Source organism: Elaeis guineensis, chromosome 3 (genome assembly GCF_000442705.2).
Source record: "Elaeis guineensis isolate ETL-2024a chromosome 3, EG11, whole genome shotgun sequence".
NCBI classification, from domain to species: Eukaryota; Viridiplantae; Streptophyta; class Magnoliopsida; order Arecales; family Arecaceae; genus Elaeis; species Elaeis guineensis.
In genome coordinates, this window is record NC_025995.2 from 27,869,582 (window position 1) to 27,941,670 (window position 72,089).

The 72,089-nt window shown below is 41.3% G+C and overlaps 1 protein-coding gene across 2 annotated transcripts; it reads right to left on the reverse strand.

Annotated features, from left to right (window-relative positions):
* Positions 1–21,297: 21,297 nt before the first annotated feature.
* Positions 21,298–33,932, reverse strand: LOC105035769 (uncharacterized). 2 transcript variants are annotated; one of them, XM_010911462.3, is made up of 8 exons: positions 33,671–33,932; positions 26,115–26,195; positions 25,947–26,035; positions 25,784–25,858; positions 25,516–25,634; positions 25,208–25,450; positions 24,853–24,921; positions 21,298–21,698 (listed from the first exon to the last, which is right to left on the reverse strand). In XM_010911462.3, the coding sequence occupies exons 1-8, from the start codon at positions 33,791–33,793 to the stop codon at positions 21,607–21,609; spliced, it is 891 nt and encodes a 296-aa protein (XP_010909764.1). In that variant the 5' UTR covers positions 33,794–33,932; the 3' UTR covers positions 21,298–21,606. The 2 variants fall into 2 exon arrangements, with proteins under 2 accessions (XP_010909764.1, XP_010909765.1); XM_010911463.3 differs by having other exon boundaries at positions 25,531–25,634; positions 33,671–33,926.
* Between the last annotated feature and the right edge of the window lie 38,157 nt (positions 33,933–72,089).

The following is a 72,089-nucleotide window of genomic DNA, read 5'->3' on the forward strand; positions in this document are numbered from 1 at the left end:
CCGATGGAGTGGTTGAGTGGCTAAGCTCTCAGGCGAAGGAAAGTTGTCGTCCCTCAGGCGAAGTGAAGCCTCTGGAGAAGAGATGGGGGCTTAAATAGGCAACGGAGCCTGGCGCAATTATGGTGGCAGGTGTCCCTAGGCCAACCAGTGCTCACCGCGTGTCCCACTCACCGTGACCTAGGGTTGACCGTTCGCAGACTTTCATGGCGTGACGCTCGGGATCACGCCCTGGTGGGAGTTTCGAAAAGGCTCTTCGGGTCGCCCTAATCGGAAAAAGGCTCCAGCACGCACGTATTAAAAACCAAAATATCTGAGAATGATCGTGCACAGGATTCAAGAGGATAACTTCGGCTGCGAAAATTTCTCTGTACTTCATTCGAAATTCAAACTCGGAAGTAGGGGGATTAGTGTTGGGTATAAAATACCCCCTAACCGAAGTTCGTGATGGGAGTGACCCTCCGGGGATCCAACTGACTTTTGACCTCCGGCAACATCTCTTCAAACCTCCCGGGCGGCCGAGCCTCCGCCACACTCCCAAGTTTTGCCGATGGACAGGACCTCGCAAGCGTCGATCGGATTCTCCGCGACGTCCAGACTCCTACGGGAGCCGGACCTCGCCCACGACTTCACCTGCAGACTCCGTCCGGACTCCTACGGGAGCCGGACCTCACCCACGACTTCACCTGCAGGCTCCGCCCGGACTCCTACGGAGCCAGACTCCGCCGACGACTCCTGCTGCAGGTAAACTTCGTCCAGACTCTTACGGGAGCCGAACTTCATCCCTGATTCAAATTACAGGCAAACTCCGCCCGGACTTCTACGGGAGCCGGGCTCCGCCCACGACTTCACCTGCGGGCTTCGTCCGGACTCCTACGGGAGCCGGACCTCGCCCACAACTTCACCTGCAGACGCCATCCGGACTCCTACGGGAGCCGGACCTCGCCCACGACTTCACCTGCAGGCTCCGCCCGAACTCCTACGGGAGCCGGACTCCGCCGAGGACTCCTGCTGCAAGTAAACTTCGTCTAGACTCCTATGGGAGCCGGACTTCGTTCCTAATTCTAATTGTAGGCAAACTCCATCCGGACTCCTACGGGAGCCGGACCTCGCCCACGACTTCACCAGCAGGCTCCGCCCGGACTCCTATGGGAGCCGGACTCCACCGACGACTCCTGCTACAGGTAAACTTCGTCCAGACTCCTACGGGAGCCGGACTTCGTCCCTAATTCTAATTGCAGGCAAACTCCGTCCGGACTCCTACGGGAGCCGGACCTCGCCCGCGACTTCATCTGCAGACTCCGTCCGGACTCCTACGGGAGCCGGACCTCGCCAACGATTTCACCCGCAGGCTCCGCCCGGACTCCAATGGGAGCCGGACTCCGCCGACGACTCCTGCTGCAGGTAAACTTCATCCAGACTCCTACGGGAGCCGGACTTCATCCCTGATTCTAATTGCAGGCAAACTCCCCCGGACTTCTACGGGAGCCGGGCTCCGCCCACACTTCACCTGCGGGCTTCGTCCGGACTCCTACGGGAGCCGGACCTCGCCCACAACTTCACCTGCAGACTTTGTCCGGACTCCTACGGGAGCCGACCTCGCCCATGACTTCATCTGCAGACTCCGTCCGAACACCTACGGGAGCCGAACCTCGCCCACGACTTCACCTGCAGGCTCCGCCCGGACTCCTACGGGAGCCGGACTTCCGCCGACGACTCCTGCTGCAAGTAAATTTCATCCAGACTCCTACGGGAGCCGGACTTCATTTCTGATTCTAATTGCAGGCAAACTCCGTCCGGACTTCTACAGGAGTCGGACTACGCCCACGACTTCACCTCGGGCTTCGTCCGGACTCCTACGGGAGCCGGACCTCGCCCACAACTTCACCTGCAGACTCCGTCCGGACTCCTACGAGAGCCGGACCTCGCCCACAACTTCACCTGCAGGCTCCGTCCGGACTCCTACGGGAGCCGGACTCCGCCGACGACTCCTGCTGCAGGTAAGCTTCATCCAAACTCCTACGGGAGCCGGACTTCATCCCTAATTCTAATTGCAGGCAAACTCCATCCGGACTCCTACGGGAGCCAGACCTCGCCCGCGACTTCATCTGCAGACTCCGTCCGGACTCCTATGGGAGCCGGACCTCGCCCGCGACTTCACCTGCAGGCTCCGCCCGACTCCTACGGGAGCCGGACTCCGCCGATGACTCCTGCTGCAGGAAAACTTTGTCCAGACTCCTACGGCAGCCGACTTAGTCCCTGATTCTAATTGTAGGCAAACTCCGTCCGGACTTCTACGGGAGCCGGGCTCCGCCCATGACTTCACCTGCGGGCTTCGTTCGGACTCCTACGGAGCCGGACCTCCCCACAACTTCACCTGCAGACTCCGTCCGGACTCCTACGGGAGCCGGACTCCCCGACGACTCCTGCTGCAGGTAAACTTCCTCCAGACTCCACAGGAGCCGGACTTCATCCTGATTTTAATTGCAGGCAAACTCCGCCCGACTTCTACGGGAGCCGGGCTCCGCCCACGACTTCACCAGCGGGCTTTGTCCGGACTACTACGGGAGCCGACCTCGCCACAACTTCACCTGCAGACTCCGTCCGAACTCCTACGGGAGCAGACCTCGCCCACGACTTCACCTGCAGGCTCCGCCCGGACTCCTACGGGAGCCGGACTCCGCGATGACTCCTGCTGCAGGTAAACTTCGTCTAGACTCCTACGGGAGCCGGACTTCGTTCCTAATTCTAATTACAGGCAAACTCCATCCGGACTCCTATGGGAGCCGGACCTCGCCCACGACTTCACCTGCAGGCTCCGCCCGGACTCCTACGGGAGCCGGACTCCGCCGATGACTCCTGCTGCTGATAAACTTCATCTAGACTCCTACAGGAGCCGGACTTCGTCCCTAATTCTAATTGCAGGCAAACACCGTCCGGACTCCTACGGGAGCTGGACCTCGCCTGCGACTTCATCTGCAGACTTCGTTCGGACTCCTACGGGAGCCGGACCTCGCCCACAACTTCACCTGCAGGCTCCATCCAGATTCCTACGGAAGCCGGACTCCGCCGACGACTCCTACTGCAGGTAAACTTCGTCCAGACTCCTACGGGAGCTGGACTTCGTCCCTAATTCTAATTGCAGGCAAACTCCGTCCGGACTCCTACAGGAGCCGGACCTCACCCACGACATCACCTGCAGGCTCCGCCCGGACTCCTACGAGAGCCGGACTCCGACGACGACTCCTGCTACAGGTAAACTTCATCCAGACTCCTACGGGAGCCGAACTTCGTCCCTGATTCTAATTGCAGGCAAACTCCACCCGAACTTCTACGGGAGCTGGGCTCCACCCATGACTTCACCTGCGGGCTTCGTCCGGACTCCTACGAGAGCCGGCCTCGCCCACAACTTCACCTGCAGACTTCATCCAGACTCCTACGGGAGCCGGACCTCGCCCATGACTTCACCTGCAGACTCCATCCGGACTCCTACGGGAGCCGGACCTCGCCCACGACTTCACCTGCAGGCTCCGCCCGGACTCCTATGGGAGCCGGACTCCACCGATGACTCCTGCTGCAGGTAAACTTCGTCCAGACTCCTACGGGAGCCGGACTTCGTCCTTGATTCTAATTGCAGGCAAACTCCGCCCAGACTTCTATGGGAGCCGGGCTCCGCCCACGACTTCACCTGCGGGCTTCATCTGGACTCCTACGGGAGCCGGACCTCACCCACAAATTCACTTGCAGACTCCGTCCGGACTCCTACGGGAGCCGGACCTCGCCCGTGACTTCACCTACAGGCTCCGCCCAGACTCCTACGGGAGCCGGACTCCACCGATGACTCCTGCTGCAGGTAAACTTCGTCCAGACTCCTACGGGAGCCAAACTTCGTCCCTAATTCTAATTGCAGGCAAACTCCGTCCGGACTCCTACGGGAGCTGGACCTCACCCATGACTTCACCTGCAGGCTCCGCCCAGACTCCTACGGGAGCCGGACTCCGTCGATGACTCCTGCTACAGGTAAACTTCGTCCAGACTCCTACGGGAGCCAGACTTCATCCTTAATTCTAATTGCAGGCAAACTCTGCCCGGACTTCTACGGGAGCCGGGCTCCGCCCATGACTTCACCTGCTGGCTTCGTCCGGACTCCTACGGGAGCCGGACCTCGCCCACAACTTCACCTGCAGACTCCGTCCGGACTCCTATGGGAGCCGGACCTCGCCCACGACTTCACCTGCAGGCTCCGCCCGGACTCCTACGGGAGCCGGACTCCACTGATGATCCTGCTGCAGGTAAACTTCATCCAAATTCCTACGGGAGCCGACTTCATCTCTGATTCCAATTGCAGGTAGACTTCGTCCGAACTCCTGTGGGAGCCAGACTTCGCTCGTCTCCAGCCCCAGCTGTGGAAAAACTCCATTCGAGCTCCTGTGGGAGCCGGACTTCGTCCCCGACTTCAACTGAAAGAAGACTCCGTCTGGGCTCCTGCGAGAGTCGGACTCCAAGCTTCTCTCGGACGGGTAGCTAGCCATCTCTCTCCGTCAGACACCCCAACCGAACTCCGGTCGATAGGCCTGGACCCCATGGTAGGCCGCAGCAACGGCCACGACTCTGCTCCACCTCCTGCGATGGATTTCGTGCGACTCCATCACCCCCTGGCAGGCCGCAGCAATGGCCACGACTCTGCTTCACCTCCTGCGATGGATTCCACGCGGCCCCATCACTCCCTATCAGGCCGTAATAATGGCCACGATCCTGCTCCACTTCCTACGATGGATACCGCACGATTCTTCCATTCTCTGGCAAGTCGCGACAACGGACGTCGCTCCGCTCCCCGTGGCAGACTCCACGTGGCACACCCCAGTGATAGCCACGGGTCCACTCCACTACTCTTCGCAATAAATTTTTCTGACTCTGGGTGGCCCACTGCCAGACGGTTACAGGCATCGCTATCAGTTTGTTGCCCCCTCCGTCTATAAAAGGGGGACCCCAGATACGTTATTCTCTAAGCTCTCATTTTTACCTAGAAACTCTGCTAAAATTTCTGTTCGAGCACTCCATTCTTGTTGAGGCAGAGAACTGACTTGAGCGTCGGAAGGTCTTGCCGGAGCAACCCCACCTCCGGTTTAGACTTCTTTTGCAGGTCCCGACGGCAACCGCGACCCCCACAACTCCAGCTTCTCCGGTGCAGATGGATTTTTGCACCAACAACTACCATAAAATTATTAACCCATTTATAAATGCAGAGTTCTTCTCCATTTCTAGTGAAGCCATACGTTCTGATCACTTTATCAAAATACATGTTCCAACTCCAACTTGCTTGCTTCAATCCATAAATGGATCTCTGAAACTTCCACATCTTAGACTCGTCTGTGGATGTGAAATCTTCAAGTTGTATCATATACACCCTTCTTCCAGCTCACCATTCAAAAAAGCTATTTTCATATCCATCTATCAGATTTTATAGTCCAAATATGCTGCTATCGCAAGCATGATCCAAATGGACTTGAACATTGCTACAGAAGAAAATATCTTATCATAGTCAATACCATAATGCTGACGATATCCTTTGACAACTAGACAGACTTTATAATTCTCCACCTTTCCATATACATCCTTCTTCCTCTTAAAGATCCACTTATATCCTATGAGTTTTACCTCTTCAGGTGGGTCAACTAATGTTCACACATCATTGACCTTCATGGACTTATTTCAGACTTCATAGCTTCAACACATTTATCAGAGTTGGACCTCTGCATTGCATCCATATAGGTGATCGAATCTTCATTATTTTCATCGAGTTCAACAGAATTTCTATTTCGGACCAAAAAATTATAGTATCTGTCTGATTGACGTGATACTCTATCAGATCTCCTTAATGGTGCATCTACAACAGGCTCCAAATTTGATCCAATCAAATATGATTCTATGGATTTACTAGATTGTGTTGGTTCTTCTACTCATCAAACTTCATCAAGCTTAACTTTAGAGGTACTAATTCCTTCACTAAGAAATTTTTTTTTTAAAAGTGTGCCTTATTGCTGACGAACACTTTCTGTTCATTAGCAAGATAGAAGTAATACCCTTTAGTTTCTTTTGGATATCCTATAAAAATATACTTGTTAGACCTAGATCCGAGCTTGTCTATTTTCAAATATCTGACATAAACCGGACAGCACCAAATCCTAAGATGTGAGAGTACTGATTTATGCTCAGTCCATATCTTATATAGTGTTTTATTCGTAAACTTACTCAGAATCCTATTAAGTACATAGCAAGTCGACTCAAGTGCATATCTTCAAAAAGAGATCGGCAAACTAGAAAAGCCCATCTTGGATCGAATCATGTCCAACAGGATTCGATTCCTCCTTTTCAAGATGCCATTGTGCTTGGCATTTCAGGAGGGGTCCATTATGAGAGAATCTCATTCTCTTCTAGATATGTCAAAAACTCATCGAAAAGATATTTATCCCTTCGATCCGATCAAAGAGTTTAATACACTTTTCAGTTTGTAACTCTACCTCACTACGAAACCGTTTGAATATTTTAAATAATTCAGACTTATATTTCATCAAGTAGACATACCCATACCTAGATAGATCATCTGTAAATGTAATGAAGTAGTGATATCTGCTTCTGGCACTTGTGCTCATGGGTCCACATATATTAGTATGTACAAGACCTAGAACATCACTAACTCATTCACCTTTTTTAGTAAAAGATGACTTGATCATTTTTTCAAGTAGACAAGACTCACAGGTTGGCAATGATTCATAATCATTATCTTCGAGGATCCCCTCTTGTGTTAACCTATTCATCCTATTCTTGTTAGTATGACCTAGCCTACAATATCAAAGATAGGCATCTGAGACATCATCTATCCTAGGGCATTTGTTTGACATGTACATTATACTAGACCGTGATACAACATAAATTTTATTTTTTAATTATCCATGTATTACAGTAACATCATTCAAAATGATATCATAAAAAAAAAATTTATTGAAATCTTATAATTTTTTTTGATCAAAAGGTCTACAAAAATTACATTCAATAAAAAACTTAGACAAAAATAATAATCACTAAGAACAATGATATGAGAATTGAATATAAGTTTGATAATTTTTAAAGCTAGAACTGGGACTGATCTTCCATCTCTAACATTTAGAAATCTCTCATCATCTTCAAATCTCCTATTGATCTAAAGTCCCTATAACAAATTGTAAATATTTATAGGACTACCAGTATCTAATACCTAGATCATTATATCACAAATAGAGAGGTTGCAAAGTGTTATCATATAATTATCTTACCCAGTAACCGATTGCTTCTTCTTCTTTGGCCTGTTCGGATCAAGAGAAGCTATATATTGAGGATAGTTTCTCTTCCAATGACCCTGCTTCCTACAGTAGAAAACTCTACTTGACTCTGATCGAACTTGAACTTAAACTTGAACTTCTTGGTCTGACCCCCAACACTTGGCACCTTTTTATTTTTTTTTCTTCTTTCCTTTCTTAAAGGGATGGGGCCCACCCGAAGAAGAACCTTCCACTATATTCACCGTCTCCTTGTGAAACTGATGATCCTTCTCAAAAGTCTACAACAACCCCAACAAACTGTGATAGTTTATTACAGATTTCGTCATTCGATAATGACTGAGAAAGAATAGATAAGACTTTGGTAGAAAATTTAGGATCACATTCTTTCCAAACTACTCGCGTAAGAGAAAGCCGAGTTTGCTTAGGCACTCGATCTGTTCAATCATGTACAATACATGATCGATGACCGACGCCCCCTCCCTCATTCGGACATTGAAAATAGCATAACTAGTCTAGTCGCTCAACATCGTCAAAAGTGCCAAAAGACTCATTCAATATCTTGAGCATGTCTTCTAGCTAAGCTTTCTTGAATTTACAGCTGAACTCATCATTCATAGCCACCCACATGATACAACATACCATGGTGCGGTCGTCGAGCCACTTCAGGTAAGTGTCTCAAATCGCACTGTGAGCGTTCGGAGCTAGCTCCTCAGATATCAGATCTGTCAACACATACAAGATCTGCTCATACTCTAGGGTTATTTTTAATTTTGATACCAGCTATCGAAATTAAGTCCCATCAATTTGACACTATTTAACAATGATCGGAGCAACAAGTTAGTGGCCATAACAGCATAAAAAAAATCAAAAATCTAATTAGTATATGAATTATTAAGCTTAAAGACATAGACTTTAGTCTAAAGATTCTTTCACTATTTTGTATGAATTGACAGCCTCTACCTCCAATTTGAGGAATTATCCTAATTCTTTAGCAGGTACTAAATCCACACAGACTGCATATGAGCTTTATTTTGACTGACTCATCTATATGCATCTATGGATAAGTTCTTAATCAATTATTTCATCAAATAATTTTTAGTAATTAATTTTACCTCAGATTCCTAACAGTAGATTTTGGCTTCCACTGAAAGATCTGGTTAGGTCCAACCATTAACATGATTATACTCAAAAATCTAACTAACAAATAATCAGACCTGATTTTGGTCGGTCATCTTGACCACCCATAAGAGAGACTCAACTGACTAATCATATTATGAATGATAATTCCAATAGCAGATGAGCATCAGATCTTTGGGCCATCCAATAATCATCCAACTAATGGACTATTATCACCCAACTTAATGGGAGGCTATGATCTAGTCATCCCCATAACTATCTCATTTTATAGACCTAATAATTTAAAAATTTAGTTGACATATAAAAAAGAAGAGATTGAACTTGACTAGTTAATCATAATCCTCCCACTAACTTCACCAAGTCAGATCAAAGAAGACTAGATTCAAGCCAGTCCTGACATCTAAATCAGTCATACTAATCAATCTATATAGCATGGGCTTAGCATGAGTCAGTGAGCAATCAAATCAAAAGCTGATTGACCACAATAGCCAGATAAGTGAGATCGATGGGAGGGATATGCAATTAACTCACCATAGACTCAATCTATGCAAGTTTTCAATTAATGACCATCGATTAAGACTATCAAATTTATCTTAGATATCAATTGGTTCATCAGATTCAATTTGGTTTGCCTAAAGACTCGGACTCGACCACTGAGCCACGATCAAGTCCATCTTGATCTAATCAAAGATATGGATATTAACCAACTACAACTATTGTAATGGTTCTAAAAAAATTTAATTTAATCTAATTCAATTTTTGCTTAAATTTAATCAAATTCTCTAATTGGTTCATGTTTCATTTAATTCTAACTTTAGGTTTAACCCAATTAAGAAAATCTGTTCTAGCTAACCCATGTCACCCCCTTGTTTTATCAAAGTGTCATTAGATCTTTAATTTATAATTCTAGATCCAATTAGTTTCAAACTTAATTCTCAATTAAGTCTGAATTTAACATGAGTTAGGGTTTTTGTTCAAAATAATTTTAATTTTATAAATATTTTACTTGATTTTTGCAAAAATTTTCAAATCTGAAAATTGGATCGGCTCAAATTTGGACTAAGCCGACTAAGTATAGTGGGTCGATCAAGTCTACTACTTAGTCAACTAACTGTAAGTGAACAGTAACCATTACTATTTAGGCTAGGGCAACTGGCTTGGCTCAGTCAAAACTGAGCTAACTACACCATGGGACTGGGTCGACTAAGTTCAAAACTGGATCGGTTCAGTTCGCAAACTAGTCAAATTTTAGAGTTTTAGATCTAAAAAAATTTTCTTAATCCAAAATGAAATCAATCAAAAATAAATTTTAGATCATATCTAAATATTTTATGATTTTAAATTTTATTTTTATAATTAAAATAATTTTAATCCTTTAGATTAGATGGTTTTTATTTTTCTTTCAAATTGTATTACATATAACAAATCTTAAGATTTCAAAATCTAGGGTTTTATAAAAAAATAAGTTTTGGACCTTTTGCATTTCATTTTCATAAACAAACAGTACCCTTACATGCCATAAGAGATCCCCATTGAATGGAAGGAGAGGTCATAAAATCCTACTTTCTCCTATGATCGGACAGCTATGAATATTCAATCCAATTACTTGGCTACTAGGCATCTAATCTAATCATATCACATATGAAAAATTTAGATCTAATCTAAATCATGCTAGATCTTATCATAATCAAATCATGTTGTAATCAAAATCAAATTTTAATGCTACATGCATACATAAACATGTTATAATGAAATCTAGGCTCTGATACCACTATTGAAAAATCGATAGGCATATAGTATGTGTTTTAAAATTTTTTATGCAGTAAAAAATCAAACTAAATAATTTAATCTATACTACATACTTAAGATTTAATCTTAACACCTATCTTAGAATTTATAACATGTTATGATGCAAGAATATGATCTAAAAAATAAAATCAGCATGCATGATTACATCAAAATAAGCATATGTAGATCATATCTACACTACACATCCCATGTATATCAAGTACGAGTTCAGAACTTGATACCTTAGCATGGATAGCAAATCTTTGTGTCTGAAAATCATAGTTTTGCTAGTTGCTCATAGCCGCACAGGGTGTCTGACCTCTACAGGTGATCCACTCGAGGCACCATGTAGATCAGCTTCTTGTGGGAGTGCTAGCTCTTATAGAAGCTTGTAGATGGCTGATCTCTCTTCCTCTTTTGATCATCTCTTGGACTCCTCCAGATTTGAAGAAGAAATTGATGGAGGATCTGGTGCTGGTATAGAGAAAGTAGAACTCTCTTCTCTTTGATTTTCTCTTACCCCAAAAATCCAAATTGGATCTAGGACGCTCACCAAGAGGAGGAAGATCTCCTCTATGCTCACATGCCTATGATAGGCCGCCCACCCCTAGACCTCACACCCAAAATCTTAGCATCAAAGATCTCTCAATGATCTTAATAATCTTATTTTTATCCCACAAAAATTAGGAGTTTATATAGATGTGGTGTGGAGGTGTCTGGATGAGAACAGATTTATCATCTACACTTGAATTCAAATCAAATTTGAATTCGATTGGATCAACCAATTGATCCAAACTCTTGATCCCTATCAAGAGTGAGTGATAAGGGAGTGTGGGCATGGAGTTCTATCATGCCAATCTGAAATTGGTGTTGGGAAGGGCGTGTGCACAAGGGTGGTCGGCTAGGGTAGGAGTCCAAGCTATTTTGGACTCTAAGGTTTTATCCAATAAGTCTCCAACCTAATCAAATTAGGTTAAACCAATTAGATCAACCTGAACCCAATTCAATTAGGTCCCAAACATAATTAAATCCTAATCAAATTAGAATTTAATTATGCCCATATCCTAATCAAATCAGAAACTATTCATTCTTGATAATTAGGTCATCTCATAACCAAACAGGTTAAACCAAATTGAATCCAATTCAATTAATTTTTAACCAAATCACTTTGCTCCATTTAATTAAGCTAATTAGCAATCTAATTACTCATCAATCCTCTTATAATTTACTAATCTATAGTGAATTAATTTACTATAATTTTTGCATAAAGCTAACCATCAATCGAATTGATGATTACAACCTAGAATGATTCTCAATCATCAATCAGCTACATGATCAAATAGTAACTTCTTTTGAGTGTGACCCCATATGTTCAAACCTAAGCCAGTACTAAAAAATAACTTTCTAAACTAATCGATGTAATCATTTAGCAATGAGATCCGACATCCAGATAAACTGAATGATTGCAAAGCAACATTCAAGAACCTACTAGCGTATGGTTACTATATAATTAATTTCTTTGATCCTAATACTTAAGGTGACTTCAGATTTAATTATCAACCCTAGAATAGTCAACCACATTATATTTCAATTTTTCAAATCCATCATATAGATTATCTTGGCCAAGATTTTACTAAATTAAAATACACTGATGCATTAACTCCTACTTATCAGAGGGGTCAATCCCATCTTGATTCACGCACCGACTTGATAAGTACTTGACTGCATCTAAAAATCTTCCATCACTGAATTAAAAATTCAAGTAGTCTGACATCAAATACAGTAAGTTGCTTGCAAGTCACCGTGGTGATCTCAAGTCAGAGGATACTTATATCCATACCCTTGTGAGCTACTCTTGACACCAGAGTGCTCCATAGTTGGTCACATCGGTGCAAATATACTCCTACATTCTACTTGCATGCTATACCGGTATCTCCACACTCCTTGACTAAGAGGATAACTAACCCATATGGCACATAACGACCTACACTTAACATCATTATCATCTTAATAATAACATATCATTTGGTCACGAACAAGTTTAAGGACTAAATCTTCTATTTAAATTAGTCTTAAGGTTTATCATAATACAAGAGTTCATATTAAAGATGTAAACATTTGTGATGAAAAATATCAAATAACTTTTATTATTGAATAATTCATATATAAGTACAAATGAACACAACTGTCAACAGACTGATGGTTGATTTTGGGACATAATTTTCAACATGGATGCAAGAAAGATCCAAAAGAGAAGAACAAAAATATGAGAAAAATAGGAGATTTTCTAGTTCGAACTTTTCCAATAAAAATCTAACAATAGTCAGCCAGAATCCAAGCTTTTAAGGGCTTAAAAGGATGAGGAAAATGATTAGCAAAGGATTCAAATGATCTTTACCTTATTTTTGATGATGGTTGGCTGTGATTCCTGCAGACACGATGAAAGCTTTCGGAAGGCAAAGTTTGGCAATTTTGCCAGCTTGAGTCATTGATCTTTGATCGAAAGAAAGAAAAATCTTCTTCCCTTTAAATAGAGTCGGAGGTGGATTTTGACTCTAATTAGGAGTCAATTGGGCAAGAAGACTCCTTGCAGGAGTCTTCTTCAATTTTCTTTCTTCTTTTTCATAATTTAGGATCCGTGGAGGTTTTGGGCTTTCACAAGAAATCTCTAAGAATCCTTTCAAGATCCCATCTTTCCTCAAGATTTAAAGATTGAAGGAATTGTGTGGTGCATCTATATTCATGCTTTCTCTTTGGCCTTCCATCGAACGGTTCCTAGGTAGATGCGGCTTCTTTGATGGTGGAGAAAGGAAAGGATCCGAGTGGCAATAGCTGGTCATTGCTGGAGGCGACTGTGGGGGAGAGGTCCGAGGCTCGAGTGGCTCAGGGACCATCGAGGCAGGCTCGTTGGATAGCGCACAAAATATTGCCGATGGAGGTGGAAGAGCTGCAATGATATTTCATGAAAGTTCTTGAATTTTCAAAGGCAATCATGAATAAATCAAGGAGGTAGTGGGTTAAGATCTCCATGCTGGTTCATAGCCTCAGTCGGTGAGTTCCGACCGACTGGATCGCCAAAGAGTTCAAAGAGAGGCATAAACTATCGTATGACCCAGAACCCTTTGGCTTGGCTGAGGATCATCACTTCATCCGATTCTGGTCAGAAGAAGATTGTAATGCAATACTCATCTGAGTCATATGATAGCTGGCCAACTTCTCACAGTGGAGCCTTGGATTGTTGGCTTCGTCTCTGATACCAATGTGGTGAAGCAAGCTATGGTTTGGGTGCAACTTCTGGGGCTACCAATAGAGTTTTGGGAGTCAAATGTGTTGCTAGATATTGCTTCAGAGGCTAGCCAACCAATGGCCCAGGATGAATTCATAGATCGGTGCCAGAAAATAGGTTTTGCTAGGGTTCATGTGGAACTGGACTCATCTAAACCTTTGATGCTGGGGGTGTCAATTTGAGGAGACAATGGCATCTTTTGGCAACCTTTTGTGTACAAAAATATTTTGACCGTCTGCTACCAATGCAGCCGGCTTGGGCACATGGATGATGAGTGTCAGTCCCCTCATGAAGGTCTGTCACTTGGTAGGCATTCCCTTCAACAAGAAAATTTCTTCTCTACCGCAATTGTTGGTAAGGGAGAGTGGATGGATAGTGAGCTGGTTGTGTCGATGAGTAATTGCATCTTGGCCTGTGGGTGGCGACATCTTGAATTCAGCTACCCAACCCAACTCGGGGTCCGACCAAGCCCCAAAAAGAAATGGGGTCCAATCCAAACTCTTCGAGCCCTAACCCCTCCCGTTCGAGTTCATTGGGTGCTAGGAAGAGTTCATCGGGCTCACCACCAGACTCCGATGGATGGCAGAAATCGATGAAATTTGCTTGTCGGCACTCACTGGAGAATAAGGGGAGCGAGCTCAAACCTAGCTGAGTCAACTCGACGGAGCTGGGTTCTAGATTTCAGACTTTGAGTGAGGTGGGCCTGATCCAAGATGCTATGGAAGTGGGCCCAAGCCTATAGGACATGTACATGGCCAAGGCGGGTGGGCTTTTGTTCAAGTAGGCAATCTCAACCTTTGAGCCCAATCTACTCTCCTGGACCATTATCGTCTGGGCCTAGTTTAGTAGGCCCAGGTAGGGAGCAGTCACTGGGCCATGTGAGCCCTAAGCCTAGTGAAGGAGATCCTAGCCATAGGATGCTAGGCCCGGGCTCTTAGGTCATCAGATCTTGTCTTCCACCATCCCATCCAGAGGAGAACCTCTCCATAACCACTGGGACCTCACTATCCTGCCCCTCTCTTCACCGGCTTCCAACTCCTTGGGGACCCTTCGAGCGATTGGCTAGAGAAGAGCCTCTCCAATTCCATCCATCTTCCCCCAAGTGTGCGGCGACCACTGTTGGCCAGGAGGGATCCTCTGATGAACCCCACATGGGGGAGGATAGCCAGTCAACCACTCCCCCCTCTAATCCTTTAGGGCTTCCCTCGTGCAACTGGGAGGTGGGGATCAAGGATGCGATGGGGAATGGAGTATTGGTGGAGGATAGTTTGAGGGGATGTTTGGTTCGCAACTGAAATCATAATAGGAATGAGAATCAAATGGCTTAGAATCATAATCGAAATGACCAAATCCTCCGAAGTATTTGGCTCGTGATCGAAATTGAAATTAGAATGAAAAATTGAATCCATAGAAGAGAGTAGAGATTGAGTTATATATAGATTGAGCCATTCCCATTCCACCCCAGAATCAGAATCAAAATGGGACTCCTCTCAACCAAACGGTTGGAATGGGAGTCACCCATTCCGATTCTGATTCCAAACCCCCACTTCCCCAAACCAAATGCACCCTGAAAGTGGGCTACAATGTTGTTGAGGGCTAGCTAAAAAATGCTCTTTTTGTAGTAGGAGAGCAAGCTTAGCCAAGTCTTGATTTTGTCAATCGATCTGATCTGGATTCCGATGATGTGGTGATTATGGAGTCTCCGAGACTCATCATCAACCAAACATTGATTCTTGCCTCTTTTGGTTTTATTACTATAGAATCCCAAGGGCTAGCATGGGGGATTATTATTATTTGGAGAACTAATATAGCTATGGTAGATGTTTTCCATAGTTGTACCCAACAAGTGTCCATTGTCATTTCTGAAATGAATGATCTAGTTTGGCTTTTGTCTAGTGTGTATGCTAGCACAGCAAAGAAAGGAGGATTGTATGGCAGGAGGTGTTGTGTCTGATTGATCAGAGCATTCCCACTGTGGTTGTCGGCGATTTCAACTCATCATGGGTCCCCATGAGAAAAGAGGAGGGAGGTCATTTATGGATGATATTGAGTCCAGAAAATTCAAAGATTTCATTCTCTCCACTAGTCTTATCGATCTTAGCTTTGTCGGCTCAAGATTCATCTGGTGCAATAACTGTCAAAGGGTGCCAAAGTTTGGAAGAGAATTGATAGAGTTCTCATGATAGCCAGCTGGATCCAGAGATTTTTCCGTCACTTAGTCTACCACCTGCCTAGGATAGATTTGGAGACCATTCTCTTTTAACATTCTGATTTGAGAAGTTCTGGATATCCTACCTCTGATCTTGGGACATTGTGAGGGAGGTCTGGAGACTACCGATGAGGGGTGATGCCAAGTACTGAGTGATCCTGAGACTCGAGCTGACCAGGCGATGATTACGATAGTGGAATAGGGTTAGGTGGGGGATATCTTCAGAAGGCTCGAGGTAGCACTTACAAAGCTTCAGAGTGTGAGGACCATGAGGATGTCTGTTGGAGCACCGCTCTCTTCTAAGGCAGCAGAAGATTCTATGGAGGCAGAAATTCAGAGTTCAGTGGATCAAAGAATGAGACTAAATATTAGATTTATCCACCAGACCATAGTTATTCGAAGACATAGGAATCAGATCCGTGTGATCAAAAACACTGATGGGCATTGGCTAGCTGAGGAGGCTATCAAGTAGGAGATTATGCACTTTTTCAGATCAAGATGGATAATGACATTGGGAGGGGGTGGAGTCTTTCAGCCACCCCCTCCCAGTGAGGTGGTCATGGAGTAGGAGAACAGAGAGATAACTGAGTTGTATCTTCTGATGAGGTGCGACGGATGGTCTGATCTATGGTGGAGGATAAGGCCCCAGGGCATGATGGCTTTCCATCGCTCTTTTTCAGATATTTTTGGCCCATCATTCAGATGGAGGTGGTGGCTACAATGTAGGAGTTCTTTACTACTACCCAAATGTTTGCTGCTTGGAAGCAGACTTTCACTGCTCTTGTGCCTAAGAGACAGGATGCGTATGAGCTGAGTCACTTCAAATCTATCAGCTTATGCATGACCCTGTATAAGGTGTGTGCCAAGCTGATGGTGGGCGGGATGAAGCCAATCCTTCGTCGACTTATCTATCCTGAGTAATGGAGATTTGTTGGCGGCCACAGCATCTCTGATAATGTCCTCATTGCTCAAGAGTTTATGCATGACCTTTGTCGTGCCTCAATTCGTAAGTTGCTTATAGCTATTAAGCTGGACATGGAGTGGGCCTACGATTGCATGAGTTGTTGCTTCCTAGAGTGGGCCTTGGTAGATATTAGCTTCCACACCCACTAGATCCAATGGATCATGGTGTGCATTTGCAGCCCGAGCTTTGCCATTCTTATCAATGGGACACTATCGGACTTCTTATATTCCACAGCCAGACTATGGCAAAGTCATCCCTTATCTCTGTACCTCTTTATTTTATGTGCTAACGATCTCTTGTGAGCTCTGCTTGCTATGTCTCAAGGGTCAGACATGGATCCTTACCTACCGGCTCAGAGGCCTAGCCGATCTTGCATTTACTCTTTTCAGATGACTGTTTGCTAATAGATCGGACTTCTGTCCAGAATGCTGCTAGCTTCAGGAAGGTGCTAGAAGAGTATATTCAGCTTCAGGCCAAAGGGTGAATCTCCTTAAGTCCATAGTATATTTTAGCCCAAAGATGCCAACTCAGCTACAGCACCTGATCAAGGGCATTCTTGAGGTCTTGGAGCATAGGGGGACCCTGCATTACTTAGGGGTCTCAATGTCAGGCTGCAGACTCAAGAAGGTCAAGTTTGTAGAGGTGGAGTAGTCGATTCAGGATCGGCTTGAAGGTTGGCAGGCTAGAGCTCTTTCAATGATGGGAAGAGTCACCCTGGTGAGGTCTATTCTTAGTTCCATTCCAGTCTATCTCCTTTGGAATACTATTCTGCTTAGGATCATGGTGACAAAGCTCCAGCAATACTTTCGAAGATTTATTTGGAGATCGAGGCTTGGGGCCGATGGTGTGCATCTATTAGTTTGGGATTTTTTGTGCCAGCCATTGACAAAAGGTGGTCTATACAAGTCGGACACTTTAGCTTACAATCACTACTTCCCTCTTTACTGTAGGCCCTGACATCAGTTATAGCTCACTGCCTAGGCCTGGTCAGGACTATATTGTTTGCCTGCCTTACTTTGACTTCCTGCTGATCTCATTTATATTTATCTTTTTAGAGAACTCTTATTCATATTCACATCGGAGTGCTGAGATTGTTCCCATCAGGGGATCTAGTCCCTGACTGCTAAGCGAGAGGCCCTGATTGTTGGGCATGCGGCCCGATTTCTTCGTGATCCCGATAGTTGGTGGAGTAGAGTGATGAGGGCTGGGTATAGTCCTTGGCCTGCCATGGGGGAGATCCATGTATCTAGGAGTAGTTCCTACTCGTGGAAAGAGATTTGCGTGTGGGCCCTGAGGTCATTATCCAAATGACATAGCTTATGGGGGATGGCCAGTCCATGAGTGTTTTGTTCGACTCTTAGATCGCTGACCTGTCGTTGAGTCGATGATCAATATTTATCAATATAGAGGTTGGGAACGCGATGAGGGTCTATGACCTGCTCACTCAAAGAGGCAGAGGCTGGGAGGTGGAGGTGGTTGTCCAAACTTTTGGTGACCATTTGGTAGAGTGCGTGCTTTCTCTACCGATCTCTATTCATATTATGCAAGATGTCAGAGTTTGGAGATCTTCTTACATTCCGAGGGTGGTGACAGCCAATCTCTACCACCTATATTGGAAGGAGACCATTAGGAGATTGGATATTGGATGGATATGGAGGATTGAAGTACATCTAAGGGTGAGTCTTTGATTTGAAAAGTCACTTGGGGGCGACTCCCGATCAGATCCATTTTGAGAGGGAGAGAGATGGATCTACAGTCTGTTTGTCCGGTCTATAGCATGGAGGAAAAGTTGCACACACACTCTTTCTATGCCCGAGTGCTTCTCAAGTATAGCACCTAGCGAGTATGCATCACCTTGCCTCACAAGTCGAGGCTTCGATCTAAGGTTTTCTAGACATGTGAGATGGTGTTCCGAGGCTACTTCAATGAGTATAGTTGGCATCAGAGCAGTTTATATTATCTACAGATCTGACTATCCAGTAACAACCTGGTGTTTCAGATCAAGAGGTGTCCGATGAGATTTATTCTGGAGAGAACTCTGTCCTTGACAATTGAGGTGATTGATTTGACTTTGAGACCTAGGGCCCCCATCTTACTCATGTAGCATCCCAACGAGTGTTCATCACTTGTGAGCCCCCTCCTCCATCGTATCTCAAAGTCAAGTTTGATGGCAGCGTCGGGGTAGGAGTGGAGGCGCCGGTTACGTGATTCAAAATTCGGCATCCAGACTTGTTGCGGCGAGGGGCACCCACCTCTACAAGCACTTGGTCCCCGCTATGGAGCTCCATGTAGCGTGGGCAAGGATCACATGCCTGTCAGACCCTCCATGACGACCACATGATCATTGAGGGTGCCTTGGCCATAGTGATTTTTTGGATTCAAGGGTGTATGTGGAATGAGGCTGTCCACCCCCTTCTGCGGCACATTGCGACTTCATTCTCTGGTTGTGCGGACTTGTTTATCAAGCACATTTGTTGGAAGATGAACTCGGCAGCCGATTAGATGGCTACTTTTGTTGCAAACCACTTGGGATTGTCTTTATAGGTTGATATGAGCAAGATCCCCAGATCTTTAAAGAATATTTTATTTCTGATGTTATTGGATATGTTCACACAAGAATTGTATGGATTGTCCATCTTATTAAAAAAATAAAAAAGAGGAGGAATTGTGGACAACTTCACCAGATTACAAGATCCAATGGCTTGACCACATGGTAAGGAGCATGCGGGAGTTGATGCATGTGATGGCATACGTCACTCGGTTCACAGTGTGTTCGTTTAGTTCATGATGAAGGACATGAAGGTAGTGGTTTAGATCTATTTCATTCAAACTTAAATGATGAAATATGTTTAAACATTGCCCCATTCTTATATGCAGGATTATTCTGCAAAAAATGCAAAAAAAAAAAAAATCCCATCCTTTTTTTTTTTTTTGAAATCAAGCTTGGAGTGGATTTTCTTTGCGAAATTCAGTAAAAATTTTAAATAAAATATAATATATAAAAATATAAAAATTAGTAATTTAATTTTTAATAACTTATAGCATTAATGTGCATGAGTTCAGTTGTTCGTCAAGATAGAATCTTTCAAATAAGCCATTTGAAAAGAAACATTGCATAGCGAGCAAAAGGAGCAGGAAAGAAGGATAGATCATTTTATACATCCTACTCCGATGCCATATGAAAGAAGTTTGGAGGAAAATGATTCAATTTCTCCATTTAAATCATTTGCCATTGTACAAGCATGTGAAATTCCATGACCTGTTGGAATAGAGTACAACAGATTGAAAGAAATTTTTTCAAAAAAAAAGAGAAAGTAATTCATAAAAGACCAAACACAGAAGAAAACTAAGCTTGAGTCTGCATGTTTTGTGCATGTCGGGTTATCAGGTTGGGTTTCCATGCAACCCAGGTTTTCGGTACAGACAAATTTCAGATTTTGAGCCGGACCCGCTTTTTCCAAAATTAGCCCCACGCTCGGCCCCAAGTGCAGCCTAAAACGTAGATGGCAAAACCCAAAACAAGCCTGTGGACAGGAGCCCAAACCCGACGTAGGGCATTTTATTTACCTGGAGAAAGTATATGTAACAAAGCCATCATCAATAACAAGGCTAAAGCTCTAGGAGGTTAGGGCATGGAAGAAGGCGGCAATGAAGAAATGGAAAGAGACAGGAAAACAAAGTGGAGAAAACCACAAGGATGTCGCCTCCAAAGGAGCAGGCCAAGCGGCGTTGGGTAGAAAGGAAGAAGCAGAGGTCAAGACGGTGGCTGTGGAGATAGAGAACAACCTGGAGGAGGATCGCATCTTCCATGCAAAAGGATGCAGCTTCCTTAAAATGAATCCACCCTTTGGATCATGCATCCATGCAGACAGAGGAATGAAGATGCTTGCAGCGCTTTGAGAGCTGTGTAAGACATGATCCAATGATTGATATCGTGAAAAAGCAATTATTTCTCTCGTGAGAAAGATACAACCCGGACCCGAACAGCCCTACACTTTAGATTAAAGCCAAACAAACCAACTCCAGCATCGATTCAAACCCAACCTGAAACTCAGACTTAATATTTAAACCACGACCAATCTTAACTTCCTCGAGCGCAAATCAATGCCCAACCTAAAACGCAGCCCATACCAGGCCCAGTAATAGTGCGTGTGCATCACAGGACTCATTACATGCAGGAGAGCAAATACTCAGCCAAGGCCTGCTATATCAGACTCTGAAGCCTACAGACATCCAGTTATACTCGCAGCATGAGAAACTCTGTGCACCATGGATGGTGTCCGATGATTGGCCCGGACATGAGACCGAACAAAAAAAAAAAAAAAAATTTCACACTGCTCTCCAACCCCACACCCGAGCCAATCACTGCTGACGGTGCAGCCCGACACGCACCACCCACGGTGCACAAAGAATTTCTCCTCACAGCATGTCATTTTGGCCTTGCCAACCCAACAATCGAAAAGCTCGTGGTAACACCACTCCCTTCAGTTTCTTACAGGCCATTCAAGGAAATTGGAAGAACGGGGAAGGAAAAGAAAACTAAGAAGCTGAATGCTCAAAATAACGAATCAAATTGAACTGAAAAAGGAAGCCTAGGTAGAACCAAAGTTTCAAGGGATATGCACTATGAAAAATGTAACTTTTAAATACACCAGGGAGGGAAATTGGCGAGTGAATTACAGCATGCTATAAGAACTTCGGCAACCATAGGAAACAAACAAAGAAACCTGGCCTGCAAACTTTGACATGTAATAGAGTAGACGCAGAACCACTTGGATTACCATGACACCCGGTGACAAATATCCACCTCATATTTGATAGCCCCAAACAAGTTCCTTGATAACTATTTATCCTTTTCCCCTAAAAACAAGCATGCACAAGAACATTACGAGCCATAACCGCTATATCACACCTGATTCCCCCTCCCACGGCCACCCATCCTTCCCCGTCCACGGCCATAAACTCTTCCTCCTGGACCTCCACCTCTGCCTCCCGCTCCTGTCATGCCAAAAGCAAAAGGATGTATATATCATTGATAGCAGATTCTTTTATGGATCAAATTTACTGAAAAACCAAGGATTCAATACAAAGAAACAGTGTGGAAAGTCAATATGCCTCCCCTCATGCATGCGCATGTAATGCATAAAAAGCTAGTAGCACACCGAAAATAAAACAAGCTGGCCTCTAAAAGCTTAAGAAAGATATCCAAGTGGAGTAGCTGGTTTCATCCCCAGAGCAGTGGCGGAGTTTGACATCAAATGTTGGGAGGACAAAATAATAATTTATTAATAATTTTTAAATAAAATATTTTAAAATACTTTATAATAAATAATAAAATAAAGATATATAACCAAAATATTATAAAAATATCAATAAATATTTAATTTTATGTATAAACAAAAATAAATAAAAATATTACCTTATTTCATCTGCAAAATGATTTTGATTGCGTAAAAATCTCAATAATCTCTTCCACATTAAAGATTGAAGAATAAATAAAAGATTAAAAAATAAATAAACAACTGTTTTTTCTTTAAAAAATTTATTATTTTTAATAAAAATTAATATATAAATTAATTACATGACCTTTTTTTAAATTGATAAATTCGTAATATATGTAAGATTAAAATATTAGAGAGACCACCATATATATAGATATATAGATAATAAATATTTTAAAAATTTTTGGAAGGGCAGTGGCTCCTCTGGTCCCTCTTACGCTCCGCCACTGCCCCAGAGGATTTTATTTTCTGTTTCAGCACAATATTATTCTTGGGTGTCTTCGCCGTCCCAAAAATAGATAGATGGCTTAGCTTGAGCCAGTTGAGGTGTCTTGCTGGTGCAGCATAAGGCACCCATCCTGTACCATCAGCTGGTTGAACAGCTAGAACCCACCCCACTCAACAATAACATGGGTACCTCTCTCTTCAACCCAACTGGTTTCATAGGGTAAAATCTAAACTGCTCCAAATATATCATCAGGGAAGAACCTAAACTACTCGTGCCTTACATCATCATGATGTTTCTGCCTTTCTCCCTCTTCGCTGCCCTCTCTTGTATTTCATCCATTCTATCTAATTTCCAAGGTCCGCCATAGATTTTGTGGCTCCTTGCTCGCCCAGAGGTATAAAAGAACAGAATGAAATCATCCACCCTCTCATAGACCTGCAGCTCAAATCTGCTCATATCATGTATGATTTCAAGAGCACTCATCAACCACCACAGATGGTTTTACATAATCTTAGGAAAACATTGCAGTCATTTGTATTCTCTCTTTTTTTCTGAAAATATAATATAATGGAATAGGAATAGTAAAGGCATCAAAAAAGAAACACAAACAAGCAGGAGCTTTGATTTCTTCATCTGGCCATCAAGGACAGGGAGAAGAGAAGAGAGCGACGGTCGTCAGTGCAAACCACAAGAAAGCCCGGACTAGGAAAATACTTTTCCCAAACAAAAGGGTCCATCAAACCCTTTTGAGCCACAGCTTATTGTATGAGTAAACAGGACAAAAATATGAAATCAAAAGCCATCATATTCATCCCAAATTCTGTCTCTGAATTAGAAACCTCCAAAACCTCTCCCTCTTCTTTTCCCTCCCTTTTTAAAGACACCACACTCATCCTCATGGAAGCCAAGATGGAAGATGAAGGAATCATGATAAGTGCAGAGTCAGACAAGTTTATGATAACCCGGCAGCACAAACAGAAAAAGATCCAACATTAACTTAACTTGGATCCAATCCATCTGGCAGCTTGGGATTTGGCACCCTACAAGATGGGGGTGTGTGTCACCCACACACTCAAAACCCACTCCAGCTTAAATTAGATGACCATCTTTTTGTGGCACACAAGTAACTCATTTCTTATACTCCTAATATGACTTGGAAGTGTCAGCAAAATCATGAGTTAGATAATCATTAGGGATGTCATTTAATGTGATTTAGATGCTATACATGGCTTAACAGAATCACAAAGATACAAATTACACATGCATAATATGTATGAGGTGTGTAATTTAATATGATTTAAATGAAATTTCACATTACAGGAAGATTATATTCGGTATCGTATGTACCACAATACACCCCCATATCAACTAATGGTTTGCCAATACGGGGCAGTACAGGATTATACACACCGCATTGTAGCATGGTATATATCATGGTATGTTTGAATTTCAACCCTTAATTGTAAATACACCGTGGAATGAGAGAACTCAACACCAAGTGCAGTACTGTTGGTTGCGGGTTATAAAGGTGAAATTCAAACCATCAAATGTAATCCACAATGCCTAAAATGTCAAAAACTCAATATTTTGGACACTGCTTATGCATCAAGTCATGCCAAATTTATAATCTTAATGGCATAACGGTGTTTAGATTTTAGGTTGACTTGATGCATAGGCAGAAGGTTTTCAAAGCATATGATTCTTTGTTTACAGGGCATCATAGGCCTTACAAATCATATATAATGGTTTAGATTTCCATTTTGTAAGCCCAATAATTGGTTGTGGCACTAGATGAAAAGACCTTCTTCCCACCCTATGTCCACAGGTAGGCATGTATATGCATGAGACATGTAAGTACACCTACTCAAATGCCCGCCCGTCCATACCATAAAATTTGCTTGTGTTGTACATATCTATGCATGGTCAAGCTCAAGAACACAACAAGGGCATTGGTCACCCAACTCGAATCTATTTTGGGACAAAATTCGCGACTACCGACCCAAAGCTCAAATCAGATAAGCCTAAGCATGTGTAAATTTAGGTAAAGCCTGACATGGCTCAACCCAGCCTGAGCTCTGTAATGGTAGACAAAAATCCAACTCATTAGGGTAAGTCCTTTATAACAAAGTTGCAAGATCATACATCTAAAATTGAGATACCAGGGTACACGACTGAATTAATTTGGTGTCAGAGATTCACGAGTTATGACTGAGGCAACATGAGATCAACACTGATTTTGAACTCACCAAATGTGAATTTGCTGGAGTACTTTGAATGTCACAGAAATCTATAAGCAGAGGGAATTTTAAGGATTTGCAGTTATCTCAAATTCATTAGCCGAATTTATCGAAGTGCATGGGTAATACCTTAAAATCATGTAAAATAGCAATGCAAGACACAAAGATGATCATCGAAGGCTTACCACGATAGCCCCAACCACCTCTACCTCGCCCACCACCTCGACCCCAGTTCCAGTTATATCCACCATTTTCTACCATGAACAGAAGATTCAATGGGCATTAACAAAAAAGAAATCAAAGAGAATAAAGGTGAAATCTAGACTCAAAGAATGTCAGTTTAATGATGTTTCTTGTGAGAGAACTCTGGGTTCTATTCTGGCTTCCAATCAATTTGTTCAATTTATGGCTAGAAGTTATATAAGCTTAAACTAAGATGCACCCTATAAGCCAGCCAAGGAAGCCACCTGATGAAGCATCTAACCAAACACGTCGATTAAGAATTTTGTGTAAATAAAAATGAGTGGACTATTATACTACCTCGATTGTTGCCATATCCATATCCACCATTGCTGTTGCCATATCCACCGTATCCACCATTGTTGTTGCCATATCCACCATATCCACCATTGCTGTTGCCATATCCACTGTATCCACCATTGCTGTTGCCGTATCCTCCATATCCACCTGGATTGTTGCCGTATCCGCCATATCCACCATATCCTCCTCTACCCCAACCCCTTCCTCTTCCTCTACCTCGACCACGCACACGTCCATATGAATCTTTAACAAATATAAAATTATCAGTGGTTTCAATCATCAAAAGTTTTACCAATAACAGATTGTACCTTCATTAAGTTGACCTTGTGCTTGTCTGGGTTGATACTGCTGCTGTTGTTGGTATTGCTGTGGCTGCTGGAATTTTTGCTGTTGCTTTGGCTGCTCTGCATGCAATGGAGCTTGATACCTACCACACAATGGTGACAAAAACCAAAGCAGCATTAAAATTACATGGGTCACACCTACTAAGTAGATTGGCAATTACATATCAGCTCCACAGAAAGAATATTTCTGCCATATGGTTTAAGACAGTCTACAAAGTATCAAATAAATTACCCAGGGGAGTTCTTGTTGAGCTCTCTGAATGACAGAGATATTGATATCATGGAAACATGGCGCGTCATCTCCAATCTGCAAGAAGGTATATACTATGAAATATATCACTAACGTCTATTCAAATCTGTAACTACTTAACTAGTTGAGGAATAAGAAACTTTACGGTACAAGGCCCTCCTCAATCGGTTCCCATACATCAGTGATACTGACTGAACTTATAGCTGTATCTTGATGTAACCCAGGAATCCTTTTCTGCATTCAAAATAAATGGGTGAAGCAGCTTTCAGGCATAACAGCATACAAAATATCACATGGAGAAGTGAAAATCAACCTTTATAATCTCTGCTACGGCCACAGTCTTGCTGATTGCCTGTCCCATTGCCTTTAAGACAATCTCTCTGACCCTTTTCTCCTGATCAAAACAACATCGCCAAGACAAAACATAAAATTAGTTTTTGAATACTGTCAAGGACTGCACACATGTATCAATACATACAGAGACATCCAAGGAAAATAATTACAAGATCTCATCCAGTGAAAAAAAGAAAAAAGAAATTATTAGTAGGTGAAGAAATGAAGAGGCAGAATTTTTCTGCATTATATTTTTTTTGATAGATGAAAGAAAGTACCTCTCCTTGAACAAGACTGATACTTTTAGTTTTCATGAGCAAGGTTTTCACAGATTCATGATTATGATGTGATCAAAATTGCATGAAACAAGATTAACAGAACTTGACCATTAGTAAGTTCTGCAAAGCAACAGGTGTTTGCCAGAAAGGAATAAAATTGTCACTAGTCAACCTTCAATTAACTCCAATGCATACTTCAAACCTCCTCACGTAGGAAGTACAATGACCTACCTTAGGAGCAACCAGGAATGGAACTGCAAAAGTAAAATTAAAAAAAAAAAAAAGAAAAAAAAAAACATTCTGTGCCCACTCTACATTATTTTGCCCTGTTAGGCATCACTTCCTGTTTCCAGTTTTCAATTTTTTTCAGACACAGAAATCAATGCAAAAATGTTGTTTGGTAACCCAATTTCTATTTTCAATTTTTTGAAAACTCTTGGTTTCTAGAAATTGTGGAAATGAAAAAAAAAAAAATCTGGTTCTCAAAGTTTTGAAAACCAAAGCCACCCACCACCACCCACCAGCCATCAACCAATACAAGCCACCACTGCTGCCGTAAAATTAACCTGACTACTGAACAAGTTTTGGGTCTTCAATTTTCAGAAAAATAAACTTGGATTGGTCCTTTTTTTTCAAGAAAATGAAAACTAAAAACAAAAAGCGATGCCAAATGCTATCTTTTTTTTTAAAAAAAAAAGTGTTATAAATGAAACAATAATCTAGAATCAAATGTCGTGATGTATACAGATTTCATAGAACATGTCTAATAATTTCTCTCTACAACCTTCTTTATGGAAGAAGGCAGCAACTCCTTTTTCCCATATTTCACATATTAGAAATAGCTAAAGATAATATCTTTCAAATATTAATTTCATTTCTATTTCTTGTGTTTCAGATGAGTCAAGAAGGGCTTCAACACTCCAACAGACACCCCAATTCATTGATTTGAAGTTCAAACTGACTAATTATAACCAAGGATCACAATCTTGGTACTAGACCCTATCCCAATACCATGCTAGTACAATGTCGGTATGCCCAATATGGGGCTAATTCAGCATATTGAGACTCAGTAAACCCATGTACCAAATCTCAATTCGGTCCCAATACTAATACTAGTAAGGTGTGCCCAATATGGGGCAGCACACCATCAGGGCGAACCTTGATTATAACCTTCAAAAGTATAAGAATCATTGAATCTAGTAACAGACTCTCAACAAAATTTGTTTCTCTGGACACAGATCATAGCTAGTACAAGAAAGAACCAAAATATATCAGAATAAATGCTCAAACATAATTGGCTCCTCATGTCTTAATTGCTCCCTCTTTTGTCATGAATCACAACGTCTTCATGTTAGCCTCATGGTCCTGACATGGCTCATATACCCTTGGTACTATCAATTTTGGTCCACATTTTTTGTGCAGTTTTCTTATGCTTTATTTCTTTGATAAGGCAAGTGTATCTGTTTGAGTGCCTAGTCATCCAACTTGATGTAATCTGAAGTTTTTGAAATAGGTTATGAAGTTGACAACAATAACAATTACATTCTATCACGAATTTTGCTAATAGCCCTTAACTTACAATTATTACAATCAGTTTGATTATCAAGTCAATACAATATCACTAAATTATGTAAATCTTGTGTCTACATAATCAAAGAAATACAAACTACATGATAAAGGACGAAATTCATTTTCACATTACAGTTTGTGTACAGAATATGTATAATAGCAATATTGAGGAGCCGTTGATTTTGGTAAAAGGATTTTGTTTATATATCTAAGAGTTCACTAATCTTATAAAAATATGTTATCTTAAGCAAATATCGATTAAGTTTTGTAGACCATATAGTTTCTTAATAATTATCAGAACATGCACTGCTATATTATATTATCTATAATCCAATTTATTTTCTTTCAATAAATTCCTAAATTTTTTCAACCTAGGTCCTTTTGAGACAATCATGTAAGCTAGGAGAATGATTTTTATGTTAATTTTGACACTTAAGCTTTTAGCATCCTATTATTTTCCTAATTAGTAAAAGAATAAACTAGTCTTACAATTAAGCAATTGTGTACGAATGCTTATAGGCATCAAATAATTGTAGTACTTATACATTTTTTTGGATATCCCAAGTAGCCCTGGGCAATACCGCTCAATTTGGTGCAGTTCAAAGCTGATTCAGGCCCAATCTGCTCAAAACAAGCCGATAAGGGTGGTACATGGCTCAGTTTGGCATATCCATGAGCATACCAGGCCCTGCCTCGTTGGCTTCTTCACTGACCTAAGGCCCGTACAGTAGGTACTGGCCAGTAAGGAGCCAGTATACTCAACTTTTCAAGCATTGTCCTTTATCTAGCCAAACTGTAATGAAATCCAGATACAAGAAGGGGGGAAAACGGTGAAGCACAAAATTGCAGCGGCTATTGTTTAATTAAGCTTCTTGACCAGCAACAAGCCACAGCAAAAGTTACAGAAAATGGCAACAACAAATGTTAATCAATTCTGTAATTCCATGCAAGGTCAATGATAGAGATCATCTTGATGCTTATGCAATTAGTGGAAAGATATAAAGAAATGTTAACTAGAATGCAGATGATTTTATCAACTTGGAGAAAACATAAGATGGCATACCAACAAAGATGACAGAAATGAAAATGTTGAGATGAATGCCTAGAAAATAACGAAACAAGTTGAAGATAAATATATATCTTGAGGTATAGGAGTTACATCAACCGAGAACTAACTAATTGAGATAGTATGTGTATATGGAGCAAATATTTCAAAAGACTTTCGCAAGGAGGGCTACTCAAACCCATCCAAGGGTCTATAAAGAGGGTAAGACCTAAGCAATCAACTAAGAACATGAGGACCATAAACCTTGTAAATAATACAAAGGCAACCCTTAATGGGAATAAACCTCAACAAATTATGGTTTATAGAGCCAACTTCATGCAGTTGGCCAAGACTTGATAGGTATTACAGTTTGTACTATAGTTTATGTGCACAAGCAAATCCTCAAGAAGAATTCAAACCCAAAATTTACCAAGCTAAACACATTATGGATCATCCAACCGGAAAAGTTACATTGCTGGTCATTATCTTTTTTTTTTTTTTCAAAAAAAAAAAGGATTAAAATTCAAAAGTCAAATGTTTTGGAGCTCCAAACCTATAAACAATTTGGTTACAAGATTAATGATATCATAGAACCAATGTACAAAAATCCACAATTAACTGCGTAAGTTCAGAACTCACAGCAAAATTCAAAATCCCTGCATCCAAAAGCAAGCATAAACTAAAGATTACCAAGGTTGGATATTTCTAACCATAATCTAGGTACCTTACTACCAGAAGAAAAAAAAGGAGAGGTGCTCTATCCCATGTACAATAAGATCTGTTTAATGTGTTGAAGGTTCAAGGAGAAAGAAGGGAAGACCTAGGGTAACATGGATGAAGGTTATGAGGAAAGGCATGGAGAAGCTTGGAGTGAAATCTGAGGTGGCCCTAGATCAAAATAAGTGAATGATACTCCAGAATGTTGGAGCTAAATAGCAGGGAAAAGACAGGATGGATATCATTACAATTTACAGATCAAACTATACATTTTCTAAACATTTAATACACGTCACAATTTTCTAAAATAGTAAATTTTGGGTTTTCAGGCATTTTAGACATCATAAATCATGATCAATGATGTAATCTAAATTCTAAAAATGCATTATGCATTTTCGATATATTGGGTTCATGCTTTAAATAAGATTTGAGCCCAAATAGTGAAAGGCACATAAGAAATGGATCATTAGCAGCATCTAAAATGCATAAAACTAAGAACCATAATGATGATTTATATCACCCTCGACGTTAATTACAGACTACAACACTTCTAATGACTAAAAAAACAAAAAATTACCTCGCATCTATGCTTCAAGCACTCACAAACTGAATTACATTTAATAAATAAATGAAGGTTTTGATTTGGTTTATGTTAAAGGTACCAGATTTGCTAAATATCGGAACACATGATTCAACATGGACAATCATGATCAACATGTCACTTTTTTAGTTTCTCGCAGTTTCATTAAAATTTGCGGAACAGTAATTTCTTGCTCAAATCCTCCAATCCTCGGCTGACTTAGTGCATGGATACAAATTCAATTAAAAACTCATTGACTTGTATTGTTTTAAAAAAATACATGAAAAATGAATATAAGATCGATCTTGGTTTCCCCACCCCAAATGGGTATGTCGAAAATGACAATTAAGGCTTAAATAGACATGCAGTGAGAGAAACTTGCTCCAACTGTCATAGACATATAAAACCAAGGATTCAAGTCCGGTGAGAGACCAAGATGGGGTACCATACCATGTGTCAGGACAAGACTGTCCCACCATCGTCCCAGCCTTCTGATAAGCATGTCTTGGGAGTCCCCTATCTAAAGTATCAGGATGGGTCCAAGGGGTGTGGTGGCTTTTTTTTTTCGCATGGGGGGGGGGGGGGGAAGCGTCAGTAATGGCGCATCTATTCCATGGGAAAAATGAAATAGCCCTCTCCCACGAGATTTAAAATCTTGTATAAAACATTAATGTTCAGTATTATTTACCTATACTTTCTAGGCCATACACATTAGACTTCAGCCCATAACAAGTTAACCATTTACCCCCAAAATAATTAGTTAGTTTTCTAAAATTTGGTGGTTTAAAGTGGAATAAATGGGTTGAAAGGGGCCTTTTATCCCCCCATTTATCCTTCCTCTCCTTTAACCCCGAATCACATGCCACCTTAAGATCTAGAAAAGTTATATTTAGGGGTGAAAAAAATCTTTGTAGATCATTCCAAATAGAATGTATATTTCTCTACTTTGAAAACTTATTCCAATTTACAGTACTTATTCTACTTTTTTGGTTCCTCTGTTTCTTTAATCAATTAATAACAACAGCTTGCAAGTTCAAATGTTAAGCATAGGGAGATATGTACCATCCTTAGTTACTCATATAACATAAATCCTAAAGAAGATAAGCATAACAAACATTAAACATAGTACATGTCAGCCTAAGACTATCTAATCTTCCATGCATCTAGAGATTCTAGACAATCCAAAGACAAAATCATAAAGAAATAAGACTAATATTATCTATTAAGGACCTATACTATGAGATTTTGTTTTCATTGAGCACTACTAAAAATTGCACCCAACCAGCATAATCTTTTAAAATATCCATCACAATAGGTAAAATCTTCACCTTGGATTGCAAAAAGTGTTACCTAGACACTTCAAAACCTCAGTTTGTGCTGTGTTCAGACACTTGGGGACCTAGATACTGCATGCATCCTGGACACTCCAAACCATTGGATCATGATGTCATTTATAGTTGCATATCAACTTTTAGCACTTACACCTAATTTAATATAAAGCCTAGCAAAAAATTTATGGATTCTATCATATTAAAAAGCAAGTGATCCAAAAAATTATTAATTATATACATATGTTTAAACATATACAAGTACACATATATATAACATGGGCATGTGCCCCATACCCAATCTTTTGAAAGATCTTGTATCAAACACCCCTAAACACTTGAACATTTGATACCCATGTCACATGTCCACATAACATTTCTGTAAAACTTATGAATTGCATGAGCCTTGTTCATCAATTGACCCTCTCAACCTATCTTATGCCACTTAAGTCCTCCTTTATGGGTTTAGTGCAGCAAATCCAGATGGACTACACATTTGCAATATATACCCATTTCAAAATTTCAGGATACAACTATACAAGGTAGGATCAAAGAAATTCAATACATGGAATGGCAATTAGGAGATTGCACAATGATACAAACTACAAGTAGAACAAAGTCGTATAGCATAATATCATGATGGCATTAGAACCTAAACATTGCCATGCCAACAAGACGCTCTTAGTATCTCTATATCATCACAAGACTAGATCCTTAGCAATGCCACACTAGTAAGATGCTTCTACTCCCTATCAGTCAACATAAAACCTGATAATTCATAGAGAAATAAAATGGCATCATAATACATGATTTAGATATTTGTGTAGTCTAGAATCGGTATGAAACTAAACTTTTCAAGCAAATGAATACATGCTCAAAATAGGTTCGTAAAACAGTAAATGGAAAAGGTGCAACAAAAGGCAGCAAACACTCCTTGTGTCATCAGTAACAAACGAAAACAGTAGATTCGTCACTAAAAAACAATATATCATGAATAAAAAGAGAAAGTTCTACTTTGATTAAGGAACTTTGTGATGCAAGAGATGGATAAATTTATGACATACTCATATAACTGGCATAACTTACAACTTTTTCTTTAAAAAAATCTCAAAAAGCTTGATTTGCCACCGAAAAAAAAATGGAAATGACACACTAGCAATGCTCATTTTCTAATGAACATCATAAATGGCCAACTGGGACAACTAATTTTAATATGATGCACCCCATAGGCAGAAGCTATCTACATACCAACATTCATATGATTGCACATAACTTCAAGCAGGTGAAATTATACCTTCTCAAATCAGTTACATACTTTTAAGAAGACAGGACATCAAAAGAAATAGACAAACCTATTGGTCAAAAGAGAACTTAAATAACAAATACCCAGAAATTTAACGCTGCAGAGTGTTTAATTAACATAACCGTCAATATAATATTAGTCGAAGAACATTATGATGGTGAAATATCTCCGGAGAAGTTAATGGGCAGAAAGGGGGGAACCAACATACATAATATGATCCAAACATCGCTGCCCACCAGAAACAAAAACAAATGAAAAAACAACAGCCAAAGTCCATAAAATGACAAAGCGTGCTAATAAAACAAAGTACAGCAGCTCATAAGAGAATAGAGTAACCCTAGAAAACCATCGTACCACACAAGAATACAACCAGCATAAGAACGTAGAATATCACTAAAAAAACATTTTATCCTCCATCCCAAAACAGAAGAAAGAAAGAAAAGAAATGGCACAGACTACATGGATACATCGTTGCCATCTGGAGTCCAAGGAAAACAAAAATCAGAATCTCAGAACCCAATCGGAAACGATACAGAAAAATGGGCTCCGGAAGAAACCCACGGGGAAAGATCGGGAAAAAAATGCCGACAGAATTACAGAGGAGATTTCCATACGATCAAAACCCCGATCGACAACCAAAAAACTACGAGATTAAAATAGATTCCAGAGCTCTATCCATATACCTCAAAGAGACAGCTAGAGAAAGAGGGATATACCTGAAGGAGGCTGGAGGCATAGCTCACATAGTTCCGGATGAGGCCTTGGGTGGTGATTCGGATCTCATTCTCGTTAATGGCGGATTCCGGCCGCGGCTTCTCCACTCTCTGGTATCTATCCATGGCTAGAACAGAGGAGAAGACTCCTAGGGTTAGGGTTTTGGGATGAGGAGACGAAAACAGACCGGAGCTCTAAAACCCTAGAAGGGAAGCAAAGCTGCGAAGAGTATAAATAAGCTAAAACCTTGAATCAAAAGGCCCCGAAATACGGATGGAAAGGGAGCGTGGAGATTAGGGCACAAACTAATTTCTGAAATCCGAGAACTAAAACGACTACAAAAAAAGCGGGACAGGGAGCCCGCCAATCAGGTAGGCGCATCGCATCCATGTGGGCCCGCGTACCTGCCTAGACCGTCCAGCAGCCGGTCGTTTGTGGTGGTCACATATTTTTGGTCTGGATGGCGGTGCTGAAACCAATCGGGGTTGAAAGGGAGACCGATATCCTTTTGCGCTCGAGGAGAATATTTTGCCGTCGTGCCTTTTGGATATTTATTAGCTGGAAGACCGGAGGCAGAGGATACAAAGTGTAGGCCATGATATGTAAATGGTAGAATTGACGCAGGCCGGATCCTCCCGCGCCGCATCACCCGCAAACCGGCAAGTGCGGGGCGCATGCCAAGGGCCGCCAGGCATCCGAACACGGAGGATCGCACTTGGAATAACAAATCTCTTGGTGGTTATTATGTTGGAGAACAACAAGAAATAGAGTCATCCTGATATTTTATCTTTCTAATGAAGTACTCGTTTAAGTATCTAGATGAATGAGTAATTCTAAAAATTCATTGTCTAATATGTACCGGAGATTAAAGGAGGGCTAAATGCAGTAAAGGCTCTTTAATTCATTTAATTGCCCTTTAACTCATCAAGTGTTAGAAAAATAATTGTTTTATTCCGAGGACAAAGTGAATATTTTAACAATTAGAAAAACTATTTCCGCCCCTCTTGAAGTAATGGAGTAGTTTATTTCATAGTAAAGTAAGTTAGGAGAAAATTGAATCATTTACATCGAATTAACTTATCCTACAACCATAAGCAATATAAATTCTTTATGTTTTATTTTAACTCTTTAACCTACATAATGGAAGAGTTATTTAATCTTACGAAAGGGTGTTGTTTGGCCTTCTTTTTTCTCTCCAACTTACTCCGTTTCTCATTAATCTAGTTAGTTGCCGAAAAAGTTGATAGTTTAACTTACATCTAGCCTAATGAATCCTTGTACTGTGTAAACAACCCCCTCCTCCCCCAAGCGACGGAAAAAGTAATACCCAAGCATATAGGGATGACAATCGGATCAGATCATATGCGGATCAGATCATATATCAGTTAGATTAGAAAATCCTAAACTTGAAATTGACCTATTTACCAAACAGATCAAAATTGGTATATTTAATAAGCAGTTAACCTAGCTAAAAATGCTTAACTTGTTTAATGTACAGGTCATATTAGGTCTAAGTTCTATAGTAAACCTATTTAACTATTAGATACTTTTATAACATATTAACCTAAATATATGGTTAACCACTTAACCAATTTAACATAGATTTCATCATGTATTAAATATACAAGCACGTTATACGCTTCCCATGATGTCATGCATTAAAATATCAATCAACAACCAAAACTATTTTTTGAGTGTAAATCAGCAACCAAAAACAGTAAAAAATATGATATTTAGCAATAGCATTATAGATCTGGGATAGCTACACTGAACTGATATAAAAGTTAGCTTATTTTTAGCCTCTCTTCTATTGGTTGAGACATGAGGCAAGCTCTTCTTTTGCTCCTAAAAATGAATCATATGACCAAATCAAGGTTTCTTTTATAGTATACGTTTCTTTTTGTCTGACCAATTTAATAGAAACTTCATTTAGTTGATTAACAATTTTGAATGCAGAGTTTTGCTTGCATTATGTAGCCCATTGACTTCTGAAAGTTATTATTGCCGCTGAGAGCTGGTCTAACTAGACTGTTGAGCTGGCTGGTATATTAAAGAGCTTGATGAGGTGCTGTGTAGACTAAGGGGTTGGTCAAGATCTTGATGTGCCTCCCTAGCTACTAGATGGTGATTGTTAGGACTCGGATATGATCATCGATGGACTGATTGTATCTGAGTATTGGCAGAATGAAGGAGGTCATGGTCAAACCTTTACTCCAATGTTAGGTCTAGTCCTAAAGAACCACAGACAAAAGAGCTTTTGTATTGCAGAGTGTCGAATAAAAGATCTTTCGATGCCTAAGTCAGATAACTCTCAAAACAATAGTGGAGGTATTGTGAAAATGGTGGAGTAGAAAAAACTAAAGAGCAACTAAGACTTAGAGTTTCAAACTAAAGTCACAGGCTTTGATTTGGAGCAATTTACATAGATGGAGATTGGTACCCATCATCATTGTGGAATCTCGAAATATGTGGACTAATTGTTTTAGATAATCGTTTGCATGTTCAGAGGATGTCGCTTGAGTGATTCTCCTATGCACCAATCCCTCGCACATCCCATGATTTTCGAAACCGTTTGTCATCTTGGGATTATAGGCAGATAGGAGGAGATCTAAGCACCTCCACGTGCCTATAGACTAGCCATGCTGTGGGAGCTTATTGGTTAGGGCAAAGGCTTTATAGTAGGCTTTGCTTGATCGATCTACCATATAGGTTATAGTCAATTCCAAGGCATATTAGTTAGTAATGCCTTCTTCTCTTATACATTGTTGATTGATACCAAATTGTCACAATAAAGATAGATTCTCCATAAAGAATCAAAATAATTACTAGCTAAACATTAATAATTAGTATAATTTTATCTATTAAATAATTTAAATATGTACTACAACATTTTTAAGTTCACCTAAAAATTGAAAAATTGCTATTTCACAATATGGACAAAATTAAGAAACTAACTAGTAACTAGGTCCCTCTAATGATTTTTATAATTCCATAGTTTCTCAATGACAAAATAAGGGAAAGAAAAGAAATGTTTATTTTATGTATTTTTTATTGTTACAATAATATGTATATCAATATAGCCTAACCATGTAGCTAAGAAAGAAAGTGTATCAAAGGAAATATCAATCATATTTGGATTAGTATAATATCAATGGCAAATATGCCCAACATTCCCTCTCAAACTCAAGATGGCAAAATGGAACTCAACTTGAGTTTAAAAACCAAATCATGAAAGTGTTTAGGTAGATATGCTTTACTTAAAATATCAACAAGCTGATCAACTAATATGATAGAAAGGAGTTTCTTGTATGAGCAATGTATTGGCACGCAAAATGATAATCATTTTCAATATATTTAGTACTCACATGAAAAATATCATTGTGAATAATTTGGATAGCACTCTAATTGTCATAGAGAAGAATGGTGCACTAGAATATTTAACTCCTATATCTTGTAACAATCAATATAAGCAAATATGCTCTTGAGTAGTATCTAAAGTGGCATAATACTTGATCTCAATGTTAAATTTAGCATTAACTATTTACTTCTTACTTCACTAAGATATAAGAGAAACCCAAATAGAAATACTAGCTAGTGTGGAGCATCTATCAATAGGATCACCTGTACAATCAACATCTAAGTAGGGATATAAGTCAAGAGATGAGTGCTAAAAAATGGAGACCATGAAATAACGTACCCTTAATATAAATTGTATGATCATTGGTGAGCGGTGTTGATAAAAACTGATAATTTAGACAAATAGCAGATATAATATCGAGACAGATGATAGTCAGATAAACTAAACTTCCAATCAATTATCGATATAGAGTATCATCACTTAGTGGTGTACCATCAAGAATAGTGAGTTTAGCATTAAAACTCAAGAAAAATAGGAGTGATTTTACTATTAGTTAGATAGCTTTAAAAATTAAATTAAAAGCATATTTAACCCTGAAAAGGTAATATCCATCAAGGCTAAATGGGACCTCGATATTGAAAAAATAACTAAGAGGACCAATATCTTTTATTTCAAAATATTGAGTGAGAAGTTGTTTAAGATCAGAAATACCACCAAGATCATCATCCATGATAATCATATCATCAATATACAGTAACAAAAAAAAATAGTCTGTTAAGTTGTTTAACAAATAAAGAATGCATAATCATATGCACCGGAAGCGAAGCCAAACTGACTAATAGTAGTACTAACCTTAGCAAACATGCTTATGGAGCCTGCTTAAGACCATACGAAGCTCTCTGAAGTCAATAGATTTTATATGAAAGATGATCAAAAATAGGAGGAGGCTACAAATATACCCTTTTAGTAAAATTATCATTTAGAAATTTTTTTTTTATATTTATCTAATAAAATCTCCATTTTTATACAGCTGCTACTACTAGCAAGCTCAAACAAAAGTTAAATGAGCAAGTAGTGCAAAAGTCTTCTCATAATTAATATCATATTTTTGTATAAAGCCTTTTGCTACAAAATAGGCTTTATATCACTTCACAGATACATTTGATAGTGTCTTGATTTAAGAAACCCATTTACAACCTATAGTAGTCTTACTAAAAGGTAGATCAATCAAAACCCATATATGAGTTTTGTTCAATGCCTGCAATTCTTCTACCATTGCTTATCACCAAATAGGATTAGTACTAGCCTCACAATACGATTGAGACTCGTGTAAGAAACTAAGGATGGAAAAATAATGATAATCACAAAGATGAATAGATGGTTCTTTTATTTTAATAGAATATCAGAGTGATGGAGAAGAAAAGTTGGTAGAGAGACTTGGTAGAGGAGGAAGGATTGTTGTTAGGATCATTTGATAGAGCTGACATCTCAGAAGAAACTATAGGAGAGGCTTGAATGAGATCATTAGAAGAACTATCAATAGAATCTTTTGAAAACAATTCAAGAAAAGGATTACTAAAAAATCAAGGATGACATGAAGGAGTATGAAACTATGTTATGGTGGAGAACATTTTATGGTTCTAGAAAAGAACACAGCAAGTGATACAAAGCTGATTTGAAATAGGATCTCAATATCCATACCATTTATATTTAATTCCATACCTAAGGAAATAACATAACCGTGTATGAGATTTTAGTTTTATATGTTCTTTAGGCTAAAGAAGAATAAAACATGTACAACCAAATAGTTTAAGAATACTATTGTCAAGTGAGATACTATATTGATATTCATATGAAGATTGGTTGTGAAGGATGAATGAGAGAAGATGATTAATTGTGTAAAAAATAGTAAGAGTTGGTTCACCCCAAAATTATTCAAGATGAAAAAGGGATATGAGCAAGGCATGAACAATCTCCAAGATATGCCTATATAAATTTAGCATGCTTATTCTGTCAAGATGTTCCTGGACAAGAACGTTGAGGAATGGTGCATTGTTGATAAAGAAAGTTAAATTTATTTTCTTATGCTTTATGGTATTGTTGAATGAAATACCTTAATATGATAGGAGATTTGAGTTTTAGATAACTCAGATCTATGTTATATGAAATATATTCATGTAAAATGAGAGTAATTATCGATAAATATCACAAATATATAATTTGACCCTCCAAAGTGCATAGGGTGAAGGTTTCCAAACATTAGAATAAATTAAATCCAATAGTACAAAAGAAATAGAATCACTATTATTAATAGATAAAGTAGTTTGTTTAGCAAGTGGATGAGATAAACAATCAAAATTTTTATTCTTAATGGATCCTAACAAACCACTAGAGACTAAAGTATATAATTTACTTAAAGACACATAACCTAAATGAGAGTGCCAAAGACTCAAAAGTTTAACTAGATGAGGTTAAGGCAAATGGATGAGAAGAAAGTTGAGAAGAGACCTAAGATAGAATATAGAGATTCATGAGCTTAAACAAGCATCTAACCTTATTGCTGGTCTCAAATAGCTATCCATCTAATGAACCTATATATAACAACCATTACCAAAGAAATAGACATCAAGACCAAGTTCACATAATTGACCAATAGAAACAAGATTTAAAGTAAGTTTAGGAATCAAATAAATGTTAATTAGGGATAATAAAGAGCTACAAATATGACCTATATGACTAGCATGCATAATAAAACCATCCATAGCATAAATAGATAATGCAAGAGAATCAGGTGTTTTTAATTGAAAAAGAGTAGAATTTGAAGTCACGTGAGTGCAACATACGGAATAAAAATCCCAAAAATTATCTAAAGTAACAGAAAGAGTATTCAAACTCAAAGTATCATATTTAGACAGAACTTGTCTGATAAGATCTTCAAGACAATTGATAGATAGGTTATTGATTGAGGTAGAAGGTGTGGAAGAATGGGTTATCAATATAGAAAATTTTAGCAATCATAGAATGAAAAATAGGTTACAATTGATTGTCGGATTTTGATTAAGAACCTCTGGATCAACTAAATTTATATTGCTTATTTTGATTTTGTGGATAGTCATTAATATAGTGTGGGCCAGTCTTCTAACAAATTTTATATCTTCTACATCTTCTATTTAGATAATTTATCATATAGTGACCAGGCTTATGGCAATACTTATAAACTATCTGAGCTATAGAGACTTAAGGTGTAGTAAGAACAGGATCAATATATTGAGGGTTGAGTAAATCAAGTCATATTTTTTCATATATAATATCACTATTAATAGAGTCAAGAGATGGCAAAATACGACAATGAAAAAGTGGTTGTCTTACTAGTTCAAAATTATCTCAAAGAGCCATGAGAAACTATATCAAGCACATGTGATCTCTATAGGAAGCAAATTTTTTAGCATCATTGTCATGGTCCCACTGATGCTTGGATTGAGTTAACTTATCTCATATATCATCCATCTTAAAAAGAAACTCATGAATAAACTTTTTAAGGTTTTACATCATACAATGTAGGTCAAATAATAGTTGATATAGATGAGCAATGCTTGAGGTGGAATACCATTTAGCCAATAAATCTCAAACCTCCTTAACTATTTCAAATTAAGCAAATTGAAGATGAATAGAATGAACTGATATATTCCTGAATTGTGTAATGATCTACTGATTTTTACTGTTAGGGTCCTCAAGTTGCTTATAAAATTTTTTTTCATCCTCATTTGATTTTTAAATAGATTGAAGATGTCTCCAACAACAAATTGCCAAAGTTTGTCGACTTTTAAGAAACTAGAATTTTTTTTTTACAAAAGAAATATAGTTGGATCCATCCAAAATAATAGAATAGATAAAGACATAAAATTCATCCATGTGCAATCATGAATCTCTAAAAATAAATGAAGTAGAGGCAAAAAGCTAATATAGAGATAGATTTACAAAAAATCGAGGCCAAATGCAAAAAAAGCACATCTAAAAATATAAGGAACTGATCCAAAATCGGTTAAAAAATGGATCAACTAGAAAGTCAAAAAAATCAGATCAGCCTAGTCACATTAGTTAAATCAGTCAGCAATAAATGATGATGCAATAGCTAATATGGCTTCTATTGGTGCGAATTTTTTTTGAGCGTCAGAGTGGTTGGAGTCGATAAAGCACTGGACCATCGGGGGCGAGATCTGTAAGAAAAGTTTCGATCAGAGATGGCTCCAATAGAGACCCTCCGACGTTCAAGTCAAAAATCTAACCGATAGGCGAGAAAGGAGAGCATTTAAGAGAGAAAAATGTTGCGTACCTTGGGGTTCTCCTATTTACTTCTTTTTATAAGGGAGGCTAGAGTCATGGGAGAGCATGGATTGATTGTCAGAGATTTTCTACCCTCTAATTGAGTATCCTTGAAATCCATGTATGGCCTTTAGGCTTTCCTAAGTTTGGTGAATAGTCACCTCATGGCACGTAAGGGCCCCACTTATTAATGGCACAAGTCGATAGCAAGAGGTGAAGAGTATGGGGGGTTTATCTTACTCATAATTACTTCCATTTTTTAGTGGATGACGTGATGGGCCTATAAAGAGGCTTCTTGTGGGCCAAAACTGGGAGTAGAGGCCGATGCTGGGATCGGCAGTCAAGAATTGGTCGGTCAATTAGTGATGACCAACCAAAGGTCAGTTGTAACTGGGGGGGAGCCCCCAGCCAGAAGAAAACCACAAGTCGTGGAAGATCAATGATTAACCGAGGGAGGATTGGCCGATGGAGAGATCGCTCGGAGCCACTCACTTAGGTTGCAGTGCACCGATCAGGCTGGGCCAAGGCTGTCATGGAACCTGTAGGCTGTGTGCGGCTAATTGGTTAGGAGCTCACATGTGCTCCTGGTTTAAGCCCTTGGAGTTTAATGGTTTGATGTGACTTGACATGCACCATGATGTCTTTTCATAATGGCCTGATTTGAAAGGAGCATAGAGAAGTTTGCTACCGACCCTTTCAAGTTCAGTCAAATGGACTTTATTTGGCTAAAGCATAATGATATCCGCAGTGGTACAGAAGTCGAGACATGATTGAAGACCATCATCTCACATCTTCGGTCAGTACAAAATCACCCCAATAGTAGTTGATGAAGAATTTTTAGCACTGATAGTAGGCTGGTTAGATTGAAGACATACTGGGCCCTCGATTTTTTAATGCTGATAGTGGGCTGGTTAGATTGAAAACATGCTAAACCCTCGATCTCTTCTTATCTTAGGCCCAAACAAAATTTTTTCCAACACATACCTCCTCCTCCCAAGTCCGAGCCTTGGGTCGGGTGAAGAGAGTACTACAGGTAGGATGGATCGAAGATTCAGAGATTTGATTCTTTTCAATTGAGACGTGCATGCGACTTTCGATGGATGTGAGGGGCAACCACGATCGATTTTATGAGCGACATTTCAGAAAGCAGCACCGTACCAGAGACTGCAGATTTATATACAGCATCTAGTCGAGATTTATGCATCTTCCACATGACACCAAGCTGTTGTCAAGGATAACGATATCTTGCGCATGACACCACACCGTTGTTAGGGGTTAGGTCGGATGTGTTAGATGTATGTCCTAGAAGTTAATCAGACTGACATATTAATTTTTTTTAAGATATAATTTTATACTTGACTTAATTAATTAAGACAGTTAATTCTATTCATGTAGTGTATGTATCCATGAATCGTCCAAGGAATTAATAGATGATGATATATATTCTTAAGAGTTAAAAATTTGAGATATGTGTCATCGATGGTTAATTTCTAATTTGCTCTCGATCATTGGATCATCATGGAGATGGTGATCGATCCAGATAGATGCATGGATCACTTTCTTATGGATAGATGAGTTTCGAATCTATAGTGTGGGGACACTGAACGAGACTGCAGGCACTTGTTAGAAAATAAAGATGCTGAGCGTGATCAATATGAGAAGTTATTTGGACGTATGCTCACTCATCAGTGATATTCTTGATGCTATAATTGTGTGAGTGGTTCTTAGACCTACGGTGCCTCGGCTGCTCATAGTGAATTAGTTGCTGTAGTTTGACTGTACATAAACTTGGTCTCCTAGCCATTTGGAACCTTGCAGTGCATGTTGGCTATAGTAAGTTTGCTATAGGAGTAGGATGCACACTTAGATAAATTTATCGATCTTAATAGTTAAGGAGTAGTCCTATATAATTTATGAAGTCAAATTTATAAGATCGTGGCCACGGTATAGTGAATTATGGAAAAAAATTTCATGAGATTTCATGATTTGAACTCGAATTAATTAAATCTTACATATGACAGATGATGGAGTTTGACAAATTTTTTATAACCTTCATCTTGTCAGAACTCACGATAGAAGAACTAAATCATACGGTAACTATACCTAGAGGTTCATCCTTCTGTTCTGCTAGGTTGTCACTATATACTACAAACGTCACTGATAGATTTAAGACCAACAAAATTATTTTGATGATCAATAATTTTTTATTGATGAGTTAGAATTATTCTAATCTATTAAAAAAAATTTTAATAATATTTTGATAGAGATCAAAATATATCTTCCTACCAGATAGAATAGAACCTATAGGGTTACACATAAAAGAGACTTTGACTGATCAGATTATTGAATTATGATTTCAAATTGTAAATCATAAGTAGTCTTAATTATCAATTTGATTGATGATTGAACTAAAATATAAAAATTAATTGAGGACTTACTAAGAGTTAGTAAGTTATAGGAGGACTAAATTATAATTATTGCATATTATTTGATTTGATCAAATATTGAGATTAGATTCTAATAAAATTAAATCAGATTTAATTTGATTATATTTGGTTTGAGTTTGACTCAAACTAGATTTCATTAATTTAATGGGCTTAGATTAAATGGATACTAGATCCAAACCTATCTAGATTAGGTTTGACCTAATCTTTCGTCGTGTTTGATTTGGATAGGATCTTAATCAAATTAAATCAGATTTAATTTGATTAGATATAATTTTAATTTAACTTGGATTGAGTTTTATAAATCTAATAAGATTGAACTTAATAAATGTTTGATTTATCTTGAAATCTGAACCTGATTGGAATCCAATCTTGATTTGGATTTGAACCACCCTTTATCCAAGTCCAATGAGGAGTCCCACACCCTATATGAATCCATGCCCAAGGTCTTCACATTGAGAAGGGTGTGTATGAGTTATGTGGGATGTGGAGAAAAAAATTAAGGGAGAAAGAGGGTGGGCGGCAACTAATAGGAGGAGTCCTATCCTAGTTCAACTCTATCTCTACTTTAAACCCTAAGCACCTTATAGTTTAAATAGAGGATAATTATGGGTGCCTCCTCATGAGATGGGAATATCTTTGGATGCCCAAGAGATAGAGATTGGCATGGAGAAAAAGGTTGGATGCCCATGGCTTGGGCATTAGGCTTCTTAATGTGGAAAAGGTGGGTGCCTTTTCTTCCTATCCTTTAATTCTTACAACCAAAAGTTGGTTGTTGTAAGGTAAGTTTCTATCTCTTTCTTATGTTCAAGAGTTGGATATGTCTCCCTCTTTCTTTCTCTCAAAGATGTCCAAGAATTGGACATGATTAAATCAGATTTGATCAGATTTAATTTTTTAGATCCATAAGATGGACAGTTCTCTTCCTCTCCTAAGATCTAGTCAAGGGTCAGACAAGAAGGAAGAACAAGAGATCTGATCTCTTGTCTTCTTCTGTAGATCTTGATTTTTTTCTTAGAAGAGAAAAGTAAAAAAAAAAATAGATTTGATCTGATTTTGAGTTTCTTCTATAGATCTATTTGATTCTCTTGAGAAGAGAATCAAAAGATTAAACCGATTCGATAATCCAGGGAGTGATCTTTACAAGGGAGCTAGCATCCTAGTGAGATCAAGATCTCCTGATCAGATCAGTTTCGATGGATATCCATAGAGGTCGAACACTTGTGCGGCTACAGAAAGACCTCGAAGATATGCTTAGATCATCGGATCGTGGTGAAGATCTATCTATACAAAGATAAAATTCAGATCCTTCCTTTTAAATTTTATCTTGTATATATGATGATGGTTAGGTCATGAGATTTGATCTCTATATATGCTAGATTAGATTAGATCTAATTAAAAAATTATTTTAATATTGTTATGATATAAGGTTATCCTAACATAACGGTAGAATGTTATATTGAATGGTTGTCCTAGAACAATGTTGAAGTAATATAGGAACTTCTATTTTTCTGCTTACTTTGTTTATATTTAAAATTTTTAAAATTTCTACATGCATATCTGTTGTCATGTAATAGCAAAATTTAACAGTGGTATCAGAGCCATCTCATTAATGCAAGATTAAGATCTTGATATCAGATCTAAAAAATTATTTTTCGATATGAAGATCTAAATTTAATTGTTTATGAAGATGATTTTAGAACTGAAAATCTAATTTTTAGATCTAAAATTAAGAATGTTCATGATCGAGAAGATGAAATTCATGATCTGAAATCTATTTTCAGATCTAAAATCTGAATGGATGAAATTCATGCGATGGATTTCAGAATCTGAAAAGCTATTTTCAGATCTAAAATTTAGATTAATTTATGTTCATGCATTATGCTCCAGATCTGAAAATTAATTTTTATATTTAAAAATTTAATTTTTATGATAATAAATCTAAAATTAATGATTAATGAAAGTCATGTGATGTCTTACTTAATAAATATTTTTAGATATAAATTTTATCTTTATGTTCATGCATCTAAAATTCTAAATCTAATTTATATATGATGTAAATCTTTATTAGATCTAAATTTATCTTTATTACATGTTCATGTATGAGATGATATTCGTAGATAGAGACCTGTCTTAATGTGATCAATAATAGTTTAGATACATTCAAATTAGGATAATTTGATTGAACATAAGATAAAATTAGTTGACTCAACCTAAATGTATCCTGACATAAGGTTGTCCTAGCATAATGAAGGTCAGTATGCTGCATGATTATCCTAGGATGAAAAGAGATTGATCAAATAATATAAGAAATTGTTATATGAACATAAAAGATTACGTGATAATCATAAGGATTATCAGATAATCATAAGGACTATGAGATAGTCATGTGCATGCTTTCATGGATATATGTAGTGATCACCTTGAATCACTACAAATCCTAAGCGTAGGGTTGTATCATGAATGCACAATTATTTGGTTAGCAATTTATAATTTTTGATGATATAAATTAATTGGGCTGAACCAATTTGAACTGGTTGATCGATTAGTGTCTAAGATAAGGGATAAATGGTGGTTACTTAATTAGGACCCTTATATTTATACGGAGAGTCTTCACCAATTTTGAACTTATCTGATTAATTTTGTCGATTATGTTTCTTATTGGGTGCCTAGGTTTGAGTTTACCATGTATGTTGCAAGTACGTATTGATTCGATCTTGGTGAACCAAGTAAGGATCTCTCTAGTAGATCCATGTTAATTATGGATTTACATCAGATGTAAATAAGCAATTAAAATTAAAGAGACCTAAATTAAATCTCTTCATAAATATTAAGTTCTAGGTCTTCCACCGTTGTAAGAGTGTGGGCGTCCTACTAGTGTTGATTGTTCTCGATTGATTATAGTACTTTAGTTACATCAGAAAGAAGTAATCATCCTATTAGCCTGAAATGTTGCTAGGTAATGATGGGATTGAACCTAATAACTGAGCACGATAAGGAACCTAATGATAGCTTTACCTATGCATTGAACGGTGGGTCTGACTTAACTAAGGATTAGGCCAATAACTGGGCATGATGAGGCTTTATGACTTAGAGATCAATCACTGCAATATGCTTGAAAAGTATTGGACAATAGTTATCCACTCATCGATATAGCGTGTCACTAATAATTGGACACGATGAAGTACATGCATATCGGTGGGACCACAGTACCCACTAGGAATCCTAGTTACATAGGAGTTTTCGCATCTCCATAGGGGAGTGTATGAGATCCAAAAAAATAGTGAGAGTCTATTTGTTTCTGAATATCTCAAGAACAAATATAAAATTGAGTACAAATATTTAACTAGAATCCCTATTTTCTAATAAAAATCAGCTTCTAATCCTCACAAACTTAGAACCAATTGACTAACCGATCAAGTTATAAAAACTGGCTCAGAAACCTAAAAAGATTTTAAGTTTCAAAAAGTTGAGCTAACCATAACATCCCTAGGTTACCAAACCATCCGAATTTGATCAAAGGATAATTAGTTCATAATCATTGTTTGACAATGATTATGAACTTAGATGAGCTTGAGAAGCTTGGCAGACCATACATAAGGAATTGAGAATAGATATGATCCTACAATTCCTTACTAGTTCATATAGGCAGTTTACAGTAAACTGCCATATGAACAAAATCGATTGCACCTTGTCTAAGTTGTTGGACATGTTGATGACTTTTGATGAGACTTTAAAGTGTTCAAAGGGAAGGGTTCCTATATACCTGAAGACCCTAAAGAAAAGGAATAGGGGATATTCTTTCAGAAGGTATGTTGAATTTGCTCGATATTGGTATCTGAGCAGATAGTGAGTGCCGTTAGATTTGAGAGATCTAAAGATGAGATAGACCTAAAATATATGTGGTAGCTTAGGTTTGATCATATTGAAGAGGACAGAATAAATAAATTGAAAAAGATATGAGCTCCCAGGCTCATCGACTGTCGAGTCATTTTCTATTTATGAATTTTGCCTTCAAAGAAAGATGGCCAAACTACCCTTTGTGGGATATGGGGTGAAAACCACTAATATACTTATTCTGATACATTCTGATGTATGCAGCCCATTAGATGAGCTGGTCAGGGATAATTCTTTTTACTTTATTACTTATATTAGTGACTATTCACAATATGGGTATATGTGTGAGACACAAATCTAAAGTCTTAAAAAGTTTAAAATTCAAATATGAAGTAAAAAAATATATAAAAAAAAATCCTAAGATTCTTCAATAAGATCGGAGATGTCTGTCTTAGTGAGAGTTTCTAATCTATCTCAAGAAAATGGTATAGTCTCATAATGGATTCTTCTTGATGCATCTCAACTCAACAGGATGTTCGAGAGTAGGAATAGAACTCTATTCAATATAGTCCGATCTAAGATGAGCATCACTGATTTTTTCTTATTTTTTTTAGAAATATGCTTTACTTAATGAAGTTTCCTCTAAGTCTATCCTATCATGCCATATGAGATGTGGCATGTTAAGGATGTCCGGCCTATGTTAAGTGTTGACATACGGATCAAGTTAGAGGTTAGCAAGTCTCTAGTATTTTACAAAATTTTAGGAATACTATATTTTTTCTAGAGGATCACAATGTGATTATGGCCCGATATCCTATGCTCTTGAAGAAATAGTTTATCCAAGATAGGATAGTAGAAGAAAAATTGAGCTCAAAAAGAAAGTCTTTAAGAGCAACGAGTCATAGAACCTATAGAACCTATTCATATTATGTCAGTACATGTAGTCCCTCCTTATCTCATAGATCCAGTTCAATCTCTGATTCTACTAAAAAATACTTAGGTGTTTTGATAGAGGATATAGAGGAAGTTTCCTCGTGAGAGATAGGAAACATAAAAGTGATGTAATCAAATCGTTTGATTTCATCAGAAATGAAAAAAATATGTGTTTATAAGAAGGTCAGTGGAAGTATTGTCACGATCCTCGTATTATATATAGATGATATCCTCTTGATTAGAAAAGTTATTTCTATACTAACATCAGTTTAAAAATTTGATTGTTTAAACAAATTCTCCATGAAGGACCTTTGGGAAGCATCCAATAAAGATTTATGAGATAGATCTAGATCTATAAGATAGACCTGAGGGGATGCTAGACCTTTCACAGAAGATGTGCGTAGAGGAGGTGCTGAAAGAGTTCAGCATGGAAAACTACAAGAAGGGTTTCTATCCTATAGGTATGAGACTAATCTCTCTAAGAAGATGTGTTTCAACATATTTAAGGAGATACAGCATATGAACTAGATCCCTTATGCTCTGGCTAAAAGGAGCCTCATGTATGTCATGCTATGTGCATTATCTGATATAGACTTTACTATGAATATTACGAGCAGATATCGATAGAATCCAGGCTGAGAGGACTGGATAGCTATGAAAAATACTTCTAAGACTTGAGAAGCACTTAGGATATGTTTATGGTCTTTGAGAGGAGAAGAAAAGTTGAGGATACAAAGACTCACAGATTCAAAATTTAAGTTTGATGTTGATGGTAGAGAGCCTACATCAGGATGTATTTTCTTAAGCAATGAGATTCAATAAATTGGAAGAGTTTCAAATAACAATCATTGCAAATTTTAGAAGTCGATGTTGTTGCTTATGAGCGAGCTTAGGAAGTGTTGGTGCAAAAATCTGCCTGCGTCGGAGAAGCTGGAGTCGAGGGAGTCACGGTCGCCGTCGGGACCTGCAAAAGAAGTCTAAACCGGAGGTGGGGTTGCTCCGGCAAGACCCTCCGACGCTCAAGTCAGTTCTCTGCCTCAACAAGAATGGAGTGCTCGAACAAAATTTTAGCAGAGTTTTGGGATAGAAAATAGAGCTTGGAGAATAACGTATCTGGGGTCCCCCTTTTATAGGCGGGGGGAGCAAAGGATTGATAGCGATTATTTATGATCGCCTCGTCGTGGGCCGTACGAAGCTAGGAAGAATTTATCATGAAAAGTAATGGGGTGGAGTCGTGGCTGTCACCATGGCTCGCACGTGTAATCAGTTGCAGGGAGTGGAGCGGCGTCCGTTGTCGCGACTCGCCAGAGAGTGATGGAACTGCACAGTATCCGTTGCAGAAAGTGGAGCAGAATCGTGGCCATTGCTGCGGCCTGCCAGGGAGTGATGGAGCCGCATAGGATCCACCGTGGGGAGTGGAGTAGAGTTGTGGCCGTTACTACGGCCTGTCAGGGAGTGGTGGAGCCGCATAGGATCCACCGTGGGGAGTGGAGCAGAGTTGTGGCCGAAGTTTGGTTGGAGTCTGATTTTCGCAGAAGCCCGAATGGGGATCATTTGTCGAGGAATCTCGGCCAAGACCTTCAGCAGGAGTTCAGGGCAAAAGTCCGGCTCCCGTGGGAGCCCGGACAAAGCCTACCGTAGCTAGAGTCGGAGACGAAATCAGCTCCCGTAAGAGTCCGGACGAAGTCTTCCTGCAGTCGAAGTTGGAGATGAAGTCTGGCTCCCGTAGGAGTCCGGACGAAGTCTTCCCGCTGTTGAGGTTGGAGATGGAGTTTGACTCCCGTAGGAGTCGGGACGAAGTCTTCCTGTAGTCAAAGTTGGAGATGAAGTCCGACTCCCATAGGAGTCCGGACGAAGTCTTCCTGTAGTCGAAGTTGGAGATGAAGTCGGCTCTCGTAGGAGTCCGGACAAAGTCTTCCCGCTGTCGAGGTTGGAGATGGAGTCCGGCTCCCGTAGGAGTCCAGACGAAGTCTTCCTGTAGTCGAAGTTGGAGATGAAGTCCAGCTCCCGTAGGAGTCCAGATGAAGTCTTCCGCTGTCGAGGTTGGAGATGGAGTCCGGCTTCCATAGGAGTCCGGACGAAGTCTTCCTGCTGTCGAGGTTGGAGATGGAGTCCGGCTCCCGTAGGAGTCCGGCTCCCGTAGGAGTCCGGACGAAGTCTTCCTGCTGTCGAGGTTGGAGATGGAGTCTGGCTCCCGTAGGAGTCCAGACGAAGTCTTCCTGTAGTCGAAGTTGGAGATGAAGTCCGGCTCCCGTAGGAGTCCGGACGAAGTCTTCCCGCTATCGAGGTTGGAGATGGAGTCCGGCTCTCGTAGGAGTCCGGATGAAGTCTTCCTGTAGTCGAAGTTGGAGATGAAATCGGCTCCCGTAGGAGTCCGGACGAAGTCTTCCCGCTGTCGAGGTTGGAGATGGAGTCCGGCTCCCGTAGGAGTTCGGACGAAGTCTTCCTGCTGCTGAAGTTGGAGATGGAGTCCGGCTCCCGTAGGAGTCTGGACGAAGTCTTCCTGCTGTCGAGGTTGGAGATGGAGTCCGGCTCCCGTAGGAGTCCGGACGAAGTCTTCCTGCTGCTGAAGTTGGAGATGGAGTCCGGCTCCTGTAGGAGTCCGGACGAAGTCTTCCTGCTGTCGAGGTTGGAGATGGAGTCTGGCTCTCGTAGGAGTCCGGACGAAGTCTTCTGCTGTGAGGTTGGAGATGGAGTCCGGCTCCTAGGAGTCCGGACGAAGTCTTCCTGCTGTGAAGTTGGAGATGGAGTCCGGCTCCGTAGGAGTCCGGACGAAGTCTTCCTGTGTCGAGTTGGAGATGGAGTCCGGCTCCCATAGAGTCCGACGAAGTCTTCCTGTGTCGAGTTGGAGATGGAGTCCGGCTCCCGTAGGAGTCCAGACGAAGTCTTCCTGTAGTCGAAGTTGGAGATGAAGTCCGGCTCCCGTAGGAGTCCGGACGAAGTCTTCCTGTAGTCGAAGTGGAGATGAAGTCCGGCTCCCGTAGGAGTCCGGACGAAGTCTTCTGTAGTCGAAGTTGGAGATGAGTCCGGCTCCGTAGGAGTCCGGACGAAGTCTTCCCTGTCAAGTTGGAGATGGAGTCCGGCTCCCGTAGGAGTCCGGACGAAGTCTTCCTGCTGCTGAAGTTGGAGATGGAGTCTGGCTCCCGTAGGAGTCCGGACGAAGTCTTCCTGCTGCTGAAGTTGGAGATGGAGTCCGGCTCCTGTAGGAGTCCGGACGAAGTCTTCCTGCTGTCGAGGTTGGAGATGGAGTCCATCTCTCGTAGGAGTCCGGACGAAGTCTTCCTGCTGCTGAAGTTGGAGATGGAGTCCAGCTCCCATAGGAGTCCGGACGAAGTCTTCCTACTATCGAGGTTGGAGATGGAGTCCGGCTTCCGTAGGAGTCCAGACGAAGTCTTCCTGCTACTGAAGTTGGAAATGGAGTCCGGCTCTCGTAGGAGTCCGGATGAAGTCTTCCTGCTGTCGAGGTTGGAGATGGAGTCCGGCTCCCGTAGGAGTCCGGATGAAGTCTTCCTGCTGCTGAAGTTGGAGATGGAGTCCGGCTCCCGTAGGAGTCCAGACGAAGTCTTCCTGCTGCTATAGGTCGGACGTCGGTAGAACCCCGAGGGGTCACTCCTGACACGAACTTCGGCTGGAGGGGAGTTTTACACCCAACACCAGTCTCCCTACTTTCGAGTTTGAGTTTCGATCGAAGGAAGTACAAAAAATTTTTACAGTCGAAGTCGCTTCCTTGAATTCTGCACACGACCGCCCTCAGAAATCTTGGTATTTAATGCGTGCATGCTGGAGCCTTTTTCTGATTAGGGCGATCCGAAGAGTCCTTTCAAAACTCCCACCAGGGCGTAATTCTAAGCATCACACCATAATGGTCCGCGAACGGTCAGTCCTATGCCGCGGTGAGTGGGACACATGGCGGACATTGGTTGACCTGGGGATATCTGCCACCATAACTGCGCCAGGCCCCGTTGCTTATTTAAGCCCCCGCCTTTCCTTCAGGGGCTTCACTTCACCTGAGGGTTGACACCTTTCTTTCGCCTTAGAACTTAGCCACTCAGCCACTCCATCGATGTCCTTTTCAACTTCGAGCATCCTTCGCACCAGTCTTTGCCATCTCCACCGGCTCTCTGCCGTCTTCAGTCCCCCGAGTCTCTCTGAGGGGTTCTCCCGCCGGGGCCTCCACCCCGGAGGCCAACCTCAAGAGGATGCCACGGACCAGGAAGAGTGTGAAGAGGAGAACAGCGGCCTGCGAGTTCTCCGATTGTCAAACTGTCGCTGAGGGTTCCCATCACCTTAAAGGGGGCTCGAGGGAGAATTCCTTCAACAACAGGGGTTTAATAATGGGGACAACCGGTGAGGACGTTCCGCTTGAGAATTTTGGAGTAGCTGAATGGGGCGACACCGGTCACGGGGGCAGAGTTGTCGTCACAAGCTGTGCGGGATTCTTGACGTCTTCGGGGCCGAGGGACCAGAAGCAGTCAGCACCGACGGTGGAGCAGTAGAACTTGTTGCGGGGACGGTGGAAGTAGCGCATGCCGACTTGCTGGAGTACCTAGGATGGTGGTTGTCGTGGAGCACACGGTGGTGGCGCATGCCTCTGGCGCTATTGCGGCCTCCGGGGTACCTCCGATTCTTCTTGAAGCAGGTCATCGTCGTCGCTACCGTTGCCTTCGCTGCCCCCTGAATTCTATCCCTTCCTTTTTCCCCTAGGGTTGGGGTTTCGACGATGGAGTGGAATGAGGCGGGGGGCGAGAGGTTTATCACACGCACTGAAAAATACTGCTGAGAAGGACGGAATCGGGAAGAGAAGTCGACAGCTTGAAGTGGTCTCCGATGCATCCCTTTCAAGTCTTGTAGTAATGTTTTCTTTTTCTGGCCCTCCGGGTCTTGTAACGTTCATCTTGTTAATCGAAAAATGAGAAGGAGATTTTGTTACTTCGTCCGCACCTTGCGTCGAATTGCAGCCTGCCGAATTTCTTTCCTTTACCATTGTTATTGTTGTATTCTCTTCTCTCTCTTTCTCTCTTTTTTTTTTTTTCGATGTCGTCCGGAGGTTACTGATTGTTGCCACGTCGGCTCGCCTTTCCAGTTATCCTTCTTCTTCAGCCTTGATGGCTCTATAATGCATATTCAATGAATAATATGAGAAGAGAATTTTCTGCAATCTCTTTTACTCATGTGTTGAATTGTCGCTTGCCGAGCTTCTTTCGGCCTTCACGTCATTCGGGGGTATCCGATTGCCATCGCATCGACCCATCCTTTCATCCATGGCCACAGATTTGCCTGGGGCTGCTCGGGTTTGGTGCCCCCCATCAGGGCTCGAGCTCGGAGGTCTGAGCTCCTCGTCACCTTGAGGAAGTCGTCTTATCTCGGACTTGCATTGAGAGAAAGCTGGGGTTCTTAATAAGAACCTCAATCCCTGCTGAGACGAGGTTCTCTGCATCTTTGATGCTGTTTGTTTTCCATTCGTCGCTGACGTAGTCCATCGCTTTCCTTTTTAACTCCTCTCCCCTTTCCTCTTTTTCTTTTTCAAGTGAGATTTTTCCCTCTGCTCTTGGTGGGGTTGCGGGAGCCCAGCTCTCGTAGGAGTCCGGGTAGAGTCTTCCTGCAACCAAAGTTGGGGACGAAGTCCGGCTCCCGTAGGGGTCCGGGCGAGGTCCACCTGCAATTAAAGTCAGGGGCGAAGTCCGGCTCCCGTAGGAGTCCGGATGAAGTTTACCAACAGTCAAAGTTGGGGATGAAGCCCGGCTCCCGTAGGAGTCCGGGCGGAGTCCACCTGCAATTGGCGTCGGGGGCGAAGTCTGGCTCCCTAGGAGTCCGGATGAAGTCTTCTTGCGAAGGGGCCGCTGAGAAGGTCTCCTTTTTCTCATCTGGTCTTGAATGACCAGGCCTTAATTAGTGTCAGGGGGAGGTTCTTCCCCTATTTATATCATAACAGGTTTCAGCTCTGGTTATGACGAGATTCTCCTCCTGTCCCTAACGTGGCTGTAGGGGCACATATGGGCGCTGCCGGGCCTTTCCCCCATCCGATCTAGGTGTAATCGGGCCTTCGACTTTGCTCATGTTAGGACGAGGTTCTCCTCCTATTTCTAACATGGCTGTGGGGGCACATATGGGCGTTGCAGGGCCTCTCTCCCCATCCGATCTAAAGAGAATCGGGCCTTCGACTTTGCTCAAGTTAGGACGAGGTTCTCCTCCTATCCCTAATAGGGCTGTGGGGGCACATATGGGCGTTGCAGGCCTCTCCCCCCATCCGGTCTAAAGAGAACCGGGCCTTCGACTTTGCTCAAGTTAGGCGAGGTTCTCCTCCTGTCCCTAACAGGGTGTGGGGGCACATATGGGCGTTGCTTGGCCTCTCCCTCCATCCGGTCTAAAGAGAATCGGGCCTTCGACTTTGCTCAAGTTAGGGTGAGGTTCTCCTCCTGTCCCTAACAGGGCTGTGGGGGCACATATGGCGTTGCTTGGCCTCTCCCCCCATCCGGTCTAAAGAGAACCGGGCCTTCGACTTTGCTCAAGTTAGGGCGAGGTTCTCCTCCTGTCCCTAATAGGACTGTGGGGGCACATATGGGCGTTGCTTGGCTTCTCTCCCCGTCCGGTCCAAAGAGAACCGAACCTTCGACTTTGTTGAGACGAAGTTCTCCTCCCGCTTCTGACACGATTTGTTTTGACTGTCCTGTCGATATAGGCTTGTGCCAAGAGAAGAGACATATAGATATGCAATTTTTATTTAAAATAAAATTATCGATAATACATTCGTAGGTTTTTCGCACTCCATGGTCGCGGGAGGTTTGCTCCTCTGAGCTCCTTGAGGTAATAAGTTCCGGATCGGATCACTTCTTTGACCTCATACGGGCCTTTCCAGTTTGGGGCGAGCTTCCCTCGATCCTGAGGTTGCGAGACAGCGGCTCGTCGCAGCACTAGATCTCCTGCTCTAAAGGCTTTATTCTTGACCCGAGAATTGTAATAGCGGGCGACTTTCTGTCTGTAGGCTGCCATCTGAACTTGAGCTACCTCCCACTTTTCTTCCAGTAAGTCGAGGTTGGCTTTAAGACCTTGCGAATTGTGATGTTCGTTGAATGCCACGACCCGCGCCGATGGGAGTTTAAGCTCAATTGGGATAACAGCCTCCATTTCGAAGGCTAAAGCAAAGGGGGTCTCCCCCGTGGGCAGTCTTTGGGTAGTTCGATACGCCCACAGCACATGATAAAGTTCGTCTGCCCAAGTTTCCTTCGTCTTTTCAAGTCTTGTCTTGATCCCTTGCAGTAGGGTTCTGTTGGTCACTTCAGCTTCGCCGTTCGCCTGAGGATGGGCTACTGATGTGAAGTTGTGGAGATATTTAGATCTTCACAGAATTCGATGAATCTTGCTCCCGCAAACTGCCGCCGTTATCAGTGATTAGGGTTCTAGGCAGACCGAACCTGCAAACGATTGACTTCCAGACGAAATCTTGCACTTTAGCTTCTGTGATTTTTGTCAGTGGTTCGGCTTCGACCCACTTGGTGAAGTAGTCAATCGCTACCAGGAGGAACTTCCTCTGCCCCGACGCCATGGGAAAGGGTCCAAGGATGTCCATCCCTCATTGCGCAAAAGGCCATGGGGCACTCAAGGGTGTAAGCTTGGTGGGGGTTGTCTCTGGATGTTGGCATATCTCTGGCATCGGTCACACTTTCTGACGTATTCAATCGAGTCATGATGCATCGTCGGCCAGTAATATCCTTGACGGAGCAACTTATGGGATAAAATCTAGCCCCCAGATGGCTTTTGCAGATTCCTTCATGCACCTCCCACAAGGCGTAGTCAGCTTCCGAAGGCCGGAGATATTTTAAAAGGGGCAAAGAGTATGATCTCTTGTACAACTTGCCCTCATAAAGGATGTATCGGGAGACTTGATTTTGGAGCTTCCGAGCTTCTTTCACATCCTGGGGGAGAACCCCATCTCTGAGATATGTTATCAGTGGGTCGATCCAGCTGAGCTCGTGGTCAATTTCCAACATGGGCCGCGATTCTTCCGTACTCGGGCACTTGAGCACTTCAAAGAGAACACCCTTGGGTAATTCGGCCGGAGCCAGCGTTGCCAGCTTGGAGAGAAGGTCGGCCCTGATATTTTCCAACCTCAGAATCTGCCTGATATTGAAGCTGCTGAAGGTGGGGATGAGCTCCTTTACCTTTTCAAGATATTTAGCCATGCTGTCCTCCCGCGCTTCGTAGTTTCGTTGACTTGTCCCACTACTAGTTGGGAGTCGCTGTGGACCTGGAGCCGATCTATTTCTAGCTCTTTGGTGATCCTCAGTCCTGCGATCAGAGCTTCATATTCTGCTCCATTGTTTGTTGCGAGGAACTCGAAGCGCAGAGCATACTCCACGATGACTCTCTCTGGACTGATCAAGATCAGGCCTGCGCCTGCGCCTGACATGTTAGAAGACCCATCCACGCAGAGGGCCCAAAAGCAACCAGAGAGATCTGCTTCTTCTTTGGGGGAGTTCGGTCGGGACTCCAGGCCGTCAATTTCACCTTGTTCAGGTTCGGCCTCCTCTAGGATAGTACACTCCACTATGAAATCTGCCAATATCTGGGCCTTCACTGCTGGCTTGGATCGATAGTTGATGTCGAATTCTGTGAGCTCGATCACCCATTTTGCCATCCTCCCGGAGGCATCCGCCCGGTGCAAAATCACCTTGATCGGTTGGTCGGTGAGCAGCGTTATGGTGTGCCCTTGAAAGTAGGGTCGGAGCCTCCGGGCTGCAATCAACAGGGCGTAAGTCAGTTTTTCTAATTTGGTATACCTGGTCTCGGCATCTCTCAATGCGTGACTGACATAGTAGATCAGCCGTTGAACTATTGCTTCCTCTTTGACAAGGACTGCCGTGAGAGCCATGGGAGAGACCGCCAGGTATAAAAATAGTTCCTCTCCAGGCTCTGGCTTCGCCAACAGCGGAGGTGAGCTGAGGTAGCTCCTTAGTTCTTCGATTGCCTGTTGGCACTCAGGGGTCCAACAGAAGTTCTTCGGCTGCTTGAGGGTTTGGAAGAAGGGTAAGCACCGTTCGGCCGATCTCGCGATGAAGCGATTTAGGGCTGCTACCCTCCCTGTAAGGCGCTGAACCCTTTTATCGACTTTGGGGCGGTCATCTCCTGGTTGGCACGAATTTTCTCCGGATTGGCTTCAATTCCACACCCCGATACCATGAAGCCCAGGAACTTTCCTGAGGTCACTCCGAAAGCACATTTAGTCGGGTTCAGCTTCATTTTATATTTTCGGAGGGCGTCGAAGGTCTCCTCGAGGTCGGCGACATGGTTCATGGAAGATTTGCTTTTTACGAGCATGTCGTCCACGTAGACCTCCATGTTGCGGCCAATCTGCTCCTTAAAGATTTTGTTCACCAACCGCTGGTAGGTTGCACCTGCATTTTTGAGGCCGAAAGGCATGATCCTGTAACAGTAAAGGCCACGGTTAGTAATGAAAGCAGTCTTTTCTTCATCTTCCGGTGCCATCCTGATTTGATTATAGCCGGAGAATGCATCCATAAAGGTGAGGAGCTCATGGCCCGAGGTCGCATCCACAAGTTGATCAATCCTGGGTAGAGGGTAGCTGTCCTTTGGGCAGGCTTTGTTCAGCTTTTTGAAGTCTATGCACATCCTCCATTTGCCGTTTGCCTTTTTGACTAGGACAATGTTGGAAATCCAATCAGGGTAGTTGACTTCTCTAATGAATCTGGCTTTCAGGAGTTTGTCCACTTCCTCGGCTATCGCCTTCTACCTCTCTGGTGCATGACCTCAAATTTTTTCTTTCGTCGGTCGATGATTTGGATCGACGGTCAGACGGTGCTCCATGACTTCCGTGTCAATCCCCGACATGTCCGCTGGAACCCAAGCGAAAACGTCTGCATTCTTTCGTAGAAAATCGATGAGACGCATCCTCACCTCTTCCCCCAGGTTGGAGCCGATCATCGCCACATGCTCTGCATTCCCGTCGTTCAAAGGGATCAGTACCAGATCTTCGATTGGGCCACCCCTCTCTTCAGTGAGGTCATCGCGGACATCCAGCCCATCAACTGGACAGGGGTTGGATTGGTCGCTTCTTTGCAAGGCTATGTTGTAACAGTGTCTGGCCAGGGCTTGGTCTCCTCTGACCTCTCCGATCTCCTGGTTGGTAGGGAATTTCAACTTCAAATGGTAGGTTGACACGATGGCTCGGAGAGCATTGAGGCCAGGTCAGCCGAGGATTGCGTTGTAGGCTGACGGCGCCTTCACCACCAAGAAATTCACTAGAGCCCTGGATTGTCTTGGATATCGACCCACAGCTACAGTCAAAGTCACCACTCCCTCCACCGGGACAGCATCATCGGTAAACCCTACTAGAGGGGAGCTAATCGGCCTCAAATGGCCGTCAAGGATGGACATTCTTGAAAAGGCATCGTAGAACAAAATATCAGACGAACTTCCATTGTCGACAAGAATGCGGCGGACGTCGTAATTTGCTATATTCAAGAAAACTACAACCGTGTCGTTATGAGGGAATTGGACTCCTTGAGCATCTTCTTCAGTAAAGGTTATGGGCTCCTCAATCTTTTATCGCTTGGAGGGTATGGCCAGTACATTGGTTGCTTCCTGTCGGGATCCTCCCGAGATGGTGTTGGCGAAATCCATCGGAGGTCGATTATCCGACTGCTCCATGCCGGCGACCGTTGCCGGAGGATGTGGGGCCTGGGAAACTGGAGGCGAGGTCGGAGCCTGAGATCTAGCCGCGGAGGCCGTGGGTTGCCGTGTAGATGCTTCGCGAGAAGGCATTGGGCGAGGATCTAGTGGGGGAAGGAGGAGTGGATGTCGGAGAGGATGACCAGAGGCGGTCCCGTTGAGCACTCCTTTAAGAACAAGGGTACTGCGAAGACATGCGACCCCTTCCTCTAGCGCTAATCCTGTTGGTGCAAAAATCCACTTGCGCCGGAGAAGCTGGAGTCGAGGGAGTCACGGTCACCGTCGGGACCTGCAAAAGAAGTCTAAATTGGAGGTGGGGTTGCTCCGGCAAGATCCTCCGATGCTCAAGTCAGTTCTCTGCCTCAACAAGAATGGAGTGCTCGAACGAAAATTTTAGCAGAGTTTTGGGATAGAAAATAGAGCTTGGAGAATAATGTATATGGGGTTCCCCTTTTATAGGTGGGCGAAGCAAAGGATTGATAGCGATTGTTTATGATCGCCTCATCGTGGGCCGTACGGAGCTAGGAGGAATTTATCATGAAGAGTAATGGGGTGGAGTCGTGGCTGTCACCATGGCTCGCCACGTGTAATCAGTTGCAGGGAGTGGAGCGGCGTCCGTTGTCGCGACTCGCCAGGGAGTGGTGGAACTGCACAGGATCCGTTGCAGGAAGTGAGCAGAATCGTGGCCGTTGCTGTGGCCTGCCAGGGAGTGATGGAGCCGCGTAGGATCCGCCGTGGGGAGTGGAGTAGAGTTGTGGCCGTTACTACGGCCTGCCAGAGAGTGGTGAAGCCGCGTAGGATCCACCGCGGGGAGTGGAGCAGAGTTGTGGCCGAAGTTCGGTTGGAGTCTAATTTTCATAGAAGCCCGGATGGGGATCATTTGTCGAGGAATCTCGACCGAGACCTTCAGCAGGAGTTCAGGGCAAAAGTCTGGCTCCCGTGGGAGCCCGGATAAAGCCTACCTGTAGCTGGAGTCGGAGACGAAGTCTGGCTCCCATAAGAGTCCGGATGAAGTCTTCCTGCAGTCGAAGTTGGAGATGAAGTCCGGCTCCCGTAGGAGTCCGGACGAAGTCTTCCCGCTGTCGAGGTTGGAGATGGAGTCCGGCTCCCATAGGAGTCCGGATGAAGTCTTCCTGTAGTCGAAGTTGGAGATGAAGTCCAGCTCTCGTAGGAGTCCGGACGAAGTCTTCCTGTAGTCGAAGTTGGAGATGAAGTCCGGCTCCCGTAGGAGTCCAGACGAAGTCTTTTCACTATCGAGGTTGGAGATAGAGTCCGGCTCCTGTAGGAGTCCGGACGAAGTCTTCCTGTAGTCAAAGTTGGAGATGAAGTCCGGCTCCCATAGGAGTCCGGACGAAGTCTTCCCGCTGTCGAGGTTGGAGATGGAGTCCGGCTCTCGTAGGAGTCCGTACGAAGTCTTCCTGCTGCTGAAGTTGGAGATGGAGTCCGACTCCCGTAGGAGTCCGGACGAAGTCTTCCTGCTGCTGAAGTTGGAGATGGAGTCCGGCTCCCGTAGGAGTCCGGATGAAGTCTTTCTGCTGTCGAGATTGGAGATGGAGTCCGGCTCTCGTAGGAGTCTGGACGAAGTCTTCCTGTAGTCGAAGATGGAGATGAAGTCTGGCTCCCGTAGGAGTCCGGACGAAGTCTTCCCGCTGTCAAGATTGGAGATGGAGTCCGGCTCCCGTAGGAGTTCGGACGAAGTCTTCCTGTAGTCGAAGTTGGGGATGAAGTCCGACTCTCGTAGGAGTCCGGACGAAGTCTTCCCACTGTCGAGGTTGGAGATGGAGTCCGACTCCCGTAGGAGTCCGGACGAAGTCTTCCTGCTGCTGAAGCTGGAGATGGAGTCCGGCTCCCGTAGGAGTCCGGACGAAGTCTTCCTGCTGTCGAGGTTGGAGATGGAGTCCGGCTCCCGTAGGAGTCCGGATGAAATCTTCTTGCTGTAGAAGTTGGAGATGGAGTCCGGATGAAGTCTTCCTGCTGTCGAGGTTGGAGATGGAGTCTGGCTCCCGTAGGAGTCCGGACGAAGTCTTCCTATAGTCGAAGTTGGAGATGAAGTCCGGCTCCCGTAGGAGTCCGGATGAAGTCTTCCTGTAGTCGAAGTCAGAGATGAAGTCCGGCTCCCGTAGGAGTCCAGACGAAGTCTTCCCGCTGTCGAGGTTGGAGATGGAGTCCGGCTCCCGTAGGAGTCCGGACAAAGTCTTCCTGTAGTCGAAGTTGGAGATGAAGTCCGGCTCCTGTAGGAGTCCAGACGAAGTCTTCCCGCTTCGAGGTTGGAGATGGAGTCCGGCTCCCGTAGGAGTCCGGACGAAGTCTTCCTGCTGCTGAAGTTGGAGATGGAGTCTGGCTCCCGTAGGAGTCCGGACAAAGTCTTCCTGCTGCTGAAGTTGGAGATGGAGTCCGGCTCCCGTGGGAGTCCGGATGAAGTCTTCCTACTGTCGAGGTTGGAGATGGAGTCCGACTCCCGTAGGAGTTCGAACGAAGTCTTCCTGCTGCTGAAGTTGGAGATGGAGTCCGGCTCCCGTAGGAGTCCGGACGAAGTCTTCCTGCTGTCGAGGTTGGAGATGGAGTCCGGCTCCCATAGGAGTCCGGACGAAGTCTTCCTGCTACTGAAGTTGGAAATGGAGTCCGGCTCCCGTAGGAGTCCGGACGAAGTCTTCCTACTATCGAGGTTGGAGATGGAATCCGGCTCCCGTAGGAGTCCGGACGAAGTCTTCCTGCTGCTGAAGTTGGAGATGGAGTCCGGCTCCCGTAGGAGTCCGGACGAAGTCTTTCTTCTGCTGTAGGTCGGACGCCGGTAGAATCCCCGAGGGGTCACTCCTGACACGAACTTCGGCTGGGGGGGTTTTACACCCAACAGGAAGTATTCTGGTTTGTTTCAAAACTAGATGTAATGTTATAAGATGACACGACATTATTCTTTAGCAACATAGGTGCTATAGTTCTAGTTAAGGAGTCAAGGTCTCATCAGAATTCTTAGCATAATAAGAATGATATTATTTGCGACTATTTCGAGAAGTAAGACTTTGAGAATCAGAATAGACCTCACAAAAATATGATAGACCTACTGGCTAAACAATTTGACCAGCCAAGACCAAAGCACATCTTAGAGACGATGGCGCTTAGGTTTGTGACAGATTGGCTTTAGTGTAAGTAAGAGATTATTAGATGTATACCCTAGAAGTCAATTAAACTGACGCATTAATTCTTTTAAGATATAATTTTATACTTGACTTAATTAATTAAGACAATTAATTCTATTCATATAGTGTATATGCCCATGAATCGTCTAAGGAATTAATAGATAATGACACATTTTTAAAAGTAAAAATTTGAGATATATGTCATTGATGGTTAATTCTTAAATTATTCCCAATCATTGAATCATCACAGGAATAGTAATCGATCCAGATAGATTGGTGCACAGATCACTTTCTTATAAATAGATGAGTCTCGAATCTACAGTGTGGGAACACTGAATGAGAGTGCAGGCGCTTGTAAGGGAACAAGGATGCTGAGTGTGACTAATACAAGAAGTCATTTAGATGTCTACTCACTATCAGTGACATTCTCAATGCTATAGTTGTATGAGTGGTTCTTAGATCTGCGATGCTTCAGCTACACACAGTGAAGTTGCTATAGTTTGATCGCACATAAACTTAGTCTTCTAGCCATTTGGATTCTCATGGTACATGTTGGCTACAGAAGTTCACTATAGGAGTAGGGTGCATACTTAGATGGAATATATCAACTTTAGTAGTTAAGGAGTAGTCCTATGTGATTTATAAAGTTGAGTTCATAAGATTTTGGCCATGGCATAGTGAATTATGAAAAATAGTCTCTGTAAGATTTCATGATTTAAACTCGAGCTAATTAAATCTAATATATGACAGACAATGAGATTTAACGAGTTTTCCATAACCTTCATTTTATTGAGACCACGATAGAAGAATTGAATCACATGGTAACTACACCTAGAGGTTCATCCTTCTATTTTGTTGGATTGCCACTATATACTGCTAGATATCACTGATGAATTATGAAATCAATGAGAATTATTTTTATGATCAATAATTCTCGATTGATGAGTTAGAATTATTCTAATTTATTGAAAAGAGTTTTAATGATATTTTGATGGAGATCATAATATATCTCACTACTAGATAGAATAGAATCTATAGGATCACACATAAAAGAGATTTTGACTGATCAAATTATTGAATCATGATTTTGAATCATAAATCGTAAGTGGTCTTAATTATCAATTTGATTGATGATTGGACAAAAATATAAAAGTTACATTGAAGACTTACTAAGAGTTAGTAAGTTATAGAAGGACTAAATTATAATTATTACATATTATTTAATTTAATCAAATATTAAGATTGGATCTTAATCAAATTAAATCAAATTTAATTTGATTATAGTTGATTGAAGTCTGACTCAAACTAGGTTTCATTAATCTAGTGGAATTAGATTTAATGGATACTAGACCCTAACCTATCTAGATTAGGTTTTGAAGGAAAAATCGTCTTTTTTCTTGTAGGATCTTTCAGATCTAATGAGATCTGGGGCGGAATATTTTTTTAAAAAAAAATTATCTTACTTTATTTCAGATCTAAGATCTATTAGATCTGATTCTTATTATCTGATATTTAATCTAAAACTAAATCTAAAACTTGAGGATTAGAGGAATACCTCTAGGGTAACTAGATTACCCTGTAGATGATCGCAGTAATGCCCGAGATTCTAAAATAGCCATGTAGTCACCTGGCCTCTACCGATATCCACTCGAGCAGGATCTAGATCACCTTCTCCTCATAAATCTTTTCTCCAAAAATTAGATCTAGATCTGATCTGCAAGATCTTTAAAAGATCTTCTGAAGCTGGAGCAGCAGCTTCTTGACAAATCGCTGCAGCCTTCTAATCAGGGAGCCACCACACTTTGGACAAGCACCAGATGGATGCCCAACCTCTTGGATGTGAAGAGGGGAGGGAGAGGAGCAGAGGGGGCATAGAGAAGTGGAGGGGTTTCACATTTTTGCTGGGTATTGAGCAGATTCTCTAAACCTTAGGCGTAGATAGGATTTAAATAGACCCTGCTGCGCTATGCAATGCCACATCATTCGACCAATCAAAAAATTTTAATTAATTTTAAAAAAATTTTGATTGGTGGAGTGATGTCATCTGATCATATCAGATAAGAACCCCACCAAACCCTCCTACTGTTGGTGCCAACACTGGATAAACACAGTGAGATTGGCGCCCAACAGTTTGAGTCGATCAAGGCATACAGTCCTCATCTCATGGGACTCTATTCTTATCCACTTGGGGCGCACGCCATATCTGATTATGGCACCCACTTTGAGGGTAAAATTAGTAGGTGGACACTCCATAAAAACTTTCCAATGACCTCTTGCCAAGTGGCCTTCAGTCCAAGGTCCATGGGTCAACGTTTGATCGATGTCCTAAAACGGAAATGGCAGGTGACAGGAATTAGCAGGTGTTGTCTTAAATTCATCTCATAAATTAAGACAAAACTTTTTTGAGCTGGACTGACTCCAGTCAGACTAAGAGAAATCTTCTCAAGGTTCTTTGGGTGAGTCAAATCATATTTGGCTCAGTCGAGATAGAAAAGATTACACAAGGAGAAAGTTAGGCTCAATCGTGTGCTAGCACGATTTTCTTGAACCTAATTGGATCTAATCCAAATCAATCAAACTGGACTAGCTCAATTGATGACATCCAGACCCTAACTCTTATTTATGTAATCCAGTTAGGTTCAATTTAGTATGGTAATGAGATATGTCGTGATCTCATCATCAACATCATCGAAACTCCTTTCGATGGATCAGAACTCTTCAGATTCAGAAAATTTAGAATGATTGATCATTTTAATTGCTCTCAAAATTTACTAATGATATCTAGCAGTATATGATGGCAACCCATCAAAAATAAAGATGAACCTCTCGGTGCAGCTACCTGTGTGATTGAGTCCTCTATCATGAGTCCCGATTGAATTAGGATTAAGGGGAACTCGTCAAACCTAATATCAGTCATATGAATCAATCGATCGATCCGAGTCCGATGTGAAATCCCAATGAAAAATTCTTTTTCATTATTTCACTCTGCCATGGCCATGGGCTTAAGGACTCGATCTTTCGATCATCATAGGACTACTCCTCTCATCTACCAAGGTTGATAGATCCCATCTTGGTGCAATCTGGTTCCTACAATGAATATGCTACAGCCAACATACACCTCAGGATTTTGAATGGCTAGGAGATCGAGTTATGGTGTAGTCAAACTATAATACACTCAAGGTGAACTGTCGATGCACCTCAGGTCAAAGAACTAGACACACAGCTGCAGTATCGAGCTAGTCATCGATGAGAAGGTAGACTTCCTTATGACTGCTCGAGGTGGTCACGCTCAGTACTCTCATTCTCAACAAATATCTGTACTCTCGCTCGGTATCTCCACACCGTAGACTCAAGACATATCTACCCTAAGGAAGCAATCGTACACCAACCTTTCAGATCGATCACCATCCTCGTGATGATCCTATGGTCAGGAGCTATTTATGAGTTAGTTATGTAAATTCATGCCTTAAATTTTCAACTCTTGAAAATATGAATTAATATTTCTACTAACTCAAAGGATGTATCATAGATATAATGTACACAATGTGATAGTAGAATAATCTTTTTATTCATTTATAGTTAAAATTATAAATTTGCCCTTATATTTGTACAGAAATGTGTCAGTCAATCGGCATCTAGGGCACACATCTAACAAACTCCCACTTGACCTAATGCCAATTGACTACATATCTAAGTCCCATCTTCTCAAGGTGGACTTCGATCTTCTGCTAGCCGAATGGCTTTGTCAGTGGGTCTGCCACATTGTCTGTGGAGTCAACTTTCTTAACCTCGACATAACCTTTTTTGAGGTAATCACGGATCAGATGGAATCGTCGCTCGATATGCTTGGACTTCTGGTGAGACCTTGGCTCCTTAGCTAGGGCTATGTGCCATTATTATCGCAGTAAAGAGGGATGGCATCCGATGACATCACTCTAAGCTCTGCAGTAAACTTTTTGTACCAGAATGTCTCTTTCGCAGCTTCTGATGCAGCAATATACTCTGCCTCCATGGTGGAATCAGCAATTACCGTCTGCTTGGAACTCTTCCAGCTGACTGCACCACCATTGCAAATGAACAGACTCTCAGATGTCGACTTTCGATCATCTATATCAGATATAAAGTCTGAGTCTGTAAATCTCTGAACCTGGAGTTCTCTATTCTCAAAGACTAGAAATATATCCTTAGTCCTTCTCAAGTACTTAAGGATACACTTTACAGAAGTCTAGTGCTCTTCTTCTGGATTCGACTGATATCTGCTTGTGACACTCACAGCATGGGCTATATCAGGTCGTGTACATAGCATGTTATACATGAGGCTTCCTATTATCTAAGCATAAGGGATCTTGCTCATGCATTCAATCTCCTCAGGTGTGCTAGGGCACATCTTCTTGGAGAGATGAATGCCATGTCTAAAAGGTACTAAACCTCTTTTGGAGTTTTTCATGCTAAACCTTTTTAGCATCTCTTCTGTGTATATCTTCTGTGAGAGTCCCAGCATCCTATTTGGTCTATCTCTATATACCTAATACCCAATATAAAGGAGACTTCTCCTTGATCTTTCATAGAGAACTCTTTAGACAACCATATTTTGACTGAGGTCAACATGAAAATATCATTTCCAATCAGGAGGATGTCATCCACGTACAGTACGAGGAAGACAACTGCACTACCACTAACCTTCTTGAACACACATGGTTCCTCCTCGTTCTTGATGAAACCAAATATTTTGATCACATCATTGAAATGAGTATTCCAGCTCTGAGATGCTTGCTTAAGTCTATAAATGGACCTTTGTTACTTGCAGATCTTGTGATCATCATCACTAGATGTGAAACCAAGCGGCTATTCTATATAGATATCTTTCTCAAGATATCCATTTAAGAATGCCGTTTTCACATCCATCTGTCATATTTTATAATCGAAATAGGCTGCAACAGCAAGCAATGTACAGATGGATTTTAGCATGGCTACGGGCAAAAAGATATCCTAATAGTTAATGCCTTCATACTGACTATAACCTTTCGCTACGAGCCTAGCCTTGAATGTCTCCACATTCCCATCTGCACCTATCTTTCTCTTGAAGATTTTTTTACACTTAATAGGTACAATACCTTCAGGTGGATCTACCAAGGTCCAGACTTGATTTGAGTGCACCGTGTCAATTTTTGATCTCATTGCCTCTAATCATTTTTCGAAGTCGATGTCTGATATCGCCTCATCATAGGTCTTGGGGTCATCACCATAAGCCCCATTTCCCATGAGGAATATTTTCTCTACTTCCTCTTGTATAGTACCTAAGTACCTTTCAGGAGGATGGGAACCCTAGTCGATCTACGAGGTGGAAGAGGTTGTGTTAGGACTGATTCTAATTGATTGGATTCCTCAGGTTCTTTAGCTCGTTGCTCTTGGGAGACATTCTCCTTGAGCTTAATTATTCTTCCGATGCTACTATCTTGAATAAACTATTTTTCAAGAAAAATAGCATATCGATTCACAATCACATTGTGATCTTCCAGAATATAAAAATAGTATCCTAATGACTCTTTAGGATATCCTATGAATCGAGCTCTAAAAGATCTGAACTCCAACTTGTCCGCCTGCTGTCTCTTGACATGAGCCGGATAACTCCAAATTCTGAGATGACTCAGACTTGGCTTCTTACCATGCCATATCTCATACGGTGTGGTAGGAACGATTTTAGAGGAAACTCTATTCAATACATATATTGCTGTCATAAGATAATATCCCCAAAGAAACTCAGAAAGGTCCATGAAGCTCATCATGGAATGGACCATATCTAGTAGGGTCCGATTTTTTCATTTTGAAACTCCGTTGAGTTGCGGCGTTCTAGATGGAGTTCATTGAGAGACTATGCCATTGTCCTTAAGATAGTCTAGGAACTCCCGACTAAGGTATTCACCTCTTCGATCTGATCAAAGAATCTTAATGGGCTTTTCTGTTTGTTTTTCTACCTCATGCCTGAATTCTTTGAACTTTTCAAAGGCTTCAGACTTGTGTTTCATTAGAAACACATATCCGTACCTAGACATATCATCGATAAAGGTAATGAAGTAGACATAGTTGCCTCTAGCCGGCACATCAAATGGGCCGCACACATCCGTATGTACTAGGGCAAGTAGGTTTGTGGCCCTTTCCCCATATCCCACAAAAGAAAGCTTGATCATTTTGCCTTAAAAGCATGATTCACAAATTAGATATGACTCGAAAGTCAATGGACTCAATAGCTCGGATTTCTCCAATTTGTTAACCCTGTCTTCCGCTATATGACCTAGCCTTAGGTGCCACAGATACCTATCATTTAGACTATCTTTAGGCCTTTTAATTCCTATGACATTCATATTTTTCTCGATATTAAATACAGATACATCAATATGTAGCTGATAGAGACCATTAATAAGAAAATCATTTGTAATTTTATTATTTTTATAAAATATGTTCCAATGGTTCTTATGAAAGCTAATCACATAGCCTTCTTGTGCTAAACATGAAACAGAAATCAAATTCCTGCTTGCTACAGGCACATAATAACAATCTCTAAGAACTAAATCTAATCCTAACGATAATCGTAGAGGATAGGTTTTCACGGCTACAACAGCAACTCTTGCTCTATTCCCGATGCGTAGGATCATATCCCCATCCCTCAACCTCCTGCTCTCCTCAAGACCCTGCATAGAAGTGCACAAATGAGCACTAGAACCAGAGTTAAGGACCCAACTGGATGCAGAGAAAATCGTAAGATTAGATTCTATAACGAGCATTCCTCCAGAAGGACCATCCTTCTTATTCTTTAGGGTGGCTAGGTACTGAGGATAGTTTCGTTTCTAATGGCCGTCTAAATTGCAGTGGAAATATTTTTCCTTTTCAGCAGCCTTCTTCTTCAGTTCCGTCTTCTTCCTTTTCTCATCCACCTTCTGCTTCTTCACAAATTTTTTCTTCTTTCCAAAAGACTTTCTCTTGAAAGAAGTCCGTTCCACAGTAAGGACTGAGCCTTTTGAACTCTTCAAAGAAAGCTCAGCCGTAACCAACATGTTCATTAACTCAGCCAAGATACACTGCATCTTATGCATATGGAAGTTTATGATGAATTGACCATATGCATCGGACAAGGACTGAAGGATCATATCAATTTGAAAATCTTTGTCTAAGATGATATCGAGCTTCTCAAGCTCCTCAAGGTCCTTGATCATTGTCAAATAATGATCTTGGACTGACTGTCTATCATGCACTTTAGCCTTAAAAAGTCTTTGGCAGACTTGATACTTGGCTACGCGAGTTTGTTCACCAAACAACTCTTATAGGTGAGCCAACATTTGGCGGGTAGTCATAATATTCTCATACTGGCACTGCAAGTCATCAGACATGGCACCCAACATGTAGTACCTGGCTTTGTTATCGTCATTCATCCATTTTTTCAGAGACGCTCTCTGTTCAGTAGTCGACATGCTGGCATGGCAGGTTGGTCTTGGTCCAAGACATGAGTCAGTTTCTCAGAACCTAGAACAATTCTGTAGTTTCTCAACTAGTCTTTGAAATTGGGTCCAGTCAATCTGTGGGTGTCTAGTATTTTGGTCAGGGGGTTGGATGCAGACATATTTTCTGTAGAGAGTCAAAAGTTTCTAGTTAGATTTTGTAATCAGACTTAACCAATTTATTTAGGAGTTTCATTTTTAAATAAATTAGGCTCCTACTATTTTCTCAGATCCCTAAACTCCGTAGGTAGAGATGTAAAAATCTCTGTGCTTAGTGATTTCTAGTGGGAGGTGCGGTCTCACCGATTGGCTTACCACCTAACCTAACAGTTATTGGTGATGGGTCAACCGATGAGTGGACAACTCTTGTCCAATGATTCTTTAATCATGATGCATCCAAAACTTGATCTCTAATTCATGAAGCTCACCGTGTCCGAAATATTGCTTCAATCCTTAGTTAAGTTAGACCCACCATTTGCACGAACTAGATTTCTGATTGAGTCCCTCACCGTATCCGAAATATTGAGCACAACCCATCCTCTAATCCATAGCATCCAATGCCTAATGGACATGGTTGCGTCTTCTCGGTGCAACTGAACTACTGTAACCAGTCGAGAACAATCAACCCCGAGAAGGGCCCATACATCCACAATGGTGGAAGACCTTAGACTTAATATTTTCTTAGGAAGATTTGATTTAGGTCTCATTAAACTTGACTTGACATAGTCATAACAATTATGACTAACCTAGTGGCATGGGTTAGCTCGAATTGTTAGTCACCTCAAATCAGAACTGGATCGACACATATGGCCAGGTAAGTGAGACCGGTGGGAGGGATATACCATTAACTTGACAAGAACGCATTCGAGTCGAGTAGCTCCCAATTAAAAATCAGTCGGTCGCATCTGCCCAACTTACCTTAGATACCAAATTGTCGAACCAGAACCAATTGGGTTAGTCTACAATCCAGACTCTAACCACTGAGTCAAATTAGGTCTTAACTTGATCGAGTCACATATGAATGTGATTCAACCTTGATCTAGACTTAATCCTATTAGGTTGGTCAATTATTAGTTTTCATGATCCCACCTAACCAACTTTTGGTTCGGTTTGATTAACCGCTAGACCTAATTGAGCTACCCAAATCCGAACTCAATTTTATGAAAATGACTTAGATATGAAATTCTCAATTTTAGACCTAATTTAATTTCATAAGCTTAATTTATTAATTAAGTCTTGGGTTCATAAATAAAATATGTAAAATAAATTCTAAGATTTCAGGATCTAGAGTTTTGTAAAAAAGTAAGTTTGATTTCTGATTAAGGATGAACGCGCAGCACCCCTACACGCCATAAGAACACCCCATTGAATGGGAGGAGAGGGTCTTAAACCCTACTTTATTCTTATGACCGAATGGCCATGAGGAACACCTTAATCAAAAATATTGATTTAACTACAAAACTAGTTAGATCTAAGTTACATATCATATATATAATTTCAGATCTAACTTATACATACTTTGCATACATCTCATGTATTAAAATTTGATCTAATTAGCATGCTTTCATATATAATATATCACATGTAACATCTAAAAAATAAGATTTAAATTAAACTATTCAATATAAAATCTATTCTAGACAGTTACTAGAACAATTCTACAACTAGTCTAGACATGCAGCAGATCAATCTTATGAATTAATTAAAATTTTATTTTCTATTTTTTGATTTGAATATAATATTTATAATATCAAAAAAGTAGAGAATAAATTAGAGCTAATTTATATTTTAATCATATTAAAAATATAAATCTATAAGACTATTCATAGATCAAACTACTCCTAGTCTAGTCATGCATCTCATACATGTTAGATCTACTTAGATTTAACTTTAAATTTTTTTGATTTCAGATCCTATCATATCTGATGTGATATCTAAAATCTATTAATATCAGATAAATAAAAATAAAAATTAGATCTAAATTAGATCTGAAATAGAGCCATCAACCTAGCTCTGATACCAGTTGAAGGAAAAACTATCTTTTTTCTTTTAGGATCTTCCAGATCTAATGAGATCTGGGATGGAATATTTAAAAAAAAAATTATCTTACTTTATTTTAGATCTAAAGTCTATTAAATTTGATTCTAATTATCTAATATTTAATTTAAAAATAAGTCTAAAACTTGAGGATTCGAGAAATACCTTTAGGG

Excerpts from the sequence above, each read along its gene's own strand:
- LOC105035769 (XM_010911462.3), bottom strand. The coding sequence starts at position 33,793 with ATGGATAGATACCAGAGAGTGGAGAAGCCGCGGCCGGAATCCGCCATT. Across the intron at positions 26,036-26,114 it reads CCGTAGCAGAGATTATAAAG|AAAAGGATTCCTGGGTTACA; the intron begins GTTGATTTTCAC and ends TTTTGAATGCAG. Across the intron at positions 21,699-24,852 it reads AGGTGGTTGGGGCTATCGTG|GAGCGGGAGGCAGAGGTGGA; the intron begins GTAAGCCTTCGA and ends TTGGCATGACAG.